At 46.5% G+C, this 69,541-nt stretch overlaps 3 protein-coding genes, 1 long non-coding RNA gene and 1 pseudogene across 13 annotated transcripts; 2 read left to right on the forward strand and 3 right to left on the reverse strand.

Annotated features, from left to right (window-relative positions):
• Nucleotides 1-7,407: 7,407 nt before the first annotated feature.
• Nucleotides 7,408-12,151, reverse strand: CBLN3 (cerebellin 3 precursor). Its single transcript, XM_027110964.1, has 3 exons — nt 11,379-12,151; nt 10,966-11,085; nt 7,408-10,626 (listed from the first exon to the last, which is right to left on the reverse strand). The coding sequence occupies exons 1-3, from the start codon at nt 11,676-11,678 to the stop codon at nt 10,429-10,431; spliced, it is 618 nt and encodes a 205-aa protein (XP_026966765.1). The 5' UTR covers nt 11,679-12,151; the 3' UTR covers nt 7,408-10,428.
• A 463-nt stretch (nt 12,152-12,614) lies between these two features.
• KHNYN (KH and NYN domain containing) lies at nt 12,615-21,194 on the forward strand. 4 transcript variants are annotated; one of them, XM_027110957.1, is made up of 8 exons: nt 12,615-12,740; nt 13,540-13,760; nt 14,579-15,699; nt 15,858-15,988; nt 16,073-16,169; nt 18,794-18,901; nt 19,110-19,211; nt 19,751-21,194. In XM_027110957.1, the coding sequence occupies exons 2-8, from the start codon at nt 13,560-13,562 to the stop codon at nt 20,001-20,003; spliced, it is 2,013 nt and encodes a 670-aa protein (XP_026966758.1). In that variant the 5' UTR covers nt 12,615-12,740; nt 13,540-13,559; the 3' UTR covers nt 20,004-21,194. The 4 variants fall into 4 exon arrangements, 3 of the variants coding, with proteins under 3 accessions (XP_026966758.1, XP_026966757.1, XP_026966759.1); XM_027110956.1 differs by having other exon boundaries at nt 12,638-12,875; XM_027110958.1 differs by lacking the exon at nt 12,615-12,740 and adding an exon at nt 13,270-13,450.
• A 1,377-nt stretch (nt 21,195-22,571) lies between these two features.
• On the reverse strand, nt 22,572-25,672 carry SDR39U1 (short chain dehydrogenase/reductase family 39U member 1). 4 transcript variants are annotated; one of them, XM_027110960.1, is made up of 6 exons: nt 25,597-25,672; nt 25,183-25,289; nt 24,998-25,080; nt 24,504-24,625; nt 23,603-23,746; nt 22,572-23,328 (listed from the first exon to the last, which is right to left on the reverse strand). In XM_027110960.1, the coding sequence occupies exons 1-6, from the start codon at nt 25,610-25,612 to the stop codon at nt 22,916-22,918; spliced, it is 885 nt and encodes a 294-aa protein (XP_026966761.1). In that variant the 5' UTR covers nt 25,613-25,672; the 3' UTR covers nt 22,572-22,915. The 4 variants fall into 4 exon arrangements, with proteins under 4 accessions (XP_026966761.1, XP_026966762.1, XP_026966763.1 ...); XM_027110961.1 differs by lacking the exons at nt 24,998-25,080; nt 25,597-25,672 and adding an exon at nt 24,930-24,997 and having other exon boundaries at nt 25,183-25,576; XM_027110962.1 differs by lacking the exons at nt 24,998-25,080; nt 25,597-25,672 and having other exon boundaries at nt 25,183-25,576.
• Nucleotides 25,673-25,882: 210 nt separating this feature from the next.
• Nucleotides 25,883-42,664, forward strand: LOC113622632 (uncharacterized). Of its 4 annotated transcripts, XR_003433587.1 has the most exons (4): nt 25,883-25,992; nt 37,125-37,176; nt 40,449-41,265; nt 41,546-42,664. It is a non-coding gene; the product is annotated as an uncharacterized LOC113622632 (long non-coding RNA). The 4 variants fall into 4 exon arrangements; XR_003433589.1 differs by lacking the exon at nt 37,125-37,176; XR_003433588.1 differs by lacking the exons at nt 25,883-25,992; nt 37,125-37,176 and adding an exon at nt 37,851-40,246.
• Nucleotides 42,665-45,559: 2,895 nt separating this feature from the next.
• On the reverse strand, nt 45,560-46,811 carry LOC113622958 (ras-related protein Rap-1b pseudogene; annotated as a pseudogene).
• Between the last annotated feature and the right edge of the window lie 22,730 nt (nt 46,812-69,541).

Raw genomic sequence — 69,541 nt, forward strand, 5'->3', positions numbered from 1 at the left:
CACCCCGCAGCCCGCAGCCCGCTCCTCTCACTGCCACTGTACCCTGCATCCCCAGACCCTACATAGTGTATGACTGCTCTGTTTGGATTCCCCAGACCCCACCCTAGTCCCCTGGACCCTGCCTTCTGGGTAGAGAGAATCCCAGCCTCCCCCAGAGCCGCTCTGCAAAGATCACTCGCTGCAAGGGTGCGTTTCTCACAGGTGTGTATTCCTTCACGCTCCCTCCGAATGGCTGCTGCCGCCGACAGAGGGGGGTCCAGGTGGAGACCAGCACTGGGTCACTCTGGCTGGGCCTCTAAGTAGTTTTATTTCTCCAAAACTGAGCCAGTCTCCTGGCCTAGCTCCAGTTGCAAAAACGCTTGACATGGCTAGAGCCAGAGTAGAGCCTGCCACTGAGTCCAATTAGCTTGTTTTACAGCCGAGGAAAGAGGCCCAGAGAGGGCAAGTGACTTGCCCGAAGTCACAGAGATAGTTAGTTGGTGGCTGAGCTGGGACCAGGATTAAGCTTCCTGATTCTCTGTTCACCACAGATGGGGTTCAAGTGAGAGAAGGTCTCAAAATCTTATACCCATCTTCCCTCCAGCTCATCTCCCAGATCTTGCAGATAAACCACTTAGGTGTTGCCCTCAAACCATTTCTAGCTGTTAATTCTGTCCAGGAAAGAATGATTGGGTGACAGCTGACAAATTGAAAGGTGAGTGTGGGGTTTTTAGCAGATACCTCCTTCCCCCTCCTCGCTCTGATGGTCTGTTCAACCTCATTCTCCCTCCTCAGTGCTGTATCCATTCCCCGTTAACCACATTTATGACCTTATACCCCTTTTGGTGACCTTTTTTTCCCCCATTTGATTTGTCAATAAACGGATCAAAATGGAGCTAATATCCAGTTTAAAAAAATTTTTTTTCTTTTAGCTGTAGCCTCGATTATGAGGAGGGTGGGAGGCAGTTGTGGGGCGCGGGTGCTGCATGTTTTCCAGGCAGGCCTGCAGATTTGACAGCCTGGATAGTAACTTTCCAAGTACATCTGACCCGAGCTCTTATTTATTTTTATTATTTTTTTTTTGCGGTACGCGTGCCTCTCCCTGTTGTGGCCTCTCCCGCCGCGGAGCACAGGCTCTGGACGCACAGGCCCAGCGGCCATGGCTCACGGGCCCAGCCGCTCCACGGCATGTGGGATCTTCCCGGACCGGGGTACGAACCCGTGTCCCCTGCATCGGCAGGCGGACTCTCAACCACTGCGCCACCAGGGAAGCCCCTGAGCTCTTATTTTACCGAGGAGACCAGCGCCCAGGTAGTGATACAGCTCAACCTCTCTCTCCCTACTGGTTCATGGCAGGGCTGTGAGGAGAGCCCAGGCTGAGGGCTTCCATGCTAGTTCTCTTTCCGTTCACGCCTTAGAAGTGGGCAGGGTGGGAATGAAGATGAATGAAGGCTGGTGTAAGAATGGCATCAGTGCTGGACCAGCTTGGCTGTATCGGAAACACAATAGAACTAGGTTTGAATACTGAATCCATGGCTGCTACCTATGAAGCCTTTTCCTGGGGCCTTGGTCTCCCCACCTATCAGGTGCAGGGTAACAATTCCTAAATTATGGATGGTGCGAGGATCTCATGAAATAATCGCGCCAAGAGGCTACTGTGGTGCCGGGTATGGAGTAAGCCTTCATCACTGTGATGGACTGCATGTTTGTGTCCTTCCAAATTCATATATTGAAACCCTACCCCCTAGTGGGATGGTATTAGGAGGTGGGGCTTTGGGGGGGTTAATCAGGTTTAGATAAGGTCGTGAGGGTGGAGCATCTAAGATTAGATTAGTGTCCTTATAAGAGAAAGAAGCTAAAGCTGCCTCTCTCTCCACCACTTGAGGGTACAATGAGAAGATGGCCATCTGCAAGTGAGGAAGTGGGCTCTTAACAGACACTTGATTTGCTGGTACCTTGATCTTGAATGCCCAGCCTCCGGAACTACGTTTCTGTTGTTTAAGCCACCCAATCTATGGGGTTTTTGTTACAGCAGCCCGAACCGATAAAGACAATCACATACTAGCTAACGTTGCTTTTCTTCCTGCCCCTGGAGTGCTTGCTGTTATTGCCCCCTAGGCTCAGAAACCTTCCTAACCCTGGCCAAGCTTCCAGACTTCGGGTGTCTGCTACTTGCTGTTTTCTCACCTGACGGAATGTCTGTTCAGCACTGGCAGGGGGATGGAGTGGCGGGAAGGAACTGTCCTTCCTGAGAACTCCCCGGCTCACGTGCACATGGTCACTTAGTATTTATAGAGCACCTACTGTGTGCCAGGCCCTGTCTAGTGTGGAGTGGATGGCAGGTAATGGGAATGGCATGGTGCCCCTCTGGGGCCCACTGTTAGGTGAGGGAGGCAATTCAACAAGCAAATACAGTGCAGGGTGGTAAGGGAAGGAACACGGCATAGGAGCCCACAGCACAGGGGTCTGAAGCCTCCGCTCACGTGCAGTCCAGCGAGGTCTGTCTTCCTGACCCCCTTCACTGAAAACAATGCACATGCTCTTAGGACAGGGCAGCAAGTGAAAGGTTCGGAACTCCTAAGTGAAAGATTGATCAGGAAGGTGGCTTAGCAAAACCTCTACTTTCTACTCAAGAGAACTTTAAGCAATACTCAGAATTTATCCACATTGGCTTCTGAGCCCTCTGTTGGTGAGATTTCTCTTCTTCACGGCTGAACAATTTACAAGGTCTGATTTGACATATTTTTAGCGGAGTGAATAAAGATGTGTCCACAGTTGAGCACCATGGGCAGTGCAGCCTACTAGTCACTGCTTCTCTCCTTTATACCATCACGATTTCCCCTTCTCATTTGGGGCACTGGCAGGTGAGCTTCCCAAGTCTCTGACAGAGAAATTATAAAGTCACCAGTAGGCAGACAGTCCCAGACATAAGCAAAAATATTATATAAAGAACGTCCTGCAGTGTATCTCATTCTCATATTAAAAAGTACATAAACTACTAACACAATCTTGTAAATCAACTACGCTCAAATAAAAATTAAAAAAAAAATGTACATTAACTATCTGGTGAGATGGGGACCACCTAAGCTTTGCTATATCATGTTTTCCTAGGGACCGTTTATGATGTCCTTGTGTTTCTGGGTAGAAGTGAACACACCTGAAAGAAAGCAGCATTATAACAGGTAAATGGCTACAATCAAACAAAACAAAAATCCTACTCACTTTTTTTTTTAACATCTTTATTGGAGTACAATTGCTTTGCAGTGTTATGTTAGTTACTGCTGTATAACAAAGTGAATCAGCTATATGCATATATATATATATATCCCCGTATCCCCTCCCTCTTGTGTCTCCCTCCCACCCTCCCTATCCCACCACTCTAGGTGGTTGCAAAACACCGAGCTGATCTCCCTGTGCTATGCAGCTGCTTCCCACGAGCTATTTTACATTTGGTAGTGTATATATGTTCATGTTACTCTCTCACTTCGTCCCAGGTTACCCTTCCCCCTCCCCGTGTCCTCAAGTTAGAGGTGATACAAACAGATGGAGAGATATACCATGTTCTTGGGTTGGAAGAATCAACATTGTGAAAATGACTATACTACCCAAAGCAATCTACAGATTCAATGCAATCCCTATCAAACTACCACTGGCATTTTTCACAGAACTAGAACAAAAAATTGTACAATTTGTATGGAAACACAAAAGACCCCGAATTGCCAAAGCAATCTTGAGAAAGAAAAACGGAGCTGGTGGAATCAGGCTCCCGGACTTCAGACTATACTACCAAGCTACAGTAATCAAGACAGTATGGTACTGACACAGAAACAGAAATATAGATCAATGGAACAGGATAGAAAGCCCAGAGATAAACCCATGCACATATGGTCACTTTATCTTTGATAAAGGAGGCAAGAGTATACAGTGGAGAAAAGACAGCCTCTTCAATAGTGGTGCTGGGAAAACTGGACAGCTGCATGTAAAAGAATGAAATTAGAACACTTCCTAGCACCATACACAAAAATAAACTCAAAATGGATTAAGGACCTACCCACGTTTTAAAGATCGTCCAAGAATCCTTGGGACATGTACCAGTTTTAACTTGTTTCCTAATTCATATGGTAACAGTAACTTACATATAGTGGGTACTTGCTCTGTGCTTTCCAACGCTGTGGGATATATACCATGTTTCTCTTCATTGTCTAGAGGAAGAAAATGAGGCAGGGGGAGTTTGAGTTATTTGCTGAAGGTCACATGCAGTTACTAAGTGAGAGGCTCCAGTGCCCACCACCTTCACCGCTATGCTCACTCCTTCTCATGCGAGTATATTCACTTTGTTGCTAGAGTTACTTTCTCCCCACTAATCTATGGCCTCTCTATCCTTTATTAATGTATGATATTAATATACATTAGTATACTGTATATTAAGATTTCTCCATTTCAGTTTGGTCCAGATTAAGATGATTTACAAACTAAAACAGAGCCTGGTTTACCTCAGTTGGGTCCAAGAACAATTCTGTTGGCCCTGATAAATTTTGACGCGAATGCCATGCCCTCGTTTTCTGAGCTATAATGAGAAAATCTCTATTTTGAGTTGCCGCTTAGGCATTTTACAGTACAATGACCCTGCTCACACCCAGAGTCTGGACATTTAGATAAGGACCTGAGTTTAGGACTCCTGCCCCAAATTCTCACTTGCTTTTCCTGGGGCGCCCTTTGAAATGACCACTTATAGTTGAGTCCGGGTAAAGTTAGTGACCTGCACCCCAACTACCTTACACATAATAGGTTCTTGCTATCCTGCTCACACGTGAACTGGGACAGAGGACTGCCCTTCTCCTGGCTCACTGCTTCCCTTTCCCCCCTCCTGGTTTCTGGGGTCTGTAAGTAATAAATCTTTAAACTTTACTTCCTTTGTGTGAGTGTGCTACACCTTCAATCAAAATGACTACAGGGTTCTTACTTCCCCAGATGGGGAACCGAGGGAGCTACCTCCTGACCCCACGTGGTGGCCTGTGCTTCCGCATTCAGCAGATCGTAATCTGCATATCCTTAAGTTAATACACCAGCTATGGGTCCCGCAACTCACAAGGGGGTACCATTTTCCCTCAGCTAATAAATAGTGCTATTTTGTAAGTTTTCATGTTCCCATAGATGGTGAAAAATGAATCAGGGGAGATCGCAGCAGCTGGATTGCAAAGGACCTAAAAAAAAAAACCACGTTAAGCAATACGGATTTAATCCTAGACCCTCTGCCTTCCCCACAATACCCTAAAGGGCTTTAGGCAGTGAAGTTGCCACTCTGGCAACCCCTGTGTGGAGAATGGACTCAGAGAAGCAAAACTGGAGGCCAAGGGGCCAATTAGGAAGCTTGCGTAGAACTCTGAGATACTGGTAGCCAGATGGATGGAAAACAATGGACGGAACTGATTTATGGGGGTTATGGGAGAGGGAGGAATCGAGGAACATGGCTGGTGTTTGGTTAGGGCAACAAGGACGTTCCACTTTTAGACACAGAGAATAAGGGAAAAAACAGATTTCGGGAGGAAAGGCTCTAATTTTAGCAGGTTGACTTTAAGGTGGGCTAGGCAAAGTAGGAATCTGACATTTGGGAGGGAGGTCCTGGATAGAGATAAAAAATGTGGAAGTTGTCAGCATATGGATGGAGATTCAGGCTTTTGAGAGTGTGTCAGGATGAAAGGAATCCTAGGGCAGAACCTTGAGGGAAACTGACATTTAGGAGATGGGCAGAGGTACAGGAGGCTGAAAAAGAAAGTGGCCTCAGCAGACAGGTGGAAGCAGAGCCCAGAGCATGTGCACAGTCAGGGAAATGAGGGCAGGGAGCACTTCTAGAAGGAGGGTGTGGCCGACAGGGTCAAATGTTAGGGAGAGCCTGAGTGACAGAGGACTAGATGATAGTGACATTAGTGACGAAGAAGTTGTGAGTGATTAGCTTGAGGGCAGTTTAGGTGGGGTAGCAGAGGCTGCAGTTGACTTAAGGGGTGAGCAACTGGTAAGCATAGATATTTGGCTCTAAAGGGGAGGAGAGGTGACGCTAACTAGCATATAAAGCTGAGGGTAACCATGTATCTACCACTGTTTCCATATCCATCTGTTTTTTGTTTTAGACTTAAGAGACTTGAGTCTATTTAACTGCTAAACAGAAGGAGTGAGTAGGGAGGGAGACACTGAACATACAGGAGGGAGGAGAGGCAAAGAAAAGAGTATGTTTCCAGGAAATGGAATCCAAGACTGGTGGATGAAGATAGCCGCCTTGACAGAAAGAAGGACACGATTTCTACTGAGCCAGACAGGAAGGAGAGATAAGGAAGGTGAGTTTTCGGATGCGCTGGTGGGAAGGGTTCCTCCTGGGGTTTCTGCTTTCTCAGTGAAGTAGAAGGTGAAGAGTCTGCTGCTGGCAGCGGGGGGCAGTTGGAGGAGTAAAAGTTTTAAGGAGAGAACAGAAGCCTTCAGCTGGATTGGGGGAAGATGAGGAAAGAAGCTGACAAAGGAAACCACAGAATTGCTTGGAGAATTGCTCCAGGGGTGGCTGGAGACCCTGGATTTAGATACACAGCATATCCTTCAGCAGGACTTTGTAGCAATCAGCTACCAGGGCGTGGGTGTAGGGAAGGCAGACAGTTGGATTCTATTCTTAGGATCCTTAGAGTCCTAGGAGATTTTCGTGCCTGAGGAGGAACACTAGCCACCATCTGTGCTTTATTTATTGTTTAATTTATTTACTTCATAAATCTACTTAAGCAAAAAACTGTCTCAACGTTTAAACACTATATAACCAAGTCAAAATCTACACATTTTACAAATCAAATTATTTAAACATTGATTGCAAACTTAAATCTTCCTATACATTTCAATCAAATCATCAGTATCATATGTCAGCTCCTCTAAAAGCATCAAGCATTTTGGTAAAGCACACACGTCTTACAAGGATTATAAAATTTTTCACACACGTCTTACAAGGATTATAAAATGTTTTACACCTACTCTTATACTCATTATAAAAATGGGTTTGTAGACCCAAGAGAAGGACACTATCTCATTTCAGACCAATTTTTGAATTTGGATATCCAAAAGAAGAATATATCTCAGTGCAGATGAAGTTTTGAATTATTAATCAATGAATTCTTGGTTGGGACCTGGGAAATACTTTACCTTCTAAGATGATGAAAATCTGAGCCAGTGCTTACCTTATATATCACTGGAACTTTTCAAGTCCACACTTTTCCCATGGATTAGTGTATTGTAACTGGATGCCTTTTCTTTAAACGATGTCATCTTTAAGTTTAACGACTATGATATGCAGATGTCCCAGAGATGTCCATGCCCAAACCTCTTATGTTTAACGGTAAAGGGACATTTTCTACGTAATTAAAGTTATGGGCCCTAAAATAGAGAGCTTATCCTGGATTATCTGTGTGGGCCCAATCTAATCACAAGAACCCTTAAAATCAGAGAATTTTTAAGGTCAGAGACGTGACAGAAGGGTAGGTCAGAGAGGTTCAAACTGTGAGAAGGACTTGGCCTGACGTTTTTGGCCCGGAGATTGATGGCAAGGAACCTCAATCCTACAACCATAAGGAACTGAATTCTGAATGAGCTTGGGAGTGGATTCTTCTACTTCAGTAAGGAAGGCAGCCCTTCCTACACCTTTCTTTTGACCTAATGAAACCCTGAGGAGAGAATCCAGTCATGCTCTGCTGGACTTCAGACCTACAGAAACTGAGATAATAAATAGGTCAAAGTTGTGTTAAGACACTACTTTGTGGTAATTATTACACAGCAATAGAAAAACTAATACAATAACTTTACTGACATTATTTACAAATTTATCTAGCTCATTTTCATTTTTACAAACTTCCCCAATATTGTTGTTTTCCCCAGTATCCAGTCTCCTCTTCTTCCTTATTATATAACTCCCGACTTTTAGCTGGGCATAGCTGCCTGGAATAAAGACTCTATTCCCTAGCCTCTCTCCCTTGCCTGGTGTGGCTAGATATGACTAAATTCTAGCCAATGAGATGCAAACAGAACTGTTGGAGGTGCCTCTCAGAAAGCTTCTTTAAAAGGAAATGGGTGTGCCCTTCCTTCCTCCTTTCTGGGACTGTAAGGGTGAAGTAATGGCTGGAGCTCAAGGAGCTATCTTGGGTCAGGAGGTGATATGCTAAAGGTGGTAGAACAGCAAGAAAGGAAACTGGGCTGTGGCGATCATAAAACTGCCATCCAACCCTGCAGTCTTTATTTGCAGATTCTTCTATGTGAGACAGAAATAATCTGCCACCTTGTTTAAGCCATTATTATTTTGGGTTTTACTGTTCCTGTAATCTCATTATAATTAGTAGGGTAGTAGAGAGGCCCCCTTTCCCAAGAAATGAAGGATCATGTTTGAGCAGTGAGCAGTTATCTTTTGGACGTTTGCCTAATTCATGTTCATGTAACACACTGTGGGAGCTTCTTTCTTCCTAGTTGTAATATATGACCAGATGGTGCCGATCAGTCTCTTTCATTTTTGGTACAGTTCCAACGTTTTCTGGAATTACTGAGAGCTCTCTGGATCCACCCCTCCCTACTTATGCAGATAAAGAAAAAAATGCACCTTATGCATAGATATAATATCTGCTCTACTTATACTCTTCTACTTATCAAAATTAACTAAAAATATCCTATTATAGTCATACTTCTTCGCTCAGTAGACTAACTACATTTTTGTACACTGTATAGTTACTTCTTCCTTTTTGAAAATCACAACAGAGTTGTGGATTTTAAAAATTCACCTTGTTCCAATTAACAATATTATTTTCCTTTTGATTATCAAATTGTCACAGAATGTCAATTTGTGGAAGCCTATTAAGATTGGTTCCTTTGCCTTCTCAGCTCTACCCTACATTTAAGAAAGCACCTTTGCTTTTTGTCTTCACCAATAGGTTCCAGGCCTAGAGTTATTTATGACATGGAGCTATTCTCCAAGGGACCTTGAGTCCTTTTAAAGGAGAATAATATCTGAGGCAAAGCTTCAGGTGCTAAGAATGCATATCAGATTTTTTCCTGATGTTGTTTCTATGCCGCTTTAGTGACAAAATTTGAAAAAGTTATTTCTTTTGAAAACCACAAATTCACAATTGGTATTTCCTATTTAACTCAGGCACTACCAAATCCTTTTTTATTTGACTCTGACATACAGTTTTACATTTATTTTCCCTACAGCATACCTGCTTGTATCCTGTAACCCCTGAACCCAGTTGTAATGTCGTGTTCTCTCTTTAGTGATCCTATAGGGTCTCACTGAGCATCATTCTCTAATTACTTTATTGATAGATTCATCCATGCTGGGCCAATGGGACAGAGAGGTGAGACACAGTTTATAATACTGGCAGGAGAGTGGTTGAAAGGATGAATTATGGAATCCAAGGAATTTTAAGGAGGAGGATAAGACAGCACAAATCAGGAGAAAGAAGAGAGGTTGTGGGATAGTGTGGGACAGGTACAGTGAAGGTCCCTGAGAGAGCTGGGAGGAAGGAGGTGGTGGTCAGAGCATGAAGTGATTGAACTTGAGACTACAAAGGTGGAGCAGTTCTAGGAGGGGGCCACGGTCATTGATGTGTTCCATGCCTGGAGATCTACAATTGCCCACATGTGACCTACCTCCACCTCCAGCTGCCAAAGGGACCTTTGTATACCCACTCTCGGCCAAAGCAAACATACACACCCATGTCTTGGGTGGGGAGATGAGGGCCAGAGTCCATCTGGGATCTTCCACAAATAGATGCCGGGTTCACCGTCGGCTGGCTGCCCCAATGTACGTGAAAAATGTATACCGTGTTCAGGCTGGGAGCATGCCCCCTTCCTGCCGCACCAGCCACAGGCTCTGGGCTGCTCTGTGGCCCTCCCCACAGTTCTGCTACTGGCTGAGTCTCCCTCCTGCTCTAGTGCACACAGTGCTGGCTCAGCTTCTGACTGTGCTGGCCGAGATCTGTGATGCTGGCACTCCTCACAGGAAGGAGCCTGCTGGGTATGCTGAGGCTGGTCCATCTGGTCCCCTGTAGGGGCCTGTCAGGCTCACCTGTACCACCTGTTCCCCAATAGCACTGAGCAGGAAGCTGGGTTGGAGTTGGGGGGACAGGAGGAGCAGAGTCTTCTAAGTAGCACAGGCCTCCCTACCTGCCAAACCCTGCCCTGATCCTAGGGCTGCAGGCAGAAAGAGATGCAGTGAGAGGCAACTGTGAGGGGCAGGTTAAGAGGGGCAGGTCCCGAGACACCAGAGCTCTACTCTTCACCTTGGATGTTTGGTACAGGGTCCCATGCAAGGACGTGGAATAATAAAGGCAGCCAGAGGGAGTCTCTCTCCTGCCCTGAAGATGCTACTTCTGGGGCAGGAGAGGGCAGAGGGCAGGGGTCAGGGGCTAGATTTCCTTCCTTGAAAGGCTTGAGTCCTCAGAGTGGGAAAATGAGGAAGCCAGAGAAGCTTGAATATTTCCAGCCACCCAGCAGGTTCCCTCGACGCAGGCGCAGAGATACCCGGTCCCCAGGGTCCAGGGGCAGTAGCACAGAGCTGGTGGCTGCCTCCCGGGTCACGTCTGGGTCGTTGGCAAAGGCCGAGATGACAGGCCATGTGTTCAGCATCAGGCTTACCTGGGGAGGGAAGCCCAGTTAGTACCTCTCCCTAGTCCTTGTCCCGGGACCCCCACTTTCCTGAGGGCTTCCTTCCTTCTCTGCAGCCCCAGAGGGACACTCTGGAACCTGGGAACCTGAGGCTCAGAGCACCCTCCTGGGAGGGCTGAGAGGTGGCCGGTGTTGCACTCTGTGCCTCCTTCACAGTCTCTGCTAGGCGGGCCCTTTCCCGCCTTGCTCCTGGCCCCCCAGGATGCAGGCCAATGGAGGTCTGCCTGCGGATCCCCTGGGCTCCACTTATTTCCCCCTTCCCTTCCCCTCCTGAGCTGGGGATGGGACAGGGCCTAGGGTTCAGGTCACCTGGACAGTCTGGCGGTTGTACACCTTCACCACATGGAACCGGAAGCTGTAGACGCCCCGGACAGGGGCCACGAAGGAGCCTGAGGCCCGGTCAAAGCCACCGCCCTCGTTCACCAGGACCTGTGAGAAGCGACCCTACTGAGTGGGGCTTGGGGATGCCTGGGGCTAGGGGAAACCAGGATTAGGGGGAAGGGGCAGTGAGTAAGGAAAGGAAGGGGTGGCAAGTAGACCAAACAGGAGGGATGCACGGATTCAAAAGCAATGGTGAGAAAGGGCAAGGAGGGTGTGGTGGGAATGAAGGGAAGGGAGACGGGAAGAAGGCTTGGGGGCAACTGGCCACAGCAGGGCTGTTTCCTTAGCAGCAGAGTGGGTTTGGACAGTGATTCCAGGTCTTTGCAGGGTAGAGGGATTACCTGGTCGAAGTATATGGCTCCACTGGTGCCATTGCCGATCTCTCCTGCTGGCTCGTGGTGGTGGCTTCGGACTGCAGCAAATGCCACTCTTCCAGGGGGTGCCTCTCCCAGGGCTGCTCCCCCTGGCCCCCCTGCCGCAGCTCGGCTGGGCTCACAGACCACCAGGCACTCACCTTCCAGGAGGACTGGCTCTGTCCCCTCCTGGGCCCACCCTGTCCTCAGGGCCATAAGTGTCAGGGCCAAGGTCAGCCAAGGGCTGAGTGAGGGACCTGGTGGCCAGTGTCGCTTTGCTCCCAGCATGGTTGAGTGGCTCTGTGACCCACAAGCCTTCTCTGTTTGCTCCTTGGTTTTGTCCACCTCTCCTCCAGGCTCTCACCACCCCTCACGCTGCTTCTCAGCCCTCTCTGGGACTCATGGTCACCTGGTCTTGGCATCTCCCTCTCCATCCCTCTCTGTGCCCCACGACTCTGTCCTGCCTCTCACTCCTGCTGTCACTGCAGTTCCTGCCTCCTACTCCTGCTGTCACTGCAGTTCCTGCCTCCTCGGCAGGGCACAAAATGACAGCAGCTGGGCTCTGGGAGGGAGAGGAGAAATGAGGCAGCCATACAGGAGGGCTACAGCCAAAACCCCAGGGCAGCCCCTCCCGAGAGCACTGAAGGCTGGAACTGGGACGACAGAGAACATGGGTGTCTGTGTGAGACTGTGAATTCTTGTATGTGTATGTGTGTGAGTGTGTGCGTATGTGTGAGACAGCTCCTACAGCTCCTCCCCTCACTCCTCCCCTCTTCAAAATCCGTCGCAAGTCAGCAGCCCTCTTAGCAGCATCTTTTCCACCGTTGGAAAAAAGGGAGTGTCCTTGTGTTTTCCCTGCAATTGTTTTGGTGGAAAGTGCTTGGCCCAACAGTGTCACTGTCCTGTGACCCTGGGCCCGTCTCTTTCTTTCCTTGGTCTTCTGTATCTTCATCCGAAGGGACTGCATTAGTCCGTTTAAGGCGCTCTTCACCTCCATCTCTCCATGAAGTGGTTCCTCATTCCTGAGAAACAACTGCGTGGAGCGATTGAAAACTCAGAAGAGCGCGGAGACGTGACCCGCAGGCTTGGAGCAAGAGCGGGCGAGAGGGCGGGGCCGGGGTGGGGGGACGAGTAGGCTGTGGGCGGGGCCGGGGGCGGGGACCCGGCTGGGGCCTGGGCCCGGGCCGAGGCTCCGGCCGCCGGCGGAGAGCAGCCTGCAGCTGGCGGGGGCGGGCGCGCGCCGGGGCTCGGTGCAGGCCCAGCCCCGGGAGGGGCCCAGCTGACTCCGCCCCCGGCCAGGAAGTGACTCAAAAAACTGTTCGTGATGTGGGGAAGAGAGGTCCCCGTTGGGTGAGGAATCGGGAAGGCCCGCCCAGATTCGGGCCCCCCGCCTTTCTTCCCTGGGCCGGGGGCGCGGGCGAAGCTGGGGCCGGCGGGCACCGAGCGGCGCCGGCGGGACTGAGGCCGCAGCGGGCGGCGAGGCGGGTAGGCGCGCTCTCCCCCGCGCCCGGGCCGCGGGAGCCAGAGGCCGCAGTGCAGAGCGCAGTCGGAGGGCGGCAGCCGCCAGCGGCTATGGGCGGGGCCCGGTCCGACCCCTGGGCCCCGCGTGGGGCTCGTGGCCCGACCGAGGGGTGTAGCAGACTGCGGAGGAAGGGGGAGGGGTGGGAGTGGCTAGAACCTTGGAAATGGCTGACAAGGGACCCAGAGGACAGCCCAGTTCAAGCCCTGGTGAGGATTCATCTTTAAGAGGCCGTCTTGGACTCGGAGATTGCAGAGACCCGGAGGAGAGGGACTCTTTCGTCACCTGTCCCCTCCTTCTGGCCTCCAGACCCAGCTGGATCTCCCCCCCCCCCCCGCCGCCCCGCCCCCGCTTCCTGCTCAGGGCTGTGGTCATTTTCCAAAGGCCACACACCCATCCCAGAGAGACAGCCTTCCTTGTTTATCCATGACTTGTCTCCGGAGAGAAGGCCCTTGTGTCCAGATAATCTGACATTCCCTCCCTATCCCCAGGCTGGACTGAAGTGCTGGTTACCTCTTGGGTTTACCAGTTTGGTAACTAGGTGCGACCTGTTGATAGCTGGTGTAGGCCAGGAGACCAAATTTGGGTTGAGGGGACATTGAGGCTCTGAACTGCTTTCCCTCCTTTCAGGGCTGGGCGGCCAAGGAGCCATGCCTACCTGGGGGGCTGGCTCCCCGTCCCCTGACCGTTTTGCGGTGTCTGCGGAGGCTGAGGACAAGGTGCGGGAACAGCAACCCTATGTGGAGCGCATCTTCAGGGTGGGGATGAGCGTCCTCCCGAAGGACTGTCCTGAGAACCCTCACATCTGGCTGCAGCTGGAGGGCCCCAAGGAGAACGCCAGCAGAGCCAAGGTGAACACCTCTCCCTGACCTTTCTGGGAAAACAATGACTCCCTCCCCCGAGGAGGCAGAAGAGAGGAGGGGCTGGGGAGGATCTCCACTCTTTGCTTGTCTCACTGGCCCTGAGCTTTGAGGAACTTCCAAACTCTCTATTTGTCAAGAGTTTTGGTTTCATTTCTGCTGCGATGACCCAGATTCTGCCAGGGCTTGGAGATTAGTGACTCAGTTCAAATCAGTTTTTACTCTTTGGGGGAGAAGAGATGATTTGGTTGGGCAGGCAGGCTCCACCAAGGAATTCACTGTGGGGTGGGAGGCCACACTGATTCCTTTGGAGTTAGTCAGGACTTACAGTAAGGCACGACCAAATACCATCCTTGTGGTCCTAGTTTGTTTCCTTATCTATAAAATGTGAATAATAACAGTACCCACCTCACTGAACTTATTGTGACTTAGATAAAGCATGTAAAGCGTGAGTTCGGTAAAAGTTGTCAATGATGATTGTTATGATGGAAATATACAACACGCATACACACACATAAATGTTTAGAAGAGACAGCCTTTTAACCAATTAATTATAACAGTTTCTTAAGTTGAGGCAAGTTCTAAATGGAAATTCAGCCACGGGCTGTCAACTGAAAAGGCAAAGAAGTGAGTTTCTCGCTCCCCTCTTAACCACCACGTTTTTCAGGATCTGTAGGGCTCCATAGCTCTCCTCAGGCATCCTGGAGCTCAGAGGAGAGCAGCGGCCCCGAAGGAGCTATTGGGCCACTTAGGATTCCAGCAGTCTCTTTTTTTTTTTTCCTACCTCCCCTCCCCACCTTTTCCCCCAGGAGTACCTGAAGGGTCTCTGCAGCCCAGAGCTACAGAATGAAATTCATTACCCACCCAAACTGCACTGCATCTTTCTGGGAGCCCAGGGCTTCTTCCTTGATTGCCTGACTTGGAGCACATCAGCCCACCTGGTGCCGGGGGCGCCCGGCTCGCTGATGGTCAGCGGCCTGACTGAGGCCTTTGTCATGGTCCAGAGCCGAGTGGAGGAGCTGGTGGAGCGGCTGAGCTGGGACTTTCGGCTGGGGCCATCCCCTGGAGCCTCCCAGTGTGCTGGAGTGCTGAGAGAATTCTCTTCTCTGCTGCAGTCCCGGGGGGATGCCCACACAGAGGCCCTGCTGCAGCTGCCCCTTGCTGTCCAGGAAGAACTGCTGAGCCTGGTGCAAGAGGCATCCAGGGGGCAGGGGCCCCAAGCATTCCCGTCCTGGGAGTGGGGGAGCCCAGGTCTGCTGGGTGCTCAGCACCAGGGAGTCAGGAGTCCCCTGAGTGACAGCAGGGAGTCTCTGGACACAGGACCTGCAGGGTGGCAGGAGTCACGGGGAGAGAGATGTGCTATGGAGAAGGAGGGGACAAAGCACGGTGGTCCCAGGGAGATGGATTTGGGGTGGAAGGAGTGGCCCGGGGAAGAGGCCTCGGAGAGACAAGTGGCCTTCAGGCCACAGTCAGGAGGAGGAGAGGCAGGGCAGGCAGTGCCTCTGAAAGGGAAGGCCCTGGGGAAGGAGGGGGTGCCTCAGGAAAGAGGAAGGTTCTGGGTCCAGGGCGCCCCTCCTGGCACCCAGGGCCCCTGTCAGAAGGCAGCCCAGCCCCGGGGAGCCTCCCTCCTGCAGCGGCTCCATAATGGGGAAGCCTCACCTCCAAGAGTGCCCAGCCCCCCACCGGCGCCTGAACCCCCTTGGCACTGCGGAGATCGAGGGGACAGAGGAGACAGGGCAGACAAGCAGCAGGTCGTGGCTCGAGGTCGGGGGTCTCCGTGGAAACGAGGCACCCGGGGGGGTAATTTGGTGACTGGCACACAGCGTTTCCAGGAGGCCCTCCAGGACCCTTTCACTCTGTGCCTTGCCAATGTGCCAGGCAAGCCAGACCTTCGCCATATTGTCATCGATGGCAGCAACGTGGCCATGGTGTGAGTACCTGGTGGGGCTGAGCGTCCTGGGGAGGGGGATGAGATGACGAGATGGGCAGTTGCATTCACCTTGGGGATATGTGCGAAGTGGGGGGCAGTACAGCCAGGCTGCCAGGCCCCCCTGGGGGTCCCAGAATGCTGACCCCTTTCCACTGCAGGCATGGCCTCCAGCACTACTTCTCCAGCCGGGGCATTGCCATTGCTGTGCAGTACTTCTGGGACCGTGGCCACCGCGACATAACTGTCTTTGTGCCTCAGTGGCGTTTCAGTAAGGACTCCAAGGTCAGAGGTGAGTTGGGACTGGTCTTTTGTGTCCGGGGATGGGCCCTGCTTCCACCTTGAGGATAACCCCATTCTGCTCCTCTTTCTCTAGAGAGTCACTTCCTGCACAAGCTGCATTCCCTCAGCCTGCTCTCCCTCACTCCCTCCCGGGTCTTGGATGGCAAGAGGATCTCTTCCTATGACGACAGGTACTTGCTTCTTTCTTGGTCACAGGCTGGACATTCAAGGAGCCAAGTGGGAGACTGAGGGAGAGACAGAAGCTCCTGACCCTTCACACTGTCTGTAAGCCTGAGTCGTGGGACAAGGGTCAGTTCTCCTCCGCGTGCCCCTATGACTGGGGAGGTAAACCTGCCCCGCAGGCAGGATGAGATGGATGGTGGACAGCTCTGTTTGTCCACTCATCCTTCACTTTTCACTCATCAAACTAAAGGATGCCTCATATTTATACAGTGCCTTACTGTCTAGAAAATACTGGTTTAATGGAAAGATGGGAAAGCCAATGACGTGAATAGCTGACAAATGCCTCTTACAACCTAGATGTCCAAACACATAGAGAAATTCCCCAACCTTCTGGAAAAACCAGAATCAATGTTCAAAATAACGATAAATGAAAAAACACATTCCATGCATAGTAAGACTGTACAAAACATGGTATAATAAAAGACAGTGAAAGATCACTGGTCTTAGAATTTGCAGGTCTGGATTTGAGTCCCAGGTTGCACAGTCATTGACTGTGGAGTCTCTTAGTGGATTAATCTCTTTGTCTCAAGGTCCTCTTCCATTTATTCATCCTCCTTGTGAATGTCAAAAGAAGCTAAGGTATGTGTTTGTCTCACTCAAGGTGCTGGGCAGGAGGGCAGTGATGTTCCTTAGTTTTTCATGGATCCAATCAAGTGTGGCAGAGGGCCTACCTCTTGTACAGAAGTGGAGACGGAGGGTCAGAGTAGTTAATTTTCTTGGCAAAGGCTATGAAGTAGCAAAGGGAAAATGAGAACTTAAAGCTGCTAGCTGGTTTAACTGAAAAACACGGGGCACATTCCCTCCCCAGTGTGCACACAGTGTGGGAGATGGGCGGATTTTAAAAGCTAACTAACCGATTTAAAAAAACTAGTGACAAGTTCTTTATTCTCTAGGATTTTCGGTTTTAAATTAAAAACAAGTTTCCAGACTGAAGTGATTATATATTTTGTTTTTTCAAACACTTAGCTCTTACTCCCTAACAGGAAAATGGTATTCTACAAAAAGTTCACGTTCTCCCGATGCTATTCTGTTTTATGTCTAGATTTCACAGGTTATCTGCGCTATGGAATCTTCTTTACACGCCAGCACTGACACAGTTAAAACTGAAGGTTGAGTCAGTGGTAATAAATTTTGAAGGCACATGTCTGTACAGTGGTGTACGTCCTGATAGGCAGACAGCACAATATGAATTTGGAATTTTGCCTAGTTACAGTGAAAAACACAGTGGCACGTAGCACAGGCCTACTGAATACTGCGGAGCAACGTATGATGTAATGTGATAATAGTAAAATACGCTTAACCTGAAAATACCTTCTGTACCTTATATGATACCATATACATTTTTATGTCATCTGCTTAACTTATTTCCCAGACAGAAACTCAGAACCAGACACCTGTCACACCGAATCCTGATTACTAGTCCCCTCTATACCACAATGTTTTTCAAATACTGACTGCCTGCTTAGTACTAGGTGCGTGGCCTGCCGAAGGAAGCAGGAATGCAGGGAATCAGGGAAGACCTGATTCTCGACTTCAAAGAGCCCAAAGAAAATGTAAACCAACAGTACAGAATGGAGAGGAAAGGGATCCCCCTTCTGGCTGGGGTTTTGTGGGAAGAGAAAGCTTTGAGAGCTTCTGTTGATTGATTGACAAGGACATGGGATGCGTTGGAGCTCTAGGTTTTAAACCTGTTAAAAAGGACTCACCTCATGAGTCCTACCCCAGTCCTGTGGAATCAGAATTACTAAAGTGGGGCCCAGGCATCTATTTTTTTAAAGTTCCCCTGGTGGTTCCGTTCGTCAGTGAGGTTGGGGAAGCACCTTCCAGATGGAGGGAATAGTTTGAGAAAGATGGAAGTCGGACAGCACGGGGCATGTTTGAAGAACAGGGTGTAATCTGATCATTGATTTTGGCAGGAGCTGAGTACAGCAGGGAGTATGGGGTGAGATAAGGCCATAAGAGTGGCTTGGAGCTGGGTTCTAGATGGCCTTGGCTGCCAGGCCTGGGCATGTGGAAATATTCGGTAGATAAAGGGCAAGTTTGGAAGACTTTTGTGTAGGAAGAGCATATTCTCTTGGGGGAGGTCAGGAGAGACTGGAGGGTGGTAAGTGGCTGGGGGCAGGGGACCCCCTCATCAGGAGGCTATGCAGTAGTACCATGCTTGTAATGTCCACGTAGCTCAGATGGTAATGGTGGGACTGGAAAAGAAGGAAGCAGAGTGGAAAGCCTTTCAGAGGAGAAGCATGATGGATCTGTGACTGATTCATGGGGGCACGGTGGAAGAAGACAGAGCCAGAGCCAGATCTTTCTATTTCACGCTAATGAGGCACAAAGTGTTGAGTGGAGGATTGTGGTGACTTGAGGGGATGCTATTGGGGAACCACGATGGATTCATCTTTCATGAGTTTCCTTTCTAACCCGTGGCACCTGTATGCAGTCAGTCACCTGGGGGCTGGATCAAGGTGAGGGGGCCAGAACTCCATCACCGGAAGTGGGTCACGGGAGTCGATAACGCTCTTTGGGGTTGGGACCTTGGAGAGTCCCAATATGGCGGCCGTGGTTTTCGTGACAGGTTCATGGTGAAGCTGGCTGAAGAGACCGATGGGATCATTGTCTCCAATGACCAGTTCCGGGACCTGGCAGAGGAGTCTGAGAAGTGGATGGCAATCATTAGAGAGCGGTGAGGGAGCCCTCCCCTGAGCACAGGGCACGGACTCAGACCTTTCTCTAAAACCAGCTCTGCTCTGCCACCGGGTGAGGACTCTGGGAAGGGGCTGACGTTGCTTTGCGAAGGATGGTAGCTGGCAGCTTCTGATGGTGTTGGTCTTAACTGTCCGGGAGGTGGGCAAAGGCCCCTCTGTGACCACACATTCTCTGTGCCCATCCAGCCTGCTGCCCTTCACCTTCGTGGGAAACCTCTTCATGGTGCCTGATGACCCACTGGGGCGAAATGGCCCTACACTGGATGAGTTCCTGAAGAAGCCGGTCAGGTAATGCCTCAGACTCTCCTAGGCAGCCCTAGCTTTTGCTCTGCAGGAGCCTTGCAGGCCTGGAGAATTGGGGGAAGAATGACCTCAATCTGGGCCAGCTTTATTCTGTAGTAGTTCAAGTTGCCTTGGGCTTGGCCCAAGGAATCCTGACTCAGACCCTCCTGGCTGGGAGGGAAGCTCCTGTTTCCTGTTTTCCCTGATCAGTGTGTTGGACGGAGTTATTTGGAAGGTACTTGCTTTTACTTATAGCCAGCTGCATTGAGCATGCCCTCTGTTGGACATAAAGTGATTAATTTATTAGACTAGAACTAGATAGTGGCAGGTTCACCTTCCAGGTTCCAAAGGAACAGGCCATCTTCCCTTCAGAAGTGGGTTGATACTGCCCCTCAGTGGTCAGTTTCTGGAACTTCAGGGTCACTCCCCAGAGCCCAGACTAGGCAGGGCAGTTGACTGGGAGTGGAGAGCAGGGAGGCCCACTGGGCTCTCACCTCCCTCGAGGATGCTCATCAGTTCTTCCTGTTCCCTCTGCTTCTTCGCAGGGCACAGGGGTCTTCTAAGGCGCAGCATTCTGCCAAGGGCTTCACAGAACACAGTAATCAGCAGCAGGGGAGAAAAGAAGAGGAGAAAGGCAGTGGTGGCATTCGGAAGACGCGGGAGACAGAGCGGCTCCGGCGCCAACTGCTGGAGGTGTTTTGGGGCCAGGATCACAAGGTGGACTTCATCCTGCAGCGGGAGCCGTACTGCCGGGACATCAACCAGCTCTCTGAGGCCCTGCTCAGTCTCAACTTTTGAGCCTCACCTGTCTGAGTGACTGCCACCCCGTCAGCTCCAGCTTCATCCAGCTCAGCTCATTCTGTGAGGGTCCCTCTGCTGCTCAGACCCTGACCCAGTCTCACCCTGAGTTGGTGCTTTGTGTCAGGGAAGCACCAAGGAAGTGCATTCGTGTGTGGGGAATGCTCTTGCCTGGGGCACTTTGGGGACAGGTCTGTAAGGTGACCTGATCTCACCTTGAGTCAGGACCTCAACCAGCTCTCAGGAGGTTCTGCTCAGCCTTAACTTCTTAACCTTGCTTTATGCAGGGTTTCTGTAGGGAATGGGGGCTGCTGGGAAGGGTGGGTCACGGAGATGGGGACTGTCGGCCCCTCCTCCACGCTGAGCTGGGGATGGAGGCTAGGGTGGGTGGGAGGGGAATGTAGAACAGGTGGCCAGGAAGCTAAGCCTTTCCTCCTCCTGGCTGCTGCTCTGATGGCCAGAGGACAGGACGAGTCCCAGGCCTGGCTGGGCTCCTGGGCGCATCAAAGGGAATGCTGGGCCCTGGAAAGGCTAGTGTTATGGGGTCTGGGTCACAGTGGGGCAGCGGGGAGCTGGTGGAGAAGGCAGAGGGAGACTTGGCTTCTGGTCTCAGCTATGCCTGCCTGTGACCTTGATTGATCTTGGTCTTTACTTCCGCCTACAAGTCAGGGGTAAAAAAGCCTGTTGGGAGGAGAGATGAGAACGTGGAGGAAAGGTACTTGGACCAAGCCTCAGGTGTGTCTGTCTGTGGTTGCACAGGCTTCCTAACCAAAACCTCACTTTTAGAGAGCTGAGGGTCCTCTGTCCCCAGAACCTGTGCCCTAGATGTTTTAACACTGCATCCTCAGTATAATGAGCCCTATAATGGCTGCGTCCCTTTTGGGCAACCCCCCTCCCCCGCCAAATCCACATTTACAAAACGGTTAATTAGGGGTGACTGTTTGCATTACCAGAAAACTCTCAGGGTTCCTTCCTATCAATGGCAGCTCTCCTGTTGCATTCAGGTGTTTGTTTACAGTTGAACGAATGTGTCAGAAAGTCCGCAGTCCCCAGTTGATGCACTTGCTCCAGCGTTGAGCAGTCACCAAACCAGTGAAGCCATGTTCTGCGAGCAAAACGTTCATGTGACCTGACCCTAGCATCTTCTTTACAGAACATACATGTTGCATAAAGCGAGACCCACTTCTGCTCCGTGTGTGCGTGTATGCGGATGGGAGGGTTTATAGAGTTTGTATCTAGAGGAACCAATCTGGAAAACGAAAATTGAATAACCAGAGTCAGAAGGTACTTGACTGGCCACCAGACCAGCTGCTGTCACCTCAGGACATTCTCTTTCCTCCTTGATTCCTACAGGTCATTGTCCTGTATCTGCTTGAAATCCTCCTGTACCAGGGAATTTACTACCTCCGAGGCAGCACATCCATCCGTGGACAGTACTAGGCAGTCCTTCCTTTAGTGCATCCCCAAATATGCTTTTCTGTTACTTCTACCTTTGAGGCCAGTCATTCCATCAGGAACAGTACAGAGCCAGTCAACTTCCTAAAGAGTCCAAAACCAGATAAAGAAGTGAGACAGGTGTTCCTGGATTCTGTGCTGTCTGGGCCCTGCAGCAAGTCCCTGGACATGGCCCTCTTTTTAGGCTGACTTCTGTTCCCTGAGTGGCACAGGGAGTTGAAATCACCCCAGATCCTTGTATCAGCAACTAGCATGTGGAGCTGAATGATGATGGAGAGGGTCTTAGGGTCCCAGTGTCTTTGCCCTTCCCCATTGGTGAGGTCCACCACTACACTGCACTGAGCTGGGCTGGGGGGCAGGCGAGTTGGAGAGGCTAGTCGGGGTGGTAACAGTGATTCAAGGACAACCCATAGTCTCCTCAGAAGAAAGGAGATTGGTTAATATGGCCTGAATTGGGGGCTAGGGGAACTGCTTCTGGTCAAACTGTGGCAGAAACCAGGGTCGAGAAAAAGGGGGAGGCTCCTTGATGAATACTTGGGACGCTTTTTCCCGGAAAGGATTGAGTTTGTAACTTTTGATAGGTTCCTTTTACCTTTCACTTTCAATGCTGGTGGGTATGCAGTGGGCTCGAGGTATCTTCTGCTCTTTTGTGCTAGGGATCCTGGTTGACTTAAGTGGCCCCAGTCAGATGAGAGGCAAGTCCTTATCTTTTGACAGTCCTAAGCTTTGCACAGCTTTGTCCCGCTGCAGCCTGATGAACTGGGGCCAGTGTGTGATTGCTTTATCAATTCACTGTTCAGTGACAGGCTGAAGGCTGTCCTGGACTTGGACCTTGTCCCTTCCTGTGCTGGCATCCTAATGGCACTGCGTGAAACAAGTATGCAGGGTGACCACAGAGCCCACTGGAAATGGATCACCATTCTTCTTGCCTCTACCTTTGTCATAACCTCGTGCCTCAAATTTGTTGCCAACTCTTTTGGCAATGGAGGAGGGACCAAGAAGGGAGATGTTGCACATTATAACTTTCAAAACCCCATGTAAAGTAAAGGGTCTCCTAGGATGGCACTCCTTGAAATAAATTTCAGAACCTAGGCCAAAGAGATGAGCTGAAGCTAGTGAGATAATTTACCTTTATTGCCTAAACTGCGGAACATTCTCTACACAGCAAAAAGGAGAAATGGGCCAGGAACAGGACATGCAGGGAAACCAAACTTGGGAATTTATTTAGGAGCAGTTCAAGAGGTTAAGGTCCCAACTCAATGAGACTGCAGCCTTGAAACAGCAGACAGTCTCTCAGTTAAATAAGGTGAGGCAACAGGACAATGAGAAAGAAAGAGGACTCCCTAAGAACCAGATGGTTCAGGTTTCAAGCAGAGGAGAACCTGAGTTCATAGTTTCTCATTAGGAAAGCCCCCGCTGAGGGACAGGCCTCAGGCCCTTCCTTGAGCCTCCCCCACCTAGGCTATGACTTCCTTCAAGGCGGCCCCCAGCTCTGGGAAGGAATACTGGTAGCCAGCAGCCAGTGTCCGTCTTGGGACTACCTTCTGGCCCTCCAGCAGCATGACGGCACGTTCTCGCCCAAAGACAGCTTGTACCACCGTGCTGGGGAGAGGGATGAGGGCTGGGCGGCCCAGGGCTGCGCCCAAGGCCCGGGCAAACTCAGCGTTGGTAGTGGAGGAGGCTGGAGCCACTCCATTCAGGACCCCTTGCACGTGGCTTGCTTCAAGGGCGTGGGCTAGGATTCCTGCCAAGTCTCTGATGTGAATCCAGGGGAAGAACTGGTGGCCTGAGCCGATGGGGCCCCCCAGGCCCAGGCGGAAGGGCAGCAGCATGTGACCAATGGCACCGCCTCCACGGCCCAGCACAACCCCTAGAGCGGGCAAGAAGGACGGTACAGGAAGGCCCCTTAGCCTCCAGGCAGTCTCACTGTTCCTCCCTGCTTCCCCTTCCTCACCTTTTCCCCATGCTGACTGCTCTGTGGCAGGCAAGGGGTGTGGCTCTCTTTGGGATGTCCCGCCCTCCCACCTGTAGGTTAGCTAGAAGTGGAGGCATCCTCTGTAAGCCCAGCTCCCCTTATCCCCCCACCCTCCGAGCCCAGAGAAGGCATTCCAACCCTGTCTGATACCCAGGGCCCTGGTTCTCACCAGAGCGCACCACCACTTGGCGTGTAGAATCTCCAGGAAGCCTCGCCGCAGCTTCCCATTTGGTTACAAGGTTGGAGAAAAAGTCAAAATCCCCTCCTGGGCTGTCCTCATCGTACTCGGCAGTCAGGCTGGGCTGGTAGTAAGCTGCCGGTGGAACAGCACTTGTTTGCTCTGCATGTCCTTGGTCCTGTCTGGCCCTTTGCAGTCAAGGCTCCCCTTGGCCTCACCCTCCTTGGCCCTTGGGATCTCCCCACGGGAACTCAGAGCCATGGATATTTTCCCCTTGATCTTCTCCATGAGCTGACCTGTTCCGGCCCTGGAGTCATTCTTATCTTTCGTTATGGGGCTAAGCTGAGGTGCTAGAGTGAGAAGCTAAGAATAAAGACTTGGGTGCCAGACTGCCTGAGTTTTAATCTCAGCTCCACCATTTATTAACTCTGACTAAAGGCAAGTTACATAACGTCTCTGTGCAGAATTTTTGCATCTTTAAAATGGGAATAATAGTACCTACTCCATAGGTTTCTTGTAAGGATTAAATGTAATATGTGCAAATCACTTAGAATAGTGGCTAGTGTGTGTGTGTGTGTGTATTTGTTATTTGGTCCCAAAGGTAAAATACAAGAATCAAGAATTCTGTTCCTAAAGAACTGTACTATAAGAAATAAGGGACCTGGAAGTAGGTGGGACTTTCCCTGGCACTGGGAGCAGTGCCACTCCCTTCACTTTCTCTGAGGTCCCCATTTCTCAGTGAAAGTACACAAAAGTCAGGAGAAATATGCATGGAATGAGGGCCTAGGTAGATCCGTGGTTGGAAAAGACCAGCACTCTGGGGCCTGAGCTGCTCCTCACTGTGCTCCCTCCTTTCCCTGGCTAGTCTAAGGGTTGGTGGTGTGGGACATACCTACACCTGTGACTAAGACCCAGACTTGGGGGGATTGTGGGGCTTTGGCAATGGCTCTAGCCAGCATTTGGGTGGTCTCCAGGCGGCTGCTGAGAACCTCTTTTTGGAAGGCTTCATTCCACCTGCAGGAGAAACGGGAAATAAAATGCCACTAAATACATGTACATACCCTTCCTTTCCTCTCTTTCCCTGGGGCCCATCCATATCCATTTCTAATAAAACCCTGCATTGCAGCTTAGAGGAATGGTCCATCTCTTCTGTAGAAGGAAAAGGCACATCTACTTTGGGCATCCTCAGTGGGGAGCAAGGTCCACCAGCTGAGCGGGAAGAAGGGCAAGTGGCTGTGGAGGAGTGGGGGTGGGGGAACGAGCAGTCCGGTATACGGGCTGAGTTCTCAATCTGGCAGTCCCATTCTTCACAGCTCACAGTAATCCTCAGAGTCGGCCCTCTCCTCCCTCTGCTCTGAAGGATGTCAGCTTCAGGGCCCGGCTGACCTGCGGAGAGGGTTGAGGATGTTCTCTCCCGCCAGATTGACGGCGGCATCGCAGCGGGGCAGCCCCGACGTAGCGAGCTCATCCTGTTGGAGAAAGCGCACAGTGCCCGCGAGCCCTCGCCCTCGCCCTGCGCCACCAAACTAGGCCCCACCCCCACGCCCCATGCTTCCAGAATTTGGACATACCCACGTGATCCGACCGGCCCCTGGCTTTCGGGAGACCAGCGTCACTTCGTGGCCCCTGGCCTTCAGCAGCTGGGTTAGGGCTGTCCCAATGAAGCCCGTTCCGCCACCTGATCAGAAAATGAGAGGTGTTTATCCTCCCGGGGGCGCCTTCCGTCCCCACGTGGCCCCCTCTTCCGGTGCCCTCCCATCTGACGCCAGACTTCTCCCCTCCTCGCCCCCTCCCCGCGATGCAGAGGTGACACAGGTCACAGAGTTTAGGGAGATTCGGCTTCTAGGGCTCTGAGGCCAAGGCCAGGTTGCCTGTGCACGAGACGGTGCCCTCTCTCAGAAATGGCCTCCTAGCCCTCAATTTCTGGCTATGTTTTCTTCGTATAAACCGGCCTCCTCCCACTCCCCCTTCCTGCCCTCCCTCACCCACAAGAACCCTCATAGCGACAAGGACCTAACGCGCCTGCGCAAGATTTAGAGTCCACCTCTAGGATGACTGCAGCCTTTCTGCGCATGCGTCTTTCGGGAAGCGCCCTCCACTTGGGGGGCGGGTAGGACTGGGCGTGGTCCTGCCTGGCGACCCGGAAGAATTCGTAGTGAAGCCTGTATATTTCACTGCAAGGAGAGGCGGGGATCTTAGCAAGGAGGCCGGGGGGTGGGGAAATAGACTGAGGGGGCGGGGAAAGAAGGGGAGGAGGCGGAAGAGGGAAGGTTTTAGTGTAGAAAAAACCTTTGACCTAAAGCCCGAAGCTGCTCAGTCCTCCGAATTACGGCTGTCACTTCAGTTTGGTGGATACGTAGTACAAGAGAATCCGTCCAGAGGTACAATGGATTTCTCTCTACCCGGCCTATTATTTCACCTTTTCTTCTCCCTGTTCCGGCTCCTTCCTGTCGGCATTTAAACGTTCTCAAGTTCCCCTCGACTTAAAATAACCCTTCTCCAGCCCTCTTCTTCCGCTAATGTCCTATCTTTCTCTTCACCTTCATAGCCAAACTTCTTAAAAGAGTGGTGTCCATTTTCTACTTCTACTTCACATCCATCTGGCTTTGCCTTTATCATTCATTGCGCCTCTCGCCAATATCACTAATTTCCCACGTGTCACCAAACCTAACGCCTAGTTTTCAGTCGTTTTTCTTGACCTCTGTATCACTGGACACTTGCTGACTCCTCCCTCCCTTTGGAAATGCTCTTTTCTCGGCCTCAAGGAAAGCCACACTCTCTTCTGGGTCTTTCACCCAACTTTATTCAGTCTGTGTTGCTTGCTCCACCTCCTCTAAGGTCTTACAATGTTGATATTCCTCAAAGCTGGGTCCTACGGATTTTCCTTTCTTCCTATTGTGCACTTTCTCCCAAGAATCTACCTCGGTGAATTCGGTTACCAGTTTTTTCAAAGAAGACTTCCCGAATCGCCTATGAACTATAGGAGAGCCTCAGAGCTCCTGAATCCTATAAAAACTTCCCACTGGATATATCTTCTTGGATATCTAAAACACTTTTGATTTTACTTACTAAATATCTCCCAGATCCATGTATTTCTATCTCTGCCACCATGACTGTTCTTCAAGTTATTATCCTCTTTGGTCTATTTTCTGCAGTAGTCTCGTTAATAGATTTCCGCTTCAGCATGTTTTTCTCTCTCCAAACTGTTCCACACACTGCAAGTGGAATGGTCTTTTAAAAATACGTGGGGAAAATTCCCTGGTGGTCCAGTGGTTAAGACTCTGTGCTCCCAGTGCAGGGGGCCTGGGTTTGATCCCTGGTTAGGGAACTAGATCCCACATGCATGCTGCAACTAAGAGTTAGCATGCCGCAAATAAAGAATCTGCATGCTGCTACTAAAGATCCCGCATGCCTCAACGAAGATACTGCACACAGCAACGAAGATCCCACATGCCGCAACTAAGACCCAGCGCAGCCAAATAAATAAATATTTAAAAACATATATATATAAAGAAATATGTGGGAGGAATACTTTGTGGCATATGTATCCTGAAACACTCCCGTTACAAATGGATATGCTGGATAGAATTGAACACATCTTCACTTAAATGCATTGTCGAGTTAGCTAGAAAATAAAAGAACTCTCCAGAGACCAAAAACAAAGTGTGCTTTGGGACTGAGGCTATCTTGTGCTTTGTCAGTCAGTCTTTGTAACCCAGAGGCCTGGTTGACAGGAGACAGTACCTGGGACAGTGCGGGGGTGGGGAGTTGTGGGGAGAGGGGGAGGAGAGTCTGCTAAATCAGATGCCTTTAGACCACAGATTCAGGAGGGTGGAGGTCCATCGGTATCCTCATGGAAGTGAGGTGGGAATCCCTTCCAGAGCTTTGTGCCCCTTGTAAGAGGGGACATACATAGGGACAGCGCTCTGATCCCAGCAACCACTCCTCCTCCCCTGGGAGGCTGATGGAGAGCAGGTTTGTAATGCCTTAGAGTCTTTTTGCTCTGGGGTTTTGGAGATGGGTGGGTCAGCTTCTCCCTCCTCCTCAGCCTCTCCTTTGACAACTAATCTAGTTAAGTTAAACCGTTCGCAGATCTCAAAGTCCATCTTACACTTTGGGGGTTTTTTTTTGTTTGTTTGTTTTGTTTTTTTTTTGCGGTTCGCGGGCCTCTCGCTGTCGTAGCCTCTCCGGTTGCGGAGCACAGGCTCCGGACATGCAGGCTTAGCGGCCATGGCTCACGGGCCCAGCCGCTCCGCGGCATGTGGGATCTTCCCGGACCAGGGCACAAACCCGTGTCCCCTGCATCGGCAGGCGGACTTCTCAACCACTGCGCCAGCAGGGAAGCCCCCATCTGACACTTTGGCAGTTAAAACGTTCAAATCCGAGCCAGGCAACAAGACCTGAGAAATTTCTGTCTGCACATCTGGGTGTAGGGCCAAGTGCAGCTGGTGCCCTTCAGGAAGACAAGGGTTCCTCCTGAGTCTATAGCAATCACAAGGACTTCTTTCATTGAAATGGGACAGTTTCTTCCACAGCTGCTTCCTGAAACAGCAAAAGGAGTTGAGCACAGTCCCTCTGGGTGGTCAGGCCATCACTGTGGGGCGGGACAGGAAGCCAGGACTCAGGGAGGGATCTTCCTCTCAGCGTGGGCTGGGGCAGGGCAGGATGAGGGGTTTGCTGGCAACTCTGCACCTTCCCCTATGCCAGCTCTGTGTGAATGCCCCCTGCTTCATTTTGCTTGGGCAGATTTTTACAACTTCTTTCAGGCTCTGGCATGTAATTTGCTAAATGCTATTCACATCATCATTTCACATAGTTTCTAATTAAAGTATGATAGGACCAACCAACCAATCAACCAATCAACCAAGATCCTAACATGGAGATCCAACAGATAAAGGAGCCTAGAACCCCTCTGGTCCCCCTTTTTAACATAGTCTCCTTAGACCCCAGAGTTTGTGGACATAGAAGTGAACTTGGGACTTGAACCCACGTGCTGGGACTCGAACCTGGCCAAAACCTAGATTGGGACTTGAACCCATAGACTTTTTTAAAAGATTAATTAATTTTTATTTATTTTATTTTTGGCTGCGTTGGGTCTTCATTGCTGTGCGCAGGCTTTCTCTAGCTGCCATGAGCGGGGGCTACTTTTCATTGCGGTGCGCAGGCTTCTCACTGTGGTGGCTTCTCTTGTTGTGGAGCACGGGCTCTAGGCGCCCAGGCTTCAGTAGTTGTGGTGCGCGGGCTCAGTAGTTGTGGCGCATGGAGCTTAGTTGCTCTGCGGCATATGGGATCTTCCCGGACCAGGGCTCGGACCCGTGTCCCCTGCATTGGCAGGCGGATTCTTAACCACTGTCCCACCAGGGAAGTCCCGGTTGCATTGTAGTTTAAATTTGTATTTTCCTGATTACTAATAAGGTTGGGTACCTTTCATATGTTTATTGGCCATTTGGATGAATATCTTATTTTGTGAATTTCCTGTTCAAGTCTCTTGTCAGTGTTTCTTTAGGGTTGTCTTATTTTTTTTCTTATTGATCGACAGGCATTATGTATAAATTCTGCATGTGAGCCCTTTGTTGGCATATGTGCTGTAAGGATCTTCCTCCACGGGGTGGCTTGCCTTTTCACTCTCTTAAAGATGTCTTTTGATGAGAAGTCCTTCTTGTAATCCAATTTATCAAATCATTTTTCCTTTAAGACAGTAATTCTCAACTGGGGGTGAATTTCAGATAAAATACAGGACCTCTAGTTAAATCTGAATATCAGATAAACAATGAAAAAATTTAATTATTTCCCAGGAAATTTTTGGGACACACACTATTTTTGTTGTTGTTGTTGAATCTGAGATTCAATTCTAACTGTGTGTCTGTCCCCCCTCACCAAACATGGCAACATTTCCCTCAGGGAACATTTGGCAATGTTCTGGAAACATTTTTCGTCGTCATAACTGGGGCACTGGTGGTGGTGCTACTGACATCAGTGGGTAGAAGCCAGGGATGCTTTTAAACATCCTACAATGCACGGGACATTCCTCCACAACAAAAATTTATCCTGTTCAAAATATCAATAGTGCAAGGTTGAGAAACTTGTTTTAAGGTTAGTGATTTTTTTTTTTTTCCAGTACACGGGCCTCTCAGTGTTGTGGCCTCTCCCGTTGCGGAGCACAGGCTCCAGACGCACAGGCTCAGTGGCCATGACTTATGGGTCCAGCTGCTCTGCAGCATGTGGGATCTTCCCGGACAGGGGCACGAACCCGTGTCCGCTGCATTGGCAGGCGGAGTCTCAACCACTGCGCCACCAGGGAAGCCCAAGGTTAGTGATTTTTGTGTGCCTTGAAGAAATCTTTCTAAACCCCAAGGTGATAAAGATACTCCTGTCATATTGTCTAGAAGTTTTATTATTTTACTTTTAATGTGTGGGACACCTGGAACTGATGTTTGTGTGTGTGTGAGATAGGGGTCAAATTTCATTTTTCCCCATGGATATTCACTTGACGCAGCAATATGCACTGAAATGAGTGTCCTTTCCCACTGCCCTGTATTTCCTCCTTTGTCATAAACCACGGGTCCATGGATGAATGTGTCTTTTTCTGGACTCCTTCTGTTTAATTTCTCTAATTGATTGTCTTTGCATCAACATCACATTGTACTAATTATAGTAGATTTAATAAATCTTGATTTCGGGGGGTATCTTAGTTTGGGTTTTCCCAGAAACAGACCCTGATAACAAAGACTTGAGTGCGAGTAATTTATTTGTGATGTGATTCCTGGAAGGGGTGTGGCTTTAGGACTGTCAACCAAAGACGTGAGAGACAGAACAGGCCAAAGGACTCAATGGAAGGTTCTCTTAGGGATTGGGTGCAGACAGGAAAAAGGCCCTATTCTCCACTCACCTCTTCAGATCCACCCTCCTCCCTGCTCTGTTACCCACCTTTTGCTTCATTTGTATCATTTTTTTTTAGATTCCACATATAAGCTGTATCGTATGATATTTGTCTTTCTCCGTCTGACTTACTTCACTTAGTATGATAATCTCTAGATCCATCCATGTTGCTGCAGATGGCATTATTTCATTCTTTTTAATGGCTGAGTAATATTCCATTGTATATAAGTACCACATCTTCTTTATCCATTCCTCTGTCAATGGACATTGCTTCCATGTCTTGGCTATTGTAAACAGCACTGCAATGAACATTGGGGTGCATGTATCCTTTTGTACCATGTTTGCAAAGAGCAGATTTTAGTTCGAGAACTTTCTTATCTGAATGGTTAGAAAGTGGAGTAGCCACCTTGCTTGGTGATCACCAGATGAGGATGAGGTAGGAGGATTTAAGCATTTGGTTAGAGTGGTGGGTGGGAAAGTTAAGTTCCTTTGAGTGAATTTTCTAGTTCCTAAGAAGCTCAGTGCCAGAGAGAATAGAACCTTGGTTAAGGGTCAGAAACTTTGTATGACTGTAGAAGTCCTTTTACCTTTCTGGGTTCTAATTACACAATTAGGAATTTGGATTAGCTGATAGCAATGACAGCTAACTTATATTGAGCTCTTCTGTGTTTTAAGCAGAATATTGGTTCATTTAATGCTAACAACAACTGTATGATTTGGGAACTATAATTACCTGTATTTCAGACATGAAGAAACCGAGGCGTAAAGACATTATTTTGCCTGTGGTCGGTACATAGCTACTAAGTGGTGGAGCTGGGATTTGAACCTAGGCAGTCAGTTCCAGAGCTGGCATGCTTAACCACGAAACCATACAGCTTTTCAGCGATAAGTCTTAGTGTTCCAGCTCTAATCATACTCTGATTTTGGGGTTAAACGAAATCATATTTGTGAACTTTGCATTATTCTATACAAATGACACTTCACATCTTGTAATTTTTCAAAATGAGATTATTACATAAATCAGGCAAAGCCTCATAGACTGTGAGCTCTGATAGGGCAGGCACTGAACCTGTCTTATTTGCTCTTGTCTCCCTGTGCCTGGGACACTGTAGGTGCACAGCACAATTTGTTTATGGATTGAGGGCAGGACCATGGCAGAGAGGCATATTTTTGCTCAAAAGGTGGCCAGCTGGGGGAGTCCTAGCCCCAAGTCCAGGGCAGGCTGAAGGAAGCCGAGGCTGCCTAGTGACTGGACTTCTAGTGGGCTCTGAGTCCAGCGGGAGGCTGGGCTGGATGTGAAGGGTTGAGCTGCTTTTGAGAAGAGGCCCTGTCTAAATCAGGGGTCTGATCCCCTCTCAGCCAGGCTAGGGGACATTGCCCTACTAGTGCCCTACTGCCTCTCTCCTCTGTGCCTCCCCACAAGTGCTGGGCATTGTTGAGATCACACAGACTTGGGCTTGCGGGGTGAGTGTCAGTGCTTCCCTTGGGACCTGGGCTGGACTCTGGGGACCTTGAGGAATGCCTCTTGAGGGCTGCACCTGGGGACCTTGAGGACTGCCTGCCCAGCCCTGCCTGGCACTGAGCCTGCTTTTCCTTGGCTTAGGGCTGACATTTTTTTTTTTTGTCACAGATAGAGAAACTTTATTCAATATTTTATAACAATCACCATGACAACAATCAGTAATAATAACAGTAACAACCACGGTAATGACGACTAACAACATTGATGATGCTCGATATGATGATAAATTATCATAATAATATATTATAATTTGATATTATAATATCAATACTTACAGGCAGATAGGCCAATCACACATTCCGCTGTGAGTGAATGACCAAGTGCCCTTATTGAGACTCATGGGTTGGTTTGGCGTCCGAATCATATTTTTCACCTTGAATTGGGTTCTGTGAAGACAAAGGCCAAGCAGCAGAAGGAAAAAAGCGGGAGGAAAGGAAAATAGCAGGAGGAAAGGGAAAGCACTGTAAGTTGAGTGTTGAGCAAGGCAGGGACTCCTGGGACGACATAGGAGGTGAAGCCTGGCAGGGAGAGGAGACCAGGTCAAACAAAACCTGCCTGCTTGCACCTCCCCATCCTCTGCCCTGAGCTTGGACATCTGGCTCTCCAAGCCAGGTGGTGCTGGCCTCCCTGGAAGAAGGTGGGACAACCCCCCGCCCCGCCCAGGTTGACTTCTGTGGAGGCATAAAGTAGCCTTCCAGCCGCTCTTGGTTTGCAGCTCTGTGCAAAGGCCATTGGCTGCTGACGGCACCGCCTACAGCAATCATTACCCGCGTCTGTGCTGGTGATGCACAGACATGTCTTCCCACCAGATCTAAAATGAGAACCAGGTAACCTTGCAGTGCCTGGAATGCCTGTCTTCTATCACCATCCACCCAACATACAAGCTCTTTGGTTGTCTCCCACGCTGTCTTGCCTGCTGCTCAGTGGTGCCGTCTGCTGGACATGTACCCCTTCCCAGCCCTCTTCATTTGGAATGCTCTGTTCCCCAGTAAATAGCTACTCGACACCTGCCTTTCGCGTGCTTTATTATTATCAAATGTGCACGCAGATAGTTAAATCGTTAAGTGATTCTGCAAGAACGTTTATGAAAATACTAGCCCCATTCCCCACTTTTGATTTTTCCCCACACCAAAGGCTGTCATCCTGGGATCTCTCTTCACTTCTTGGTTTATTCTCTTGTGTTGGTGGAGCACATCCTCCAGTGCTGAGAAAGGGGGCTGGGAAGTAAACTATTTGAAAATGTTTTAATTTTATGCTGACACAAACTTCTGTTATTCAGGTGTTGAATTTCCTAGACTGGTGCTCCAATATTCTTTTTATTTCTCTAGTTTTCGTCAGTCTTTTTTTTGCTCTAATATCTGGGAGATTTCCTTAGGTTTATCCACCAATTCTCTATATCAGGCTGGATGGCGAGGGTGCCACAGTAACCAGGGGAATGATGGGAGGCAGAGAGGGAGGGAGACAGCTCCCGTTGCCTTAGGTGAAGGCTCAGCTCTGGGTGGAGGTACACTGTTTAGCCTCCTCACTTCTTTTTTAAAAATTTAATTAATTTAATGTTTTGGCTGTACCTCGCGGCACGCGGGATCTTAGTTCCCTGGCCAGGGATTGAACCCACGCCCCCTGCAGTGGAAGCGTGGAGGCTGAACCACTGGACCGTCGGGGAAATCCCTAGCCTCCTCACTTCTGTCCCTGCCTTTTTGGTAGAACCCAGGGAAGCTGTCTGCTTTGGACTGTAATTGTGTAGTGTTTGTGCTGGGCAGGTCCTAGGCTCTTCTTTTCCATGGCATGGGGAAATCCTCTTATATTTGGGCTAATTCTCCTGCAGATGTTGTAAAGTTTTCCTTCCTCTTATCAAACCCCAGCATCTGACAGCTGGAGCCATGACTTTCTCTGCATCTCCGAATCAAATCTGCACTGGTGGTTGATCTTGTCTTTTCTGGGTGAGCTGGTTGAAGAGATCAGTGTGGCATCAACAGCTTTTTTCACACTCTGTGTCCAAGAAGAGCTTCTTATTTTCTGGGCTCATGGCCCGGGGCAGACCCAGACACTGCCTTCAGGGCATCCTTAAAGTTCTCCCATAGGTGGTCCCTCCCAGCACAGCCTCTGGACAATCCTGAGGAAGTCTGCCCTCCCCCATCTTCTTTCCTGGACAGCATGGCACTGTGTCCTGTGGTTTCCCTGCTCCCTGGGGACTGTGCTGTGTATGGGAGTAACAGGGATAAGATCATTCGCTGAGCATCTAAGCAGTTTCAGAAAGCACTTTTGTTTCTCTGCATTTTTCATGTTTATGGTCATTTGTAAAAATATAGAAATAATTTTATAGAGAATGGATAAGCCATTTATTTAATTATAATTCCGACACAATTATCTCCATTTTTGAAGAATTCTGTCCAGTTTTCTCCCCAAACGTACAGTATTCCACACTGTTGCAGTCAAAGTGAATATACATTTTTGATTCTGCTTTCTTCAATTCACATTGTATTGCATTTCTAACTAGATTTGGAGTTAGGACTCCCAAGCTGTGAGGCAGGAGCAAGCGGGAGATGTTGGCAGTCCCTCAGTGTAGGCAGCCTAGGTGTGGGAGGCTATGGAGGCAGGAGAGTCACTTCAGAAGGAGGAGCCAGGCAGGAAGGCCTGTCCTCCTGTCTCCTATAAATTAGAGTGAAGTCTGTTTGATGATCCCAGAACTGTGGCCCGGCATTCGCCGTAGGCTCTTGTCAGGTATCCTGGGACTGGAGGGCTTCTGTGCTGGTTTCCCAGTCCTGGTTCCAGCGGTAGGTGGTGATAAGCATCAAGTATGTGGCAAAGAATGTTAAGAAAAGGCTTGGCTTAATTTCAAAAATTCTGCCTAGAATTCTCTAGAAATTTGGGGTCACTCTGGTGTTAGTGGCAGGCTGGATTTCAGGTGCACTCAGAGTTGGCTCTAGGGCCAAGTTTGGCTGAAGCCTAAGCATCCCTTTCCTGGCTTGGAGATATCCTACCCTGTACTGGCCTCTCATTCATTGGCCTGATACCTTTCATTTACTGTGGATGACTTAATTAGACCTGAGATTCCAGAGACCTGTAGGCCCATGATGCTTCCCACTTTGTCCTAAGACCTTGGGCTCAGGAGAGCTCTCTGTTTTTTTTGTCACAAACATGATTTTGGTGTAGATGAGAGGGTATAAGGGATAGAGACTGCCAGAAGCCATGGGACTGAGGATCACCTTTAGGGACACTTCTGATGAATTGATATTGGCTTATCTGTGACCTGGCCTGGTTTGGGTAGGTGTGGGGATGGTGGAAGAGATGGAAGGAAAGGAGAAGGTGGATGAAAAGTTAGAAAAGGAGTAGGAGGATGAGAGAGGGCACTCACTTCCATAAAGCATGGCTCTTTTAGTTACTGCAGCTTTCACTGGAGCTACGTGGAGTGAGTGAAGTTGAAAGCCATGTTGCTGTGAGTCCGAATTTTTAGGAAGAAAATGCTTTCACCAAGGGAGGTGGTAAAGGCTCCGTGAACTGGAAGTTGTGACTATCCCCTGGCCATTTTGGGCTCCTCATATCAGTGGACCAGCAGGCAAAGAAAGGAGGTACGATACTGGCTGGAGTAAGTGACCACGCTGCCTGTGAGAAGCTAGGGTTGTTGCCGTACAAAGGGTGAAGAGAAGAGTATGACTTGAACCCAGGGGATTCGCTGGGGACACCCCTTGTACTTTAGTGCTCAGTGATCATTACAAATGGGCAACAGCAACTAGTCAAACCTGTCAAATATAAGGCAGCTAAAGACTCAGCCCCCTCAGGGTTAGAAGTCTGGGTAACCCCAGCAGACATATAACCCAGGCCAACTCAAGTGTTGGCCAAAGGGGAGGGAAATCTAGAATGGGTGGTAGAGGGGTGAGATGAGAAATATCAATTAAGACCCGGGAGCAGCTGCAGCACAGGACCCTGTATCTTGATTTGCCAACCCTCTTTAAGTCTTTTTAGGAGACTGTGATTGGCTATTAAACTGAAGGTTTGAACTTGTACCTTCCCTCTCAGGAAAGAAGGATGGGCATCTTGGTCTCAGGCAAGGTCCAGATACTGTAAGAAGGTGCAAGTGGATTTGGGTGGCATAGGGAAGGCTTCGTCAGGACCATTTTATCCACTACCTCTGATCAGCTCAATCAGCTATACTTCCCAGCTCACACCATTCCCATGGGTATAAATCCCTAGCCACCACTACCTTTGCTAAAGGCAAAAGAACGTCCATGCGAGGCACTAATTGGCAAGGAGAGACCACCATGCCTGTGCACTGACCCAAGGGATCCCATGAAGGCTTAGCTTCTTTAGCCACATCCTGGATATGGGCTGAGTGATGCGATCTGGAAGTGCAAGGATATTTACCCCCAACAGAGCAAACCTTGACCAGCGGAAGAATGAATGGGTGTATGTGCTTATGCATAGGTAGGTCCATGTGTGGTACTGAGTCAGCAATAGTTAGAATACCAGGGGTTTGGAGCCAGCATATAAAGGAAATAAAGATAGTTGTTAATCCTAGCATCTAGAGTAACCACCATAATTATTTTGATGTTAATTTCTTCTAGTTTTCTTTCTATGCACACATATAATATATAATTACAAAAATTGAGATTCTACTACAGGGAGATGTTTATGTTGCTTTTAAAAAGCATTCTGTTATATTGCATTTTCCTACATGATTCAATGTTTTGAAATAAATTTTTAATAATTTCAAAATATTCAATCATATGAATTTATTATTTAAACTTTGTTCCACGGCTGGGAATCTAGTTTTTCTACTACTGAAAATGCTGAGATTAAAATTTTTATTCATAAACTTTTGTGTATATCTCTTTATTAAAGATGAATTTCTGGAAAGAGTTCACTTAATTGAAGGGAATCACCATGCCCTCAGAAGCGAGGAGTGGTATCAGCCACAGGCTCCGGTTGTGTCTGTCCCTATCCCGCCCTTTTTCTCTCCTCCGGCCAGTCCCTCAACTGGCAAGAGTTGGAGGCCAAGCAGGCTCTAGGCCTTCACCTTCCTGCTGGTTACGGAGCAGCCGTTTGTGGCTGTCGTTCATGCAGAACTTGTGATGCTGTCCCTCCTCTTATCTGTTCCATGTATTTGTTTTGCAGAAGTGAGTGACAGATGGTCTTCTCTGCGTCTCAGATCAAAGCTCCACAGATGGTAGATCTTTTCTTATCGAGGTGGACTGTGAGGAGGGCCCAGCGCGCTGCCAAATGCATCTAACCTGGGGGTTCTCAACAGAGGGTGATTCCTGCCCAGCTCCCTCACCCCTCCCCAGCCACACCCCCAGGGGACATATAGCAAAGCCTGGAGATGGTTTTGATTCATAAGTTGGTTGAGACGAGGCTGTTGCTACTGACGTCTAGTGGGGAGAGGTCAGGGGTGCTCTAAACATCCTACAATTCAAAATGTTCTTAGTGATTCTGAATATCCCTAAAGATAAATCAGAGTTGGTGTTGAGTTGACGTTGAAGGCAAGGAAGGATCTGGTGTAGTTTCTTCTTTATGTTGGAAATACGGGTCCTGCCTCTCCAGGGAATCCCTTTCTTTTCTTTCTTTCCTTATTTTTCTTTATTTTTTTTAAAATTAATTAATTTATTTACTTTTGGCTGTGTTGGGTCTTCGTTTCTGTGTGAGGGCTTTCTCTAGTTGCGGTGAGCGGGGGCCACTCTTCATCACAGTGCGCGGGCCTCTCACTGTCGTGGCCTCTCTTGTTGCGGAGCACAGGCTCCAGACGCACAAGCTCAGTAGTTGTGGCTCACAGGCCCAGTTGCTCCGCGGCATGTGGGATCTTCCCAGACCAGGGCTCGAACCCGTGTCCCCTGCATTGGCAGGCAGATTCTCAACCACTGCGCCACCAGGGAAGCACTTTCCCTATTTTTCTTCACCGTTTCCTCTCTGTCTCTGTCTCTCTCACACACACATCACACACCCACCCCTTTCAAGGCTTACGGAATGCCTGACGCTGGCAGGAGACAGCAGCAGAGAGAGGAGACACACACTCAGTTCTGGAAGTGGGGATTTATTGGGAATTATTGGGAATTCTGTGATCTGGAGGAGCCTTCCTGAGGCTTAGGGGTGTGGTGGGACTTGAGCAGGAACCAGAGGCAGATCCAGAGTGAGTGGCACAGAGAACCTGCTTGGGTCCAGTTCCAGATTTCCCTTCAGGCTGGCCCAGGTTCCAGGTTAATTCTCTTTCAGGACCTTATTGATCCGGGGCCAGTAATGGGAGATCCGGGTGAAGATGGCAGGGGGCTTTGCATCCCACTGTCCATAGGAGACAATGCCCTGGGCCACCCCAGCGCAGAGAAGAGGGCCCCCTGAGTCTCCCTGTGGGACAGAGAGGGAAAGGGAGAGAGAGAGAGGAAAGGTGAGCCAGGGAACCACCCACTCCTCCCCATGGACGAACTCTGAGTTGGTCAGACCTATTGGGTTAGCCAAAAAGTTTGTTCAGATTTTTCCATAACATCTATGGAAAATCCCGAATGAACTTTTTGGCCAACCCAATAGCATCAGCGGCGAGAACCCTGGTTCCTCATGAGGTTCTATGTCTCTGTCTGATGCTGCTTCTTGCTTTCCTTCCTGGCACCCCATGACCCTGTGTAGCAGCCTGGGAGGGATAGTCAGAGACTGCCTGGGGCCGCGGGAGGATGATCAGCCCAGGGACAGTTCCAGCTCCTCAGTCCTATGATCTCAAACTTTGTCACTGGCTGACACTCTGCTGACTCCATCTCCTTCCAGGAGATGTCCGGACCCTGAACAGTGATTGTGGAGAAGACCCTAGTCTGAGGATCACCTTAAGTGCAGATTTTGTCTTCTGGGGATTGCCCATGCACAGCGGGAGATTGTGGTCGAAGTAGTGAAGTGTCTGCAGGCCTGGGGCTCCGTGAGTCTCAGCTTCACCTCTTGCAGAGTGTTGGAGCCCGGCTCCTGAACATTTGTTCTTCCCCAGCCAGCCACCCGGCCCATTCTCCCGGGTGGGATGAAGTTGAATTGGGGTGGAAGGGGGAGTGTCCCCACGGCCAGGGTCAGGTTGGCTTTCCCCTTCAGCTGTGAAGGAAACGAGGGCTGTCAGAACTAGAAATGGGCTTGAGGGCAACTGGAGACAATCAGGGAGGAATAGGGCGACTTGCTTCACATTACAGCCACTTCCAAGGGGAGAGTTGAGGGGTAGAGGCAGGTTGGGGAAATGTCAGGGCAATGGGACCTGAAGGAGAAGCCCTGGAGAACAGGAAGTGGAGAAGGGGAAGAAGAATTTCCACCTTCAGTAACATGATGTCATGGCGAACAATAGAGTCATTGTATTTTGGGTGAGGGAACTGTTGTACGACTTCAAGCTTCTGCCATGTGTCTTCTTTCTTTTTTATGTTATGGGCTCCAAGGGTGACCATTATAGACCTTTGTGAGGGAGAAGAAGGACAAGGTAAAACAGTGACAGTGTGATTTTCTCCTGAGATATGCCCATTCTGAGAAAAGGGGACAGAGTCTCTCCCAGGGTCAATGGTTTCTTCCCAGCCTCCTTTATCTGGGCCACTTGTGGTATTGGAGGGGCTCAGGTTTTACTCAGGGAAGAACTTTCCCAGGGAACAGAGACAATTTCCAAGACCCTTGGGACTTGCTGGGGACTGAGCAGGTCATGGAGGACCCAGGGGACAGGATTGGCATTTCCCAATCAGGGCCAGCCCTTTGGAGCCAGAGGTGTCAGAGGGAAGGGGGAAGTGCTGGTCTCAGGTGGACGCTGTTCTCTGTCTCCCATGGAAAGGATGGGTTCAGGTCCCTGGGAACTGAAGGCCAGTGTTCCTGAAAAGGACATAGAGGAAGTGGCCCAGAGAACTGGGTGGGACCCTGAAGAGTGAGTCCATATCTCATGTGCTGGGGTCGGGGAGAGGGAGCTACTTTTGGAAGAGGGGTGCTGGGATGGGGTCTCCTTTCCTTTGAGGAGAGCTGAGCTCACAGTGACTGAGTGTCAGGGGAGCTATTCAGTTATGAGACCGATTTCCTTAAGCCCAAGTCTTGCCTCTCCTTAAAGAGACCCAGACCCAGGAGGTCCCCCTCAGGCCCCCCAGGGGGTGTCCCTGGTTGCCCCTCTGGCTGTTTACCTCCCATTCGGAGATAAACAGGACCCTGTTGTCTCACCTTCCTGCACAGTGAGCAGCCGTCAGGGCAAAGTCCCTTCTCATCAGGAAATCACCAGAAGCCACCAGCATGTCCTGGGGAGTGACAAGTTCCAGGTGGGCCATGTAGGGGCGGGAGTGTGGCTTGCTCTCTGTGCCCCCGATGATGTCCCCTGGAACAGAGAACCCCAGGGCTTGAACACAGAAAATGCACAAGCTGGGTTAAAGTTGGGAGAGGCTTCTTTCTAATGCATCCTCCTCCTGTGATCTGCCCACCCTCCCTCTCTGGTGCCTCTGGTACCTGCTCTTCTTCCTCCAGGCACAGCAGCCAGCTCGGCCTCAGATGCCATGCCGTCGTGTTTCACCTCGGATTTCCCCCACTCCCATTCTGCACCTGCTCGACTCTCCTCTGTCACCGTGCAGGACAAGCTCTCCAGGTTCCTGTCTCAACCGTCTCCATATCCCATGAGTGCTCACAGATCGGCCAAATTACAAGGCCAGAAGGCGAAGGCAACACAGGACTTTAAGCAGTGTCACACGTTATATAAAGAGAAGACACCCTCTTCATCCTGCCTGCTCTGGGCTTTCCCCCGATCAAAGTGGGGTTCCTCGTTCCTGGGAACTACCACAGGCTGCAGAGAATGGGTGACCACAACCCCAGTGGAAATTCACTCTGGGCTCTTGGGGAGAGATCTGGGGTTCTGTTTAAGAGTCAGCTACTTTCAGACTAAAATCTTATTTAGTCTTGATGCTGCAGCTTCCAGATGGAATGACCCAACACTCACCAGCTTCAGCTCTGGAGCAGAGGAGGAAGAGCAGCGAGGGGAGAGGAGGATGATGCATCTTCTCAGAGAGGCTGTCCAGGACAGGTGCCTCTTCTATTTTCCAGTCTTGGGTTTATAACTCCCAGCAAGTGAAGGCAGGGCAGGGCTGGTACCCACAGGAACTGCATGGTCACCTTTTCTTCTCTCATTCTGAGCTGGTTATCTTTCTAATCAGAAGTTTCCCCAGAGATGCCCTCTGTTTTGCTGGAGACAAGGTTGAGTCCTGAACTCCTGAGTCGTGGCTTCAGGGATGAGCTCTCGAGCCTGGTGCCTCATCTGTGGTGGGAGATGGAAGGATCATGTCTTTCCCAGGTAGGGAAGCTCATTAAAGCCCCATCAGAGACATGGGTGGGGGAAAGGCTTTACACTGCGCATTCAGAAAGCACGTGCGCTTTTATGGCCATGACCCACAGCAGGAAATACATTTTGCAGAACGACCCAATGCGTATACTATATTGATGTGTGAGTACATGAACATAAACTTACACACGTGTGAATGAATCAAGAGTTTCAGGAAACAGTATTTATCCTTATGTGCAATGCTCTCCATTAGTTCCCACTCCATTCCATTCCATTTTATTCCACTCCATAGTAAAACAGAAGCTGCACCCCGCTTAAAGGATGATTACCTGCCATTTGAAAAAATATTGATGTGGATCTCTCTCTTCCTCCAAATCAAAACTTCACTGGAAGAAGAGAATGATACAAGATTAGATGCGGGAAGTGGTCAAACCCTACGACTGGACTTTACATACCTTATCACAAGAGCAAAGGGGATTGGAATTAGCATTTCTTGAGAGAGTATGCATATCATTCATTGTCATAATCTTAGATATATTAATATTTTCATAACAACCCTGTGAAGTAGGTAGTATTATCTCAATTTTATGAATCTGTCTATCAAGGCTTATGGTTCAGAATCAGACTTTCCTCATTTCAAATGAAGGGCCCTTTCTGTTCTACCACCAAAGACAAATAGAGAAATAGAGTCCTGCTAATGGGAATGTAGATATAGAAGGATGGTTTGCTCCTGGGGTGCTGGGGTTTCCTACTCTCACATTAGGAATCAAGCTTGTTTGATTGAAATAGAATATACACAGATGTCAGTATCTGAGGTTTGACTCTTTTTTTCCCCACCACAACCTTGGGAATTACCATTACTGTCACTTTACAAATGTAGAATTGAGAGTCAGACACATTAACGTGATCCATATCACACAACTCGTAGCTCTCATAACTGGGTTTCAAGCACTTCTGTTGTTTTCCCCAGACTTCGAGAAGCAGCGAGTCCAGGGAAGAGTGGGATAACTTGGTGGAGTGTCATTTCTCTTGGAAATTTATAGGGTATTTAGTTCAGAGATGGTGAAGCACAGGGGATGAATACTTTCCCCAAATCATTCTGTCATGCCCTTGGTCTCATCTTGGGCTTGTGGCTGAGGTGATCCATTCCTTAGTATGTACTGGCTGGGTGCTCTGTTGCCCTCAGCTCTGACCATCTCTAGAGTACAACATTTACACATATTCCCAATGTCTGAGGAGCCTCTGCACCAATTCTTTCACTCTCTAGAGTTGCCAGATAAAATAAAGAGTGCCAGTTGAATTTATATTTCAGATGAACAAGAAATCATTTTTCAGTACACGTATGTCCCAGTATTGAATGGGACATACTTATAATAAAATAAACTGTTGTCTCTCTAATATTCAACTTTAATTGTGGGTCCTGTATTCTTATTTGCTGAAGCTGTCAGTATTACTCTGGCATCAGCGGAACAGAGGAGAAACTGGATGTGGAAAAGTTCTGTTCCGTGGCCATGCACCCCATAGACCAAAAAGTGGAGGTGTAAACAAATGAAGGATTCCTGTTTTTCACTCGTGCAATTAGAAATTGAGAGGTAGGTAGTCCAGGGCTAGTCAGATAGCTTCATAGCATCATTAAGGTTCAGGTCCACCTATACTCAAGTTTTGTTTCACCTGCACTGGCTGAGGGCAAGGGAATGGAAAAGATAGAGCTTCAGAAATGAAGTCTGCACTATTCGCCCGTATCTTCTTCCTGCTCTGTCCTGGTTGTTTTTGCATACTTTAACAGATTTCCTTTTTCTCTCTCCTCTGTCGTCCTGCTATTTTATATGTGGTATGTTGTTGGTGGTGAACTTTACATTTAGTCTATGGTTTAGGGATATCAGTTTGGGAGTGTGACTAAGTTAGAGGTGGAATGGCTATCACCTAGAGATCCTGAACTTGGAGTTGAAAGTGGTAACTTAAGAGACTGGGTCATTTCAGCTCTAGGGAGAGTTAAGCCTCATTTTCCTTTGTACCAAAGGTAGTGAAAATTATGTTCAATGGGAGAATTTTTGTTTTTAGGAGGATTAGGTGTGAAAAAATAGTGCACATTCATGTTGGGCAGCCAGTGATGGATTGTAGTGGACATTTACCATGTACGTGGTGGATCCTTAGTGTCTTTTGAGCACCTTTCCTGTATTAGAGGAATTCCCAGTTATGATTCTTGCCTTCCTAAGGTAGAATCCACAACCTCCTTCCTCAGATTCTTTTGCATCTAGGGCCCAATCATGTGACCGAGACTCTGCCAATCAGATGAATGGGTATAAAATTTGATTTAGGAGGGGGTAACATGAGGGAGGAGACATCGTGTGGGATTAACTTATTTATTTATTTATGGCTGTGTTGGGTCTTCGTTTCTGTGCAAGGGCTTTCTCTAGTTGTGGCAAGTGGGGGCCACTCATCGTGGTGTGTGGGCCTCTCACTGCCGTGGCCTCCCCTGTTGCGGAGCACAGGCTCCAGACGCGCAGGCTCAGCAATTGTGGCTCACGGGGCTAGCCGCTCCGCGGCATGTGGGATCTTCCCAGACCAGGGCTCAAACCCGCGTCCCCTGCATTGGCAGGCAGACTCTCAACCACTGCGCCACCAGGGAAGCCCTGGGATTAACTTTTGGAGTGAGGGTGAGTGGTAGAAAGTCTGGCTTGGGGGGAAGAATTGGTTATGGTTCAGTTGTCTGGTGTTTCCTACAATGCCTGGGTCAAGCCAACAGTCCTGTGGTGGAGTTGGGACATTGTTTCTGGCTAGGTAGCCTCCAAATCCAATTCTGCAACATCTTAGGAAGCAGATACTGACTCTATAGGAGGGAGACTATACTAATAATGAACTGTTACAGCATGAATGTGTGGTCAGGGGAGGTAATTTCCCCATTGATGGAGATATTCAAGTAGAGGTTGGATGGAGTCTTGTTTAAGATTCACACTTAGTGGAAAGGAAAGAGTGGACTTGATGTAAAAGCAATGGCATTTTAATTATGGCAGTGATTCTTCAGCTACTAAATGCAGAGGGATCATCCCTTCTCTGAATTTCTGAAACATTTATTATCTGTGCTGTTATTCACTTTGACATTTAAGTCATGAGGCTGGCTTTGCAGTTAGACGGGGTGAGCTTGAATCTTGCTTCTGCCACTTAACGATCTATTGATCTTAGGAGAGTTCCTTAGGTTCTCAGCCTTAGTTACTGCATCTGTAAAATACGAAGAATGATATGAAGCAGGTTTTTTGTTTTGTTTTGTTTTGTTTTAGAATTAAATGTGGTGCTAAGTATAAAATGCCACATGGTTGGTCCTTAATAAATGCTGGTTTGTTCTTTTAATGGTGTCATACCTTGTGCTGCCATATAACCGTTTGATGCATATATGATGCATATGTCCTCAATGAGGCTATATATTTATTTGTGTAAAGAATAAATATTATACTTCATTTGAATTCCCCTAAACACCTTACGATTAGTCAGATTTACAGACTTCAGTTATGGTATGTTTTGCACAGCATCTTGTTTCTATTCATTGAACTTCAGGCTGCCAGGTTGTTTCTTAACCTTGTTCTTTGAGTAATGGCTTGTCTTTTTCAATTGAGCACATGTCTTAAAAGTGGTTTTACCCCTAGTTTGCCATGTAGGGATTTAACACCTATAAAGTTTCATATACGTTGAAGTGTCTTTTAAGAAATACAACGCATAAAGGAAAATTGGCAGGGACTTGCGCCACCTTGCGTTAGATTGAGACAGCAGTACAGTGGAGCGGGAACAGCACATGGGCCGCATTTTCCTAAGTGGACTGGAGCTCACTCTGTGCTTTCCCTTACAATAAGCTCTATATGCTTCTGTAGTTGATGTTTCCAAATGAGTATGTTTTCCTAAATTTAAAGTCTAAATTTAACAGCTTACGTTCAACATCTGTAAAGTAATTTGCAAGGATAAAGCTGATTCGTTTTACGATATTCTTTTTTTTTACCCCCCTTTGGACTTTCTTTTATTATGCTAAAATAGTGGTACTTTTAGGATTTACATTATTGTACTCTCCAATACAAAGTATGCAGTGTGTTAAAGTATACAGTACACCATTTTCATACATGTACAACAATGGTGGATGAAAAATGTCTCTTAGCAGTAATACTGGATTGTAGCCTCTGGTTTTATCAGCTGCATACTCTAGGACTATTATATAAGTAAAAATCTCTCTTGTGAAACTGGAGAGTGATTAGACTGTGCAAATTGATGTAGTAGCTTTCATCCGCCTCTTAAAGGGTGCCACCACGGAAAGTCCATTTAAGGTGTTGGTAGGTTTAACAAAGTTGGAATGCTGGCACTGTTGAATTGAGCAGCAGTTCTTCAGACCTGGCTCAGAGCTACAATGCATTTAATATATTAAAGCAGCTCACATGAGGACTTTTTGCGGGCCTTCCCAGGCACTGGAGTTTTTCTGCTGATTCGCCGCACTAGGTCATAAAAGATCTCATTAACATTTATTTTTGATTTTGCAGAGGATTCTAAGAATGCACAGTTGTTTCATTGTCTTGCTAAATTTTGACCTTGTTCCTTTCCTACAACTCTTTCATCTTCCAAGTCACACTTACTACCAACCAGAATCATTGGAACATCATCAGTGTCTTTAACGCAAAGAATCTGTTCTCTCGGATCTTGTAAATCATTAAATGTGGACTGTGCTGTGACGGAATAAACTAATGCAAAGCCTTGTCCGTTTGTCAATCCCTCATTGCTATAAATTGTTCCGTTCCTGCAGTATCCAAGATTTCAAGCATACACTGTTGTGCATCTACTTCAACTTGCTTTTTATAAGAATCTTCTATCGTAGGATCATATTCTTCAACAAAAATTCCTTGAACAAATTGTACAGTCAGAGCAGATTTTCCAACTCCTCCCGAGCCAAGAACGACTAGCTTTATACTCACCCATGGTGCAAACTTGTAAATTCTAGTACCTCTCGCGCTGTCACCGGGTCCCCGCAGCCAGCGTCGCCTCGTGCTCCCTCCGGCTCGCCGCTACCGGCGAGCTGGCTTACACGCCTGACTCTGGGCGAGGTTTGGCGGTGTCGCCTTGACATCAAGTGTTCAGCCTCGGGGCGCGCGGGTGCGCCTGTTTTACTATATTCGTGCTTTAACTCCTAACACGGTAGTTCCTTTTAGAATTCCTGCACTCTGCACATTTGTTTTTTTAAAGTAGACAGAGTATCCAGGAGAATGATGAATAGAGAGGTCCTCTGAGATGATCCCAAGTTTTGGATCGGGAGGAAGATATGTCATGGTTGTGTGTCCTTACTTCTGTCCCAGCCTCTTCAGCAAGAAACCCCCAAATCATGCTTTTTTGGAGTTTCTTTCGGATATTTCTCTTTTCCATTCACCATTCCTGCAATAGGCTCTTATTTGAGGAGGGAAAGTCGGAGGGTGCCCCTTCTCATGAGTTTGAGCAAAGATCTTTTACCTGGACAGTTTCTCCTATAGACTCTGTGATGCTACCACTCAATGTTCGCACTGTCAGTCAGACAGGCCCACTTCATGGGCCATCACCTTCTGCATCTCAAAATTAACACTGTAGCTATGATGATCTGATCTTTTTTGCATGGGCTGTAGGGGAGACTGGTGAGGCAACAAGTGTTACTTCCAATCCAGGAATCCACATGATTTTTTAAAATCTATGGTTGTTGCCAGTGGTAGAATCAGCACTTTCAGGTTCAGTGCTGCTCGTCACAGTCTACACCCCTGCTTTACACGGGTCATACTATCAGGGAATAGTTCCTGGATTGGGAGAGACTTGTCTTCTAGGTGGTCCTAGAATGGCCTGTTATTCTCCTTCTACTGGGATTGTTGTACTCTGTTGAGGGCTTATAAGGATGTCTCCTTTGTCTAGTCATTTCTCCACATCCTACATTCTTGGTTGCAAGGATATTCTTTTGTTTCTAGAATGGCAAATGCTGTCCAGCTGCAGATATGATTTTGGTAAGGCAGTTGGGAAAGTGTGAAGGGGCAAGTTATGTGAGACGAATGAGACAGATAGTGTACATTTTCCACAGTCAGAGGGTTGGACCAACCCTCCACGTGTCATTTAGGGATTTTTTTCAGTAGAACTCTTTTCCGTAGAGCTTCCCCAAACCACATTTGGGGAAGGGTAGAGGGAGGAAATCAGGACCACGGACAGCGTTAATGCTTCTTTTCCTGGGGACCAAAGCCAGGTTGTTCAGAGAGAAGAGAAAATGAATGGGTTGGCATCTGGAGGAAGTGTGGTGGGTGGTCAGGGAGAGATGTATACATAACCTTGTATCTCAATTGTATATTACTCTGAATTACCGCTAGGAAAATCTCTCTCTGAATCTCTCTCTTTCCCCCTCTTCCTTTCTTTCTTCCTCTCTCTTTTACTCTCCCTCTCTCTCCTTCCTTCCATTACTTCCTTTCTCCATCCTCAACCTGAAGTTCTTTTACACAAGGGTTGAGTGTAGGGAGATGTGACTATAAAAGAATAGCGTGAGGGAGTTTGGGGAGGTGATGAGACTGTTGAGTATTTCAATATTGGTGGCGGTTACATGAATCTATATGTGTGTTAAAATTCATAGCACTATATACCAAAAGAAGTCATGATGATTTAAAAATAAAAAATTTCTTACCATAGTTCACTGTCGCCACTGTTCCTCAGATGAGGAAACTGGGCTTAAAGAGGCACAAAGTCAGAAAATGGAAGAGCATGGATTCAAACACAGGCTCATCTAATTTTTTTTTTTTTTTTTGCGGTACGCGGGCCTCTCACTGTTGTGGCCTCTCCCGCTGCGGAGCACAGGCGCCGGACGCGCAGGCTCAGCGGCCATGGCTCACGGGCCCAGCCACTCCACGGCATGTGGGATCTTCCCGGACTGGGGCACGAACCCTTGTCCCCTGCATCGGCAGGCGGACTCTCAACCACTGCGCCACCAGGGAAGCCCCAGGCTCATCTAATTTTAAAGTTCAAAATCTTTGCACTCTTTTTTTTTGGGGGGGGGTGCTGTGTTGGGTCTTTGTTGCTGCACGTGGGCTTTCTCTAGTTGCGGCGAGTGGGGGCTACTCTTGGTTGCAGTGCACGGGCTTCTCATTGCGGTGGCTTCTCGTTGCGGAGCACAGGCTCTAGGCGCGCGGGCTTCAGTAGTTGCAGCACGTGGGCTTCTGTAGTTGCGGCATGCGGACTCAGTAGTTGTGGCTCGCAGGCTCAGTAGTTGTGGTGCATGGGCTCAGCAGTTGTGGCTCGTGGGCTCTAGAGCGCAGACTCAGTAGTTGTGGCACACGGGCTTAGTTGCTCCATGGCATGTGGGGTCTTCCTGGACCAGGGATAGAACCTGTGTCCCCTGCATTGGCAGGTGGATTCTTAACCACTGCGCCATCAGGGAAGTCCAAAATCTTTGCACTCTTTATTGCTGCATGCCTTGAATGTTCAAATGAATAGTCCAGAAAGCATAGGCAGGATCTGTTATCCATCACTATAGTTTTGCCTTTTTGGGAATGCCATATAAATGGAATCATACAATGTGTGACTTACTGAGGCTGGCTTCTTAAACTCAACATAATGCCTTTAAGGTTCATCCAAGTTGTTGCATGAGCAATAGTTTGCTTCTGTTTATTGCCGAGTAGTATTGCATTGTATGCATGCATCACAGGTTGTTTATTCATTCACCTGTTGAAAGACATTTGGTTTGTTTCCAGATTTTTATAATTATGAATAGAGCTGCTATTAACATTTGTGTACAGATTTTAGCATGAACTTAAGTTTTCATTTCTAGAAGGTAAACATCTAGGGGTAGGATTCTAGGTCGTATAATAAGTGTATATTTAATTTTGTAAGAAACTGCTAAACTATTTTCTAAAGTGACTGTATTTTGCATTTCCCCCAGCAATGTATGAGAGTTCTAGTTGGTCTGCATCCATGCAAGCCCTTGGTACTTTTGGTACTTTTATTTTTAGCCATTCTAATAGATGTGTAGTGGTAGTTCATTGTGTTTTTAATTTGCAATTTCCTAATGACTAATGAAGTTGACATCTTTTCATGTGCTTATTTTCCACCTGTAAATCCTCTTTGGTGAAGTGTCTATGTCTTTTGTCCATATTTTAATGGAGTTGGGTTTGTCAGTACTTAATATATTCTGGATACAAGTAATTTGTCAGCTTTGTGATTTGTAAATCACACCCAGGGGTCTTTCCTGACTCACTCTGAGGCAAGTTTCCAGCAGGGTGGCAGTTTCTTACAGGGAAAGGTCTTAGAGATGGAGCAGCCCATGGGGTGGGCTCAGGAGCAGGGAGCAGTGGATTATGAGGACAAGGCAAGAGTAAAGTCCTGGGCCTGTTATTCTAATTACAGTAAAAAAAATTTTTTTCTCAAGTAAGCTGGAGTTACACCCTATAAATGTGGTTTTAATGACCTCTTCACCCCACTCGTCATAGATCCTTTCCTTGATGTTTGAATGGCAAAGCTTTTTATGAATTTAAAGCCTACTCAATATAAATCACTTATTAAAATAAATAGCAATTTTTGGAGAAAACCTTAAATTCCCAAAACTCTGCCTTGACTCTCGTATAAGACTCCAAAAGTCACTATAACAAAGTACCACAAACGAGGTGATTTAAAACAACAGAAATTTATCCTCTCACAGTTCTGGCGGCTAGTCTGAGATCAAGGTGCTGGCAGGATTGGTTCCTCTGAGGTCTATGAGGAAGAATCTGTCCCACACCTCTCCCGTATATTTTGTTTACACCTGTCAATCCTTGGTGTTCCTTGGCTCATAGATGCATCACTCAATCTCTGCCTCTGTCTTCACATGGCCTTCTCCTCGTGTGTCTCTCTCCTCTTCTCTTTTTTTTTTGGCTGTGCCATGCGGCTTGTGGGGTCTTAGTTCCCTGACCAGGGATTGAACCCGGGCCCCCTGCATTGGGAGCACAGAGTCTTAACCATTGGTCTACCAGGGAAGTCCCTGCCCATCTTTCAATCTGTTATTTTTTTTGTTATTGTGTTGTATGAGCTGTTTGTATGTTTTGGAAATTAAGCCCCTTTTCGGTTGCATCATTTGCAAATATTTCCTCCCAGTCTGTGGTTTGTCTTTTCATTTGTTATGGTTTCCTTTGCTGTACAAAAGCTTTTAAGTTTGATTAGGTCCCATTTGTTTTTTTTTTTTTTTTTTTTTTTTTTTGCTTTTATTTCTATTGCCTTGGGAGACTGACCTAAGAACATTTTGGGTCGATTCATGTCAGAGAATGATTTGCCTATGTTCTCCTCTAAGAGTTTTATGGTGTCATGTCATATATGTAAGTCTTTAAGTCATTTTTTAAATAAATATTTACAAATGTTATATCCTCTTATTGGATTGACCCCTTTATTGTTTTTTTTTTAAAATTTATTTATTTATTTATTTGGTTGTGCTGGGTCTTAGTTGTGGCAGGCAGGCTCCTTAGTTGTGGCTCACTGGCTCCTTAGTTGCAGCATGTGGGCTCCTTAGTAGTGGCATGCAAACTCTTAGTTGTGGCATGAATGTGGGATCTAGTTTCCTGACCAGGGATCGAATCTGGGCTCCCTGCATTGGGAGCACAGAGTCATAGCCACTGCGCCACCAAGGAAGTCCCAAGTCTTTAAGTCATTTTGAGTTTATTGTTGTTTATGGTGTGAAGGTGTCTTCCATGTTTTCTAACCCCTGCCTTTGTGAGTATTTCCTGGCATCCCTGAACAAGACTTGAGCCTCTAATCAGACACCTACCTCCCCAGAGAGAAAAGCTCTGGGCTCCTGTGGCAGGCATTCTCTGACAAGTATTCAAAACACTGTCCTGGTGAGCTGGTCTGTCTGCTCGTGGGCACATTTAGATGGAAGCAGGTAAGCACCTTAAACATGCTGATTCCTTCAAATCTTCTTGTCCATAGACGTATCCTCCATCTCCTACCTTCAAGGAAACAATCCTTCCCTTGTTTAAAGATCTCTGTAATGGAAATAAAAAAATAAAATAAAACATCTCTGTAATGACCACCAAGGAAATGCCTCTACTCATCAAATGCCTCTCCCACCACCCCTTCTTCCCTCAAGACCCATAAGAAGAGACAGGTCCCAGGGTGGCTAGGGAGGGAATTGCCCAAAGGACTCAAGTTCTTGCTAATTTGTTTCAAGAATGTGTATTGGGATGACTCTGCCTTCCCTGCCCACCACCATACTTCTGCCAGTACCACTCCTTGTAGACTTGCAGACCTTCCAGTGTTTATTTCCTGTCTGGGTAGCCCACACAATACTGCTATAAACTTTCCTCTTAGAAATGCTTTTGCTGCATTCCATAGTTTTTGGATCATTATCCTTTCATTTTCAGTGTCTCATGGCATTTTAAAATTTCCTCTTTGATTTCTTCAGTGACTCATTTGTTGTTTATAGCATATTGTGTAGCCTCCATGTGTTTGCATTTTTTGCAGTTTTTTTCCTTGTAGTTGATATCTAGTCTCATAGTGTTGTGGTTGGAAATGATGCTTGAAATGGTTTCTATTTCCTTAAATTTACTGACACTTGTTTTTTGGCCTAGCATGTGATATATCCTGGGGAATTTTCCATGTGCACTTGAAAAGAATGTGTATTCTGCTGCTTTTGGATGAAACGATCTATCTATCTGTCTATGAAGTTCATCTGATTTAATGTGTTATTTAAGGCCAGTGTTTCCTTATTTATTTTCTGTCTAGATGATTTGTCCATTGATGTAAGTGGGGTGTTAAACTCCCCTACTATTGTGCTACTATCGATTTCTCCCTTTATGTTTGTTAATATTTGCTTTATGTATTTAGGTGCTCCTATGTTGGGTGCATATATATCTACAATTGTTATATCTTCTTGGATTGATCCCATGATCATTAAGTAATGTCCTTATTTATCTCTTTGTTTTAAAGTCTGTTTTATAAGTAGTGTTTATTTTAAAGTCTATTACCTCTGATATAAGTATTGCTATCCTGGCTTTCTTTTTGTTTCATTGGCTTGGAGTACTTTTTCTATCCCCTCACTTTCAATCTGTGCGTATCTTTAGATTTGAAGTGAGTCTCTTGTAGGTAGCATATAGATGAATCTTGTTTTTCTATCCATTCAGCCACTCTGTGTCTTTTGATTGGAGCATTTAGTCCATTTATGTTTAAAGTAGTTATTGATAGGTATGTACTTATTGCCATTTTGTTCATTGTTTTTGGGTTTTTTTCATGGTTCTTTTTTGCTCCTTTCTTCTTTTACTCCCTTCCCTTGTGATTTGATGACTGTCTTTAGTGTTATCTTTGGATCCTTTTCTTTTTTTGTGTGTGTCTATCTATTATAGATCTTTGATGTGTGTCTCTTTTTTTGTGTGTATCTATTATTGATCTTTGATGTGTGGTGATTTGTAATGCCACCTTAGTATAAACTGCATTTCCATATGTAGTTGGGTATGCTTGTGAATTTTCTATTCTGTTTAATTGGTCTCTCTGTCTACTCAGGAGTGGACATTACACTGTTTTCAGAAAAGAAGTTTTATAGGATGTTTGTAATATCTGACTAGCTATTCTTTCATGCTTATTTTCCACATAAATTTAAGAAAGTATCTAGAACTTGTATAACACTAGGAGAAAAAAATAATATTTTTATTGGACACATTAAAATTTTATATTGACTTTGGGAGAATCAGTGCCTTTTTGGTGTAGATCCACCCTATTCAAGAATTAAGAATATCCTGCTATTTCTCAGGTCCGTTTTTGTATTTTTCAGGAGTACTTTAACGTTTTGCTTGAATAGGTTTTTCACAGTTCTGATTAAGTTTTTCTTAAGAATCTTATGTTTTTTGTTGCTACTGCAACAGATATTTCTTTACAGTTCGTATCTTCAAACTGGTTGTTCTTTATATATGTGAAGGCTATGGAGTTCCTTCTAATTTTGAAACAATCTCAAGAATAAAGAAAAGTTGCAATTATAATACAAAAAACTTTTGTTTTCCTGAACTATTTGAGACTAAAGTTACTGACATGGTACTCCATCAACTTCCCAAATACTTTAGAGTGTAATCCCTACAAACAAGGACACTCTTACATAACCACAGTCCAATGATCAAACCTAGGGAATTAACATTGATGCCACCAATACCATCTAATCCTCAGACAGTGAGAAACCTGGCTCACTAGCCTTAATATGTTTACATATTTGATGAATCCCCACAGAGATTTATATAACAGATCTCTCACTCATCTTCTCCAAGTGTGTTCCCTGCTGCCCACAGCCAGGCTCTGGTGATCCACATCAGGCAGCCCCCTTGTACCACCCACCTGACCCTATTTGGCCTGCTCTGACACATCCCACCAGGTCATTCACTTCCGATGGACCCAGGGATGGTTTGTTTTGGTCCAGTGAACATCAAGCCCAGGACTTTCATTCAAAATTGTGGGATAAGAAAAACTCTTTGTTGCAGAATATTTACATTTAAAGAGGCGATTCTAAGCACTTTAAAAATACAACACTGAAGTGGTGACAACATAGGAAATGAGGTTGCCGTTTGGGGTACTGGGGTGTGTCCAGGTCTATCCGCCCCTAAAGCAAGTCCAGCCTCTACCTCACAATGGCACCAAGCAGACTCCCTCCCCAAAGTTCTTACCATCCTGTTCTCTTACCACAGATTCTAGGTCTAGTCCAGCAACTGTCAGCTTCTCAAGGGCAAGAGCTGTGTCTTTCATATCCCTGGACCTAGCCTTTAAAATATTTATTCATGATTTCATCACAATGAAAAAACAGCCAAAAATGGAGAAATGGAGATATTCTTGATTCAGTCACTGAGGGGCTTCTGGGGATCCAGCCCCTCTGCTGGTGTAATAGGGAAGAGCCCTTGTATTCTATTAAGTTAGTCACTAAAGGGATGTTACCTGTGAAGTTTTAATTATACATAATGGCCTATGTCTGGGGATGCTGCCTCTCAGGAAATGAGCATTAAGCTAAAATACCTTTGTTTAGCTCACCGGAAACATCCTGACCAGGCCCACCTGTGAAAGATTACAGAACGGAAGAAATTAACACATCCCTTCCAGAGGCTGACTGGAACCAAGAAATGCTTGACTTCACTCCCTCCCATTTTAGTATAAAAGAAACCTGAATTCTAACTCAGGCCAGATGGGTCTTTGGGACATGAGTCCACCATCTTCTCAGTCTGCTGGCTTTTCAACTAAAGTTGCTATTCCTTGCCTCAACAACTCATCTCTATATTTATTGGCCTGTTGTGCAGTGAGCAGTATGAGCTTGGACTCGGTAACACTGGCTGCATCACAGCCTTCACTTTGTTGTTCTTTCTTCTTACTTTGCGACTCGGCAATGGGAGTACAAGTGTGGTGACAGTGCCATTCTCACCTAACCCATGGCAGAGAATGTGGATGACCACACTGCATGCTGACACCCTGCTCGGGGGAGCACCAGTGTGGGAGGTCTGTGTGGGCACTGAGCCTCCCCTACTTCCTTCCCCTGTGTTTTGTGTCTGGAAAGACAGCAGCTCTGACATGGGCAGAACTTTGGGGATGTTGCAGCCACTCCTGCTGCTGATGGCCTTTCTTCTTTCCCCCGGGCTGGAATAGGTGAGTGACAGTCCCTATTCCTGAGCCCATCTCACTTAACCCCCTGTACTCTGACCCTTCTGCCCAACTCAAATTTCTGAACCTCAGCTCCCTTCCCAAACCCAGACTAACAAGTTCGATGCTGCATAGACACTCAGCAAAGATGGATGGCAGGAAGGAAGGGTGTTCACTAAAAGCTCTCGTGGGTCTTAGCCTCTCTCTTACCACTGGGAAAGTGCGTTGTGCGTTTGGCAGAGGATGTGAAGCTACAAAACACAAGGAATTAAAATCCCTCACTCCATCCCAGGAAAGGGCAACTCAGACAAACAGTCTGCAGTATGGGAGTTGTCAGTGGACCCAGCTTAAGAAGCAGTGAAATTTCTCAGTGCCCTCTACCCCTCACTCCTGCCCAGGAGCAGAGCTCAGGGTGCGATTGTTCAGAAGTGGCTAGATGACAGCACCCAAAGCTCTCTGCGTGCCTTGACTCTGCCCCAGTCCCCAAGCAGCCCATTTTCTGCCCAATCTCCCCTGCCTCCCAGGCCCTCGACTGCCCCACTGCCTTTGGCAGTGCCATTCCCCCATCCTTGTGGCCTTGAATCCCACCTGCACTATCCCCACCAAACCTTAGCCAAAAGCTAATTGGAGGCTATTCACTCTTGCAGCCAAAAAATCATTTACTGAGATCCTAGGTTGTGTTAGGCCCTAGGACAGGAGGATTTCAGAAGATCCAACTCTATATGCTCCTAATGCAAACTCAGGTTAATTTCACGACATTGGTGAGAAAGCTCCCAGGAGCTCTGCCCTCATGTCATTGAAGAGCACAGGGAACAGTGTCACTCAGCCCCAGGACCATGTGTCGCCTCAGTTTGCCCTCAGCTGCAGCCCTGCCTCGTGTCACCTGCCTGTCACAGCTCCTGGTCTGTGTCTCCCGTGACTCCATGCTCCCCACACCCCTACTCTGCTCTCTGTGCAGCTCAATCATTGTCACCTTGGGGGCCCACAACATCAAGAGGCAGGAGAGGACACAACAACAACAGGGTCAAGTTTTTTTCCATGTAGAAAAAATGTGTCCTTATAGGACACCATAGAGACATTTATTGTCCTTGCACCACTTATTGAGAAGAAAAAAGAAAATAGTCTTTCCCCTAATTTCTGCCGTGAAACTTCCATCATAAATCAAGTGTTCATATATGTATGTATCAGTGTCCAAATGTGTGTGGAATCTCTACTTCTTATCCAGTAGTCTATGTCTCTATGCCCCCATCAATACCACACTGTCTTCATTACTATGACTTAATTTGCTAAAGCAAGACCTCCCATCTTCTTCTCATTCTTCACGACTACTTGGCTAATGTTCGCCATTGGTTTTTCCACATCTATTTAGAACCAATTAAGTTCTGTTAAGTAACTCTTGGGTGCAATGAATCTGTAGATCAGTTTTTGGAGAATTGACATTTGAAAAGTATTTTCTCTTCCAAATTTGAACATGGAATATCTTTATGTTTAGGTCTTCTTAGTGTCTCTTAATACAATTCAGTAGTTTTCACCAGAGGTCATGCACATCTTTTTTTAGATTTATGTTTAGTTATTTGATACTTTTCATGATTTAAATGTTAACGTTTTCAAAATTTCATTTTAAATTAATGTGTTATGTTACATCAATTGTGTTTTGAATGAAAAGCCACTCGTCCTAGGATAAACCCAAATTAAAATGATATAACATTTTTGCTTATTGACTGATTTGACTTACATCAATATTCAAATAACATTAGCCTGTAATGTTCATTTCCCATATTGGTTTTTTTTTCTTTTTTAAAAAACTTTTTGAAGGCACGGAAGATGGCGAAAGAAGGCACGGAAGATGGCGGAAGAGCAAGACACGGAGATCACCTTCCTCCCCACAGATACATCAGAAATACATCTACACGTGGAACAACTCCTACAGAACACCTACTGAACGCTGGCAGAAGACCTCAGACCTCCCAAAAGGCAAGAAAACCCCCATGTACCTGGGTAGGGCAAAAGAAAAAACAGACAAAAGGATAGGGACAGGACCTGCACCAGTGGGAGGGAGCTGTGAAGGAGGAAAGGTTTCCACACACTAGAAGCCCCTTCGCAAGCAGAGGCTGGGGGTGGCAGAGGGGATAAGCTTCGGAGCCACAGAGGAGAGCGCAGCAACAGGGGTGTGGAGGGCAAAGCGGGGAGATTCCCGCACAGAGGATTGGTGCCGACCAGCACTCACCAGCCCGAGAGGCTTGTCTGCTCACCCACCAGGACGGGCGCGGGCTGGGAGCTGAGGCTTGGGCTTCGGTCGGATGCAGGGAGAGGACTGGGGTTGGCGGCGTGAACACAGCCTGAAGGGGCCTAGTGCGCCACAGCTAGCCAGGAGGGAGTCCGGGAAAGAGTTTGGAGCTGCCAAAGAGACAAGAGACGTTTTCTTGCCTTGTTGTTTCCTGGTGCGCGAGGAGAGGGGATTAAGAGCGCTGCTTAAAGGAGCTCCAGAGGGCTTCCCTGGTGGCGCAGTGGTTGAGAGTCCGCCTGCCGATGCAGGGGACACGGGTTCGTGCCCTGGTCTGGGAGGATCCCACATGCCGTGGAGCGGCTGGGCCCGTGAGCCATGGCTGCTGAGCCTGCGCGTCTGGAGCCTGTGCTCCGCAACGGGAGAGGCCACAACAGTGAAAGGCCCGCGTACGGCAAAAAAAAAAAAAAAAAAAAAAAAAGGAGCTCCAGAGATGGCTGTGAGCCGTGGCTATCAGCACAGATCCCAGAGATGGGCATGAGACGCTAAGGCTGCTGCTGCCGCCACCAAGAAGCCTGTGTGCAAGCACAGGTCACTCTCCACACTGCTCCTCCCAGGAGCCTGTGCAGCCCACCACTGCCAGGGTCCCGTGATCCCGTGATCTAGGGACAACTTCCCTGGGAGAACGCATGGCGCGCTTCAGGCTGCTGCAATGTCACGCCGGCCTCTGCCGCTGCAGGCTCGCCCCGCATCCATACCCCTCCCTCCCTCCGGCCTGAGTGAGCCAGAGCCCCCGAATCAGCGGCTCCTTTAACCCCGTCCTGTCTGAGCCAGCAACCTACATGCAGAGGCGGGGCCAAATCCAAAGCTGAACCCCGGGAGCTGTGCGAACAAAGTAGAGAAAAGGAAATTTCTCCCAGCAGCCTCAGAAGCAGCAGATTAAAGCTCCACAATCAAACTGATGTACCCTGCATCTGTGGAATACATGAATAGACAGCGAATCATCCCAAATTGAGGAGGTGGACTTTGAGAGCAAAATAGATTATTTTTTCCCCTTTTCGTCTTTTTGTGAGTGTGTATCTGTATGCTTCTGTGTGAGATTTTGTCTGTATAGCTTTGCTTCCACCATTTGTCCTAGAGTTCTGTCTGTCCGTTTTTTTCCTTATTACTTTTTAAAATTGTTTTCTTAATAATTTTTTTATTTTAATAACTTTATTTTATTTTATCTTACGTCATTTTGTTTTCTTTTATCCTCTTTCTTTCTTTCTACTTTTTCTTCGGTTTATTCTGAGCCGTGTGGATGAAAGGCTCTTGGTGCTGGAGAGTCCCATACAGGATAAATCCAAGGAGAAACACACCAGGATACATATTAATCAAACTATAAAAAATTAAACACAAAGAAAACATATTAAAAGCAGCAAAGGAAAAAGAACAAATAACACATAAGGGAATCCCCATAAGGTTAACAGCTGATCTTACAGCAGAAACTCTGCAAGCCAGAAGGGAGTGGCAGGACATATTTAAAGTGAGGAAGGAGAAAAAAATACAACCAAGATTACTCTACCCAGCAAGGATCTCATTCAGATTTGATGGAGAAATTAAAACCTTTACAGCCAAGCAAAAGCTGAGAGAGTTCAGCACCATCAAACCCGCTTTACAACAAATGCTAAAGGAACTTCTCTAGGCAAGAAACACAAGAGAAGGAAAAGACCTACAATAACGAACCCAAAACAATTAAGAAAATGGTAATAGGAACATACATATCGATAATTACCTTAAATGTAAATGGATTAAATGCTCCCACCAAAAGACACAGACTGGCTGAATGGATACGAAAACAAGACCCTTATATATGCTGTCTAAAAGAGACCTACTTCAGACCTAGGGACACATACAGACTGAAAGTGAGGGGATGGAAAAAGATATTCCATGCAAATGGAAATCAGAGGAAAGCTGGAGTAGCAATTCTCATATCAGACAAAATAGACTTTAAAATAAAGACTATTACAAGAGACAAAGAAGGACACTACATAATGATCAAGGGATCGATCCAAGAAGAAGATATAACAATTGTAAATATTTATGCACCCAACATAGGAGCACCTCAATACATAAGGCAAATACTAACAGCCATAAAAGGGGAAATCGACAGTAACACAAGCATTGTAGAGGACTTTAGGGAACTTTAACACCCCACTTTCAACAATGGACAGATCATCCAAAATGAAAATAAATAAGGAAACACAAGCTTTTAATGATACATTAAACAAGATGGACTTAATTGATATTTATAGGATATTCCATCCAAAAACAACAGAATACACATTTTTCTCAAGTGCTCATGGAACATTCTCCAGGATAGATCATATCTTGGGTCACAAATCTAGCCTTGGTAAATTTAAGAAAATTGAAATCATATCAAGTATCTTTTCCAACCACAATGCTATGAGACTAGATATCAATTACAGGAAAAGATCTGTAAACACAAACACATGGAGGCTAAACAATACACTATTAATAACGAAGTGATCACTGAAGAAATCAAAAAATATCTAGAAACAAATGACAATGGAGACACGACGACCCAAAACCTATGGGATGCAGCAAAAGCAGTTCTAAGAGGGAAGTTTATAGCAATACAATCCTACCTTAAGAAACAGGAAACATCTCAAATAAACAACCTAACCTTGCACGTAAAGCAGTTAGAGAAAGAAGAACACAAACCCCCAAAGTTAGCAGAAGGAAAGAAATCATAAAGATCAGATCAGAAATAAATGAAAAAGAAATGAAGGAAATGATAGCAAAGATCAACAAAACTAAAAGCTGGTTCTTTGAGAAGATACACAAAATTGATAAAGCATTAGCCAGACTTATCAAACAAAAAAGGGAGAAGACTCAAATCAATAGAATTAGAAATGAAAAAGGAGAAGTAACAACTGACACTGCAGAAATACAAAGGATCATGAGAGATTACTACAAGCAACTCTATGCCAATAAAATGGACAACCTGGAAGAAATGGACAAATTCTTAGAAATGCGCAACCTGCCAAGACTGAGTCAGGAAGAAATAGAAAATATGAACAGACCAATCACAAGCACTGCAATTGAAACTGTGATTAAAAATCTTCCAACAAACAAAAGCCCAGGACCAGATGGCTTCACAGGCGAATTATATCAAACACTTAGAGAAGAGCTAACACCTATCCTTCTCAAACTCTTCCAAAATATAGCAGAGGGGGGAACACTCCCAAACTCATTCTACAAGGCCACCATGACCCTGATACCAAAACCAGACAAAGATGTCACATAGAAAGAAAACTACAGGCCAATATCACTGATGAGCATAGATCCAAAAATCCTCAACAAAATACTAGCAAACAGAACCCAACAGCACATTAAAAGGATCATGCACCATGATCAAGTGGGATTTATTCCAGGAATGCAAGGATTCTTCAATATACACAAATCAATCAACATGGTACACCACGTTAACAAATTGAAGGAGAAAAACCATATGATCATCTCAATAGATGCAGATAAAGCTTTTGACAAAATACAACACCCAATTATGATAAAAACCCTTCAGAAAGTAGGCATAGAGGGAACTTTCCTCAACATAATAAAGGCCATATATGAAAAACACACAGCCAACATCATCCTCATTGGTGAAAAAACAAAATCATTTCCACTAAGATCAGGAACAAGACAAGGTTGCCCACTCTCACCACTCTTATTCAACGTAGTTTTGGAAGTTTTAGCCACAGCCATCAGAGAAGAAAAAGAAGTAAAAGGAATCCAAATCGGAAAAGAAGAAGTAAAGCTGTCACTGTTTGTAGATGACATGATACTATATATAGAGAATCCTAAAGATGCTACCAGAAAACTACTGGAGCTAATCAATGAATTTGGTAAAGTAGCAGGATACAAAATGAATGCACAGAAATCTTTGACGTTCTTATATGCTAATGATGAAAAATCTGAAAGTGAAATTAACAAAACACTCCCATTTACCATTGCAACAAAAAGGATAAAATACCTAGGAATAAACCTACCTAAGGAGACAAAAGACCTGTATGCAGAAAATTATAAGACACTGATGAAAGAAATTAAGGATGATACAAACAGATCGAGAGATATATCATGTTCTTGGATTGGAAGAATCAACATTGTGAAAATGACTCTACTACCCAAAGCAATCTACAGATTTAATGCAATCCCTATCAAAATACCACTGGCATTTTTCACAGAACTAGAACAAAAAATTTCACAATTTGTATGGAAACACAAAAGACCCCGAATAGCCAAAGCAATATTGAGAACGAAAAACGGAGCTGGAGGAGTCAGGCTCCCTGTCTTCAGACTATACTACAGAGCTACAGTAATCAAGACAGTATGGTACTGGCACAAAAACAGAAATATAGATCCATGGAACAGGATAGAAAGCCCAGAGATAAACCCACGCACATATGGTCACCTTATCTTTGCTAAAGGAAGCAGGAATGTACAGTGGAGAAAGGACAGCCTCTTCAATAAGTGGTGCTGGGAAAACTGGACAGGTACATGTAAAAGTATGAGATTAGAACACTCCCTAACACCATACACACAAATAACCTCAAAATGGGTTAAAGACCTAAATGTAAGGCCAGAAACTATCAAACTCTTAGAGGAAAACATAGGCAGGACACTCTATGACATAAATTGCAGCAAGATCCTTTTTGACCCACCTCCTAGAGAAATGGAAATAAAAACAAAAATAAACAAATAAGACCTAATGAAACTTCCAAGCTTTTGCACAGCAAAGGAAACCATAAACAAGACCAAAAGACAACCCTCAGAATGGGAGAAAATATTTGCAAATGAAGCAACTGACAAAGGATTAATCTCCAAAATTTACAAGCAGCTTATGCAGCTGAATAACAAAAAGACAAACAATCCAATCCAAAAATGGGCAGAAGGCCTAAATAAACATTTCTCCAAAGAAGATATACAGATTGCCAACAAACACATGAAAGAATGCTCAACATCATTAATCATTAGAGAAATGCAAATCAAAACTACAATGAGGGGCTACTCTGGTGGCGCAGTTGTTGAGAGTACACCTGCCGATGCAGGGGATGCAGGTTCATGCTCCGGTCTGGGAAGATCCCACATGCCGCAGAGTGGCTGGGCCCATGAGCCATGGCCGCTGAGCCTGTGCGTCCAGAGCCTGTGCTCTGCAATGGGAGAAGCCACAGCAGTGAGAGGCCTGCGTACCACAAAAAAAGAAAAACAAAAACAAAACTACAATGAGATATCATCTCACACCGGTCAGAATGGCCATCATCAAAAAATCGAGAAACAATAAATGCTGGAGAGGGTGTGGAGAAAAATGAATCCTCCTTCACTGTTGGTGGGAATGTAAATTGATACAGCCACTATGGAGAACAGTATGGATGTTCCTTAAAAAACTACAGGTAGAACTACCATACGACCCAGCAATCCCACTACTGGGCATATACCCTGAGCAAATCATAAATCAAAAAGAGTCATGTACCAAAATGTTCATTGCAGCTCTGTTTACAATAGCCAGGACATGGAAGCAACCTAAGTGTCCATCAACAGATGAATGGATAAAGAAGATATAGTACATATATACAATGGAATATTACTCAGCCATAAAAAGAAACAAAATTGAGTTATTTGTAGTGAGGTGGATGGACCTAGAGTCTGTCATACAGAGTGAAGTAAGTCAGAAAGAGAAAAACAAATACTGTATGCTAATACATATATATGGAATCTAAGGAAAAAAAAAAAAGGTCATGAAGAACCTAGGGGTAAGACGGGAATAAAGACACAGACCTACTAGAGCATGGACTTGAGGATATGGGGAGGGGGAAGGGTAAGCTGTGACAAAGTGAGAGAGTGGCATGGACATATATACACTACCAAATGTAAAATAGATAGCTAGTGAGAAGTAGCCGCATAGCACAGGGAGATCAGCTTGGTGCTTTCTGACCACCTAGAGGGGTGGGATAGGGAGGGTGGGAGGGAGGGAGACGCAAGAGGGAAGAGATATGGGAACATATGTATATGTATAACTGATTCACTTTGTTATAAAGCAGAAACTAACACACCATTGTAAAGCAATTATACTCCAATAAAGAGGTTAAAAAAAAACTTTTCAGTTTTTATTGGAATATAGGTCAGCAACAATGCTGTGTTAGTTTCAAATGTACAGCAAAGTGATTCAGTTATTACACATACATGTATCTGTTCTTTTTCCAATTCTTCTCCCATTCAGGTTGTCACATAATATTGAGCAGAGTTCCCTGTGCTATACAGTAGATCCCTGTTGGTTATCCATCCTAAGCATAGCAGTTGTACATGTCAATCCCAAACTCCCTAACCATCCCTCCCCCAACCCTTCCCTCCTGGTAGCCATAAGTTCCTTCTCTAAGTTTGTGAGTCTGTTTCTGTTTTGTAAATAAGTTCATTTGTATCACTTTTTAAGAGTCTGCATACAGGTGATACCTGTCCTTCCTGTTTGATTTACTTCTCTCAGTTTGACAATCCCTAGGTCCATCCATGTTGCTGCAAATGGCACTATCTCATTCCTTTTAATGGCTAATATTCCATTGTATATATGTACCACATCTTTATCCATTCTTCTGTCAATGGACACTTAGTTTGATTCCATGTCTTGGCTATTGTAAACAGTGCTGTAATGAACATTGGGGTGGATGTATATTTTCAGATTATGGTTTTCTCCTGATATATGCCCAGGAGCGGGATTGCAGAATCATATGGTAGCTCTATTTTTAGTTTTTTAAGGAACCTCCACACTGTTTTTCATAGTGGCTGTAGAAATGTACATTCCCACTTACAGTGTAGGACGTTCCCTTTCCTCAACACCCTCTTCAGCATTTATTGTTTGTAGATTTTTTGATGATAGCCTTTCTGACAAGGGTGAGGAGATACCTCATGGTAGTTTTGATTTGCATTGCTCTAATAATTACTGATGGTGAGCATCTTTTAATGTGTTTGTGCCCATCTATGTGTCTTCTTTGAGAAATGTCTATTTAGGTCTTCTGCCCATTTTCTGATTGGGTTGTTTGTTTTTTTGATATTGAGCTGCATGAGCTGTTTGTATATTTTGGAGATTAATCCTTTGTCATTTGCTTCATTTTCAAATATTTTCTCTTATTCTGAGGTTGTCTTTTCATTTTCTTTATAGATTCCTTTGCTGTGCAAAAGCTTTTAAGTTTAATTAAGTCCCATTTGGTTTTTTTTGTTTCTTTGTTTTTATTTTCATTACTTGAAAATAAAATAAAATAAAAATAAAATTTCATTACTTACTTACTTACTTACTTTGACATACATCTTGCTGTGATGTATGTCAAAAAGTGTTCTGCCTATGTTTTCCTCTAAGACGTTTATAGCATCTGGTCTTACATTTAGGTTTATTCCATTTTGTGTTTATTTTTGTGTATGGTGTTAAGGAGTATTCTAATATCATTCTTTTACATGTAGCTCTCCTGTTTTCCCGGTACCACTTATTGAAGAGACTGTCTTTTCTCCATTGTATATTCTTGCCTCCTTTGTCATAGATTAGGTGACCATAGGTGCATGGGTTCTCTGCACTTTCTATCCGGTTTCATTGATCTATATTTCTATTTTGTGCCAGTACCATACTGTTCTGATGACTACAGCTTTGTAGTATAGTCTGAAGTCAGGGAGCCTAATTCCTCCAGCTCCATTTTTCTTTCTCAAGATTGCTTTGGACTCACTTGGAAGATGGTGGAAGGGTAAGATGCGGAGATCACCTTCCTCCCCACAGATACATCAGAAGTACATCTACATGTGGAACAACTCCTACAGAACACCTACTGAATGCTGGCAGAAGACCTCAGACCTCCCAAAAGGCAAGAAACTCCTCACGTACCTGGGTAGGGCAAAAGAAAAAAGAATAAACAGAGACAAAAGAATACGGACGGGACCTGCACCAGTGGGAGGGAGCTTGAAGGCAGAAAGATTTCCACACACTAGGAAGCCCCTTCGTGGGCGGAGACTGCGGGTGGTGGAGGGGGAAGTTTTGGAGGTGCGGAGGAGAGCACAGCAACAGGGGGGAAGAGGGCAAGGTGGAGAGATTCCCGCACAGAGGATCGGTGCTGACCAGCACTCACCAGCCCGAGAGGGTTGTCTGCTCACCCGCCGGGGTGGGCAGGGCTGGGAGCTGAGGCTCAGTCTTCTGTTGGAGCGCAGGGAGAGGACTGGGGTTGGTGGTGTGTGCACAGGCTGCAGGGGGTTAGTGCACCATGCCTAGCTGGGAGGGAGTCTGGGGAACAGTCTGGACCTGCCGAAGAGGCAAGAAACCTTTTCTTCCCTCTTTGTTTCCTGGTGTGCAAGGAGAGGGGGTTAAGAGCACTGCTTAAAGAAGCTCCAGAGACAGGTGTGAGCTGCAGGTATCAGCGCGGACCCCAGAGACGGGCATGAGACGCTAAGACTGCTGCTGCCACCACCAAGAAGCCTGTGTGCGAGCACAGGTCACTCTCCACACCCCCCTTCCGGGGAGCCTGTGCAGCCCGCCACTGCCAGGGTCCCGGGATCCAGGGACAACTTCCCCGGGAGAACGCACGGCGCGCCTCAGGCAGGCGCAACTTCACGCAGACCTCTGCTGCCGCAGGCTCACCCCGTACTCCATACCCCTCCCTCCTCACAGCCTGAGTGAGCCAGAATCAGCAGTTCCTTTAACCCTGTCCTGTCTGAGTGAAGAACAGACGCCCTCCAGCGACCTATACGCAGAGGCGGGGCCAAATCCAAAGCTGAACCCCGGGAGCTGTGCGAACAAAGAAGAGAAAGGGAAATGTCTCCCAGCAGCCTCAGGAGCAGCGGATTAAATCTCCACAATCAACTTGATGTACCCTGCATCTGTGGAATACATGAATAGACAACGAATCATCCCAAATTGAGGGGGTGGACTTTGAGAGCAAGATTTATTATTTTTTCCCCTTTTCCTCTTTTTGTGAATGTGTATGTGTATGCTTCTGTGTGAGATTTTGTCTGTATAGCTTTGCTTTCACCATTTGTCCTAGGGTTCCATCCATCTGTTTTTTTTTTTTTAACTTAAAAAAAAGTTTCTTTCTTAATAATTCTTTTTTTATTTTAATAACTTTATTTTACCTTACTATATTTTATTTTCTTTTATCCTCTTTCTTTCTTTCTACTTTTTCTCCCTTTTATTCTGAGCCGTTTGGATGAAAGGCTCTTGGTGCTGCAGCCAAGAGTCAGTGCTGTGTCTCTGAGGTGGGAGAGCCAACTTCAGGACACTGGTCCACAAGAGACCTCCCAGCTCCACGTAATATCAAATGGAGAAAATCTCCCAGAGATTTCCATCTCAACACCAACACCCAGCTTCACTCAACGACCAGCCAGATACAGTGCTGGACACCCTATGCCAAACAACTAGCAGGACAGGAACACAACGCCACCCATTAGCAGAGAGGCTGCCTAAAATTATAATAAGTCCACAGACACCCCAAAACACACCACCAGACATGGACCTGCCCACCAGAAAGACAAGATCCAGCCTCATCCACCAGAACACAGGCACCAGTCCCCTCCACCAGGAAGCCTACACAACCCACTGAACCAACTTTAGCCACTGGGGACAGACACCAAAAACAACGGGAACTACGAACCTGCAGCCTGCAAAAAGGAGACCCCAAACACAGTATGGTAAGCAAAATGAGAAGACAGAAAAACACAGCAGATGAAGGAGCAAGATAAAAACCCACCAGACCTACCAAATGAAGAGGAAATAGGCAGTCTACATGAAAAAGAATTCAGAATAATGATAGTAAAGATGATCCAAAATCTTGGAAATAGAATAGAGAAAATGCAAGAAACATTTAACAAGGACCTAGAAGAACTAAAGATGAAACAAGCAACGATGAACAACACAATATATGAAATTAAAAATACTCTGGAAGGGATCAATAGCAGAATAACTGAGGCAGAAGAATGGATAAGTGACCTGGAAGATAAAAGAGTGGAAATAACTACTGCAGAGCAGAATAAAGAAGAAAGAATGAAAAGAAATGAGGACAGTCTAAGAGACCTCTGGGACAACATCAAATGCACCAATATTCGAATTATAAGGGTTCCAGAAGAAGAAGAGAAAAAGAGACTGAGAAAATACTTGAAGAGATTATAGTTGAAAACTTCCCTAATATAGGAAAGGAAATAGTTAATCAAGTCCAGGAAGCACAAAGTCCCATACAGGATAAATCCAAGGAGAAACACGCAAAGACACATGTTAATCAAACTGTCAAAAATTAAATACAAAGAAAACATATTAAAAACAGCAAGGGAAAAACAACAAATAACACACAAGGGAATCCCCATAAGGTTAACAGCTGATCTTACAGCAGAAACTCTGCAAGCCAGAAGGGACTGGCAGGACATGGTTAAAGTGATGAAGGAGAAAAACCTACAACCAAGATTACTCTACCCAGCAAGGATCTCATTCAGATTTGATGGAGAAATTAAAACCTTTACAGCCAAGCAAAAGCTGAGAGAGTTCAGCACCACCAAACCAGATTTACAACAAATGCAAAAGGATCTTCTCTAGGCAAGAAACACAAGAGAAGGAAAAGACCTACAATAACGAACCCAAAACAATTAAGAAAATGGGAATAGGAACATACATATCGATAATTACCTTAAATGTAAATGGATTAAATGCTCCCACCAAAAGACAAGACTGGCTGAATGGATACAAAAAGAAGACCCATATATATGCTGTCAACAAGAGACCCACTTCAGACCTAGAGACACATACAGACTGAAAGTGAGACGATGGAAAAAGGTATTCCATGCAAATGGAAACCAAAAGAAAGCTGGAGTAGCAACTCTCATATTTGTCAATTCCATGTATAATTTCAAAATTATTGGCTTCCCAGTGACCTGTAATGTAACATAGATATGATTTATATATAAACATATATCTCCCAGGTATAAACCCTTTCTTAATTCTCCCACCCTGTGGCTTTACTTTTCACTATGTCAATAGTGTCTTGGATAGTCTCATCCACCAGAGGGCAGACAGCAGAAGCAAGAAGAACTACAATCCTGCAGCCTGTGGGAAAAAACCCACAACCACAGGAAGATAGACAAGATGAAAAGGCAGAGGGCTACGTATCAGATGAAGAAACAAGACCAAACCTCAGGAAAACAACTAAATGAAGTGGAGATAGGCAACCTTCCAGAAAAAGAATTCAGAATAATGATAGTGAAGATGATCCAGGACCTTGGAAAAAGAATGGAGGCAAAGATCAAGAAGATGAAAGGAATGTTTAACAAAGACCTAGAAGAATTAAAGAACAAATAAACAGAGATGAACAATACAATAGCTGAAATGAAAAATACACTAGAAGGAGTCAATAGCAGAATAACTGAGGCAGAAGAATGGATAAGTGACCTGGAAGACAGAATGGTGGAATTCACGGCTGCAGAACAGAATAAAGAAAAAAGAATGAAAAGAAATGAAGACAGCCTAAGAGATCTCTAGGACAATGTTATGTTAAACACAAAAACATTCACATTATAGGGGTGCCAGAAGGAGAAGAGAGAGAGAAAGGACCCGAGAAAATATTTGAAGAGATTATAGTCGAAAACTTCCCTAACTTGGGAAAGGAAATAGCCACCCAAGTCCAGGAAGTGCAGAGAGTCCCATACAGGATAAACCCAAGGAGAAACACGCCAAGACACATAGTAATCAAATTGGCAAAAATTAAAGACAAAGAAAAATTATTGAAAGAAGCAAGGGAAAAATGACAAGTAACATACAAGGGAACTCCCATAAGGTTAACAGCTGATTTCTCAGTAGAAACTCTACAAGTCAGAAGGGAGTGGCATGACATACTGTGATGAAAGTGATGAAAGTGATGAAAGGGAAGAACCTACAACCAAGATTACTCTACCCAGCAGGGATCTCATTCAGAATTGATGGAGAAATCAAAGCTTTACAGACAAGCAAAAGCTAAGAGAATTTGCACCACCAAACCAGCTCTACAACAAATGCTAAAAGAACTTCTGTAAGTGGGAAACACAGAGAAGAAAAGGACCTACAAAAACAAACCCAAAACAATTAAGAAAATGGTAATAGGAACATACATATTGATAATTACCCTAAACGTGAATGGATTAAACGCTCCAACCAAGAGACACAGGCTTGCTGAATGCGTACAAAAACAAGACCCATATACATACTGTCTACAAGAGACCCACTTCAGACCTAGGGACACATTCAGACTGAAAGTGAGGGGATGGAAAAAGATATTCCATGCAAATGGAAATCAAAAGAAAACTGGAGTAGCAATACTCATATCAGATAAAATAGACTTTAAAATAAAGAATGTTACAAGAGACAGCAAAGGACACTACATAATGTTCAAGGGATCAATCCAAGAAGAAGAAATAACAATTATAAATATATAT

Source organism: Aethalodelphis obliquidens, unplaced genomic scaffold (assembly GCF_003676395.1).
Source record: "Aethalodelphis obliquidens isolate GAN/ISIS:26980383/991018 unplaced genomic scaffold, ASM367639v1 scaffold10, whole genome shotgun sequence".
Taxonomy (NCBI): Eukaryota; Metazoa; Chordata; class Mammalia; order Artiodactyla; family Delphinidae; genus Aethalodelphis; species Aethalodelphis obliquidens.

Bases quoted from the DNA above. Each gene is read 5' to 3' on its own strand.
- CBLN3 (XM_027110964.1), bottom strand. From the start codon at position 11,678: ATGCTGGGAGCAAAGCGACACTGGCCACCAGGTCCCTCACTCAGCCCT. The intron at 11,086-11,378 runs GTAATCCCTCTA...CGCTTCTCACAG, and splicing joins GAGCCATATACTTCGACCAG to GTCCTGGTGAACGAGGGCGG. The intron at 10,627-10,965 runs GTGACCTGAACC...TTCCCTCCCCAG, and splicing joins ACAACCGCCAGACTGTCCAG to GTAAGCCTGATGCTGAACAC.
- KHNYN (XM_027110957.1), top strand. From the start codon at position 13,560: ATGCCTACCTGGGGGGCTGGCTCCCCGTCCCCTGACCGTTTTGCGGTG. The intron at 16,170-18,793 runs GTACTTGCTTCT...TTTTCGTGACAG, and splicing joins ATCTCTTCCTATGACGACAG to GTTCATGGTGAAGCTGGCTG. The intron at 18,902-19,109 runs GTGAGGGAGCCC...GTGCCCATCCAG, and splicing joins ATGGCAATCATTAGAGAGCG to CCTGCTGCCCTTCACCTTCG.
- SDR39U1 (XM_027110960.1), bottom strand. The intron at 25,081-25,182 runs GTATGTCCAAAT...TTTCTCCAACAG, and splicing joins GGGCCGGTCGGATCACGTGG to GATGAGCTCGCTACGTCGGG. The intron at 24,626-24,997 runs GTCAGCCGGGCC...TTTCTCCTGCAG, and splicing joins ATCCTCAACCCTCTCCGCAG to GTGGAATGAAGCCTTCCAAA.